Raw genomic sequence first — 72,089 nt, 5'->3', positions numbered from 1 at the left:
ACTTAATTAAGTTTAAGCGTAATATAGTTTATGGGCGTGAGCTGTCACTTTAGGGTGATATATTAGGTTATTAGGGTTCCGTACCCAAAGGGTAAAAACGAGACCCTATTGCTGAGATTTCGATGTCTGTCCGTCTGTCCCTCTGTCTTCAGGCTGTAACTCAAGAACCGCTGTAGCTACACTTCTGAATTTTTCACAGATTGTATATTTCTGTTGCCACTATACAACAATTTATACTAAAAACGCAATAAAATTAATATTAAAGGGCGGCTCCCATACAACAAACGTGATTTTTTTAGGTTTCTTCTCTCGTAATCAATAATGGTAATAGCTAAGCACTTGAAATTTTCAAAAAATCCCTAACTATATTTGTACTTTAATAATTAATAATAAATTTTTAACTAAGAAAATATTTAAGGGCGCTGCCATACAAGAAACACAATATTTTGCCTACTTTCGCTCTAAACCGGTACGGAACCCTTTGTGCGCGAGTCCGACTCGCACTTGGCCGATTTTATTTTTAGAGGTGATAAGTTATTATAATAAATAGTAGTATTAGACTTTATATTTAGATGCAACTGTTTATTTCGTATTTTTTTTATTATAATATCATGTTTACTACTAATAATCATGTAAATTACTATTAAATTCTCTCACGTCATTTTGAAATTCACGTTATTTATATTATTTATGATATGCTTAATATTTCAGTCTGAAAGATTTTAGAAAATCTGGTAAAATTACTTTTAGTTTAGAGAAGGGACATAGGGTAACTTTAACGCCTCTAGTCCACCGCCGCTGCGAACTGCGAAAACTCTGCGAAACATCAATAGAGCGAGATGCAATATAACACACTGTCGTGTGGCGGATGAGACAGTAAATCGGTTTGCCGCTGTTTCGCAGTCAGCAGCGTCGGTGGACTAAAGGCGTAATCCCACAAAAATATACGGTTCCTTTGCGACAAAAATCTCAGTTGCGGACAAAGAAACAGATAAAGAAACAGCAAATTAAAACAATAACAAATATACGACGAAACTAAGCTTGAAGCTTCTTTTATTTACATGCCTGAAAATAATTAAAGGAAATCCAAACATGCTCGACATCGGCGGGCTAATACCAAAGTTTAATTACTTCGCGGATAGCTTTCGGTGAATCTCATACGATTGATTTTACGAGTTTACGTTAGTACGAGTTGTGTAGAACCGACGAGGTTACGTCTCAGTGGTGGTAACTAACCTCGTTTACCAGAATTTCGTGGCAAAGGATGGGAGATTTTCAAAAAATATACATAATCATTGGATATTTTTTTTACATTATATGTCATACTTGGGAGAGCCATGCTTCGGCATGAATGGGCCGGCTCGACCAGAGAAATACCACGTTCTCACAAAAAACCGGCGTGAAACAGCGCTTACGCTGTGCTTCGCCGAGAGAGTGCGTTTACCGGAGGCTCAATCCCCTACCCTATTCCTTTCTCTACTTACTACTACTACCCTATTCCCTTCCCTTCCCATCCCTATCCACCCCTATTCCCTCTTACAAGGCCGGCAACGCACCTGCAGCTCTCCTGATGCTGCGAGTGTCCATGGGCGACGGAAGTTGCTTTCCATCAGGTGATCCTGATGGAAAGCAACTTCCGTTTGCTCGTTTGCCCCCTTATTTCATTAAAAAAATGCATGTATCGCACACAGAATCAGCCGCTTTAAGGAAAAAAAGTTCCAAACATTTTGCTCCAATTTCCCCAATATTGGTAGCGTCAATTTCTTTTTCCATTTTTTGACAGATTCAAGGCAGATTCTGATATACGAAGTAGTGGTATAATGGTAGTATGTAGTTAAAGTAAATAAGTATAATATCTAATTTATAAATATAAGTAGGGTTTTCCTTCCTGACGCTATAACTCCAGAACACACGAATCGATTTCCACGGTTTTGCATTCGTTGGAAAGGTCTCGTGCTCCGTGAGGTCTATAGAAAAAAAATCTGAAAAAACTTCAAGTGAAAAGCAGGAAAACAGGGAAAATCATTTTATGGCAAAACAACATTTGCCGAGACAGCTAGTAATTTTACTAAATGACCCGCAAGTCCGCTGCGCCAAGATTCGTTTGTCGCATAGAAACCGTAAATTTTTAGGATTAAAAGTATTCTATGCCCAGTCCCGAGACACAAAGCATCCCCATACTTTTCAGCACGATAAGTTTAGCGGTGTGGGAGTGAAAAAGCAGCAGACAGCAAGACAGACCTGCTCTCGCATCTGTAATATCAGTATGGATTTTAAAAAACCTGTATATTCCGTCAAATGTAAGAATTTTATATTTAATCATTAGAAAAATAAAAAAAGCCAAGTTACAATTAGTGTTTAAATTACTGTATGATTTGCTAAAGAAAATTTTGATAGAGATAGAAGAAATAGAAAAGATGGAAGAGAAAGATATTTCTACCTCTATATTTCAATTCAAATAAAAGATCCTAACTTCAGCACTCATTTCTCCAGATAAGCGTTGATTTAAACGCGGCCGGTAATGTATTCGCACATTTAAAGCCTCCGCGCCTTCGGTTTGAATAAGAATAAAATTAGTTTTCGTAGAGCATCTACGTGTTCACGTAGCTGAGCTACGGCGTAGCATTTCGTAGATATTCTACAGCGTACCAGAGCCCGTACCACAAAATGGTTTTAAGACTCAATCAATCAAGAGAATGCCGCATCCTACTCTAACAAACGTGAAATGACGTTGTTAGAGCAGGACGCGGTATTCTCGTCCGATTGTTTGAGTCTCAAAACGGTTTCGTAGTAGACCTGCAGTTTCGTTGCAGTTTCGTAGATCTTCTACGGTGTAGGCGTCATATTATTATTTTTTAGAAATGCATAAAATAAAATGCTACAATATTCCAGGCCCAGACTACAGATAAAATAACATCAGATAGGTTTAAAGTACCTCTAATTTTAAAAATAAAAATATCACGCAATATCAATACTAGTTTATTAAAAATGTGAAAGTGTGTCTGTATGTTTGCCTGTTACCTCTTGACGCCTAAACCACTGAACCGAATTGCTGAAATTTGCTATGGAGATACTTTAAGTCCTTGGAAAGGAAAGGATACTTTTATACCGAAAAATGTACGGTTCCCGCACGTTAAACGAATTTTGGCGCAACAAAGTTGCGGGCGTCATCTAGTAAAATAATAAATTTGGCGAAATCTAATTATTATTGTTATTAAGTTTATACAATACCTGTAAAGGTATAAAAGTTTTGCAACTTTTAATTAAATCAACGTGGAGACTGGGGGCTGACAGAAACTTAGGCTCGGATTCGTTTGTTAACCCTAAACTTTCGGGTGTTAGAAACTTAGAACTTAGCATATTGAATATTGAGATTTTCGAGCAACTAGATTCTATAACTATTTTCTATTGTAATTTAATTCATTTACTGTAGATTTAATATCAAATATTGATAAATTAACAAAGATTTTTATTGCAATATTTAAACGCTTCAAGAACAATTCATACCCATAGTTTTAAAAGCATCTCAACCTCAAATTGTTTTATTTAATACTAGATGATCCGGTGAACTTTTTATCACTTTCCTCCTAACCTAATATTAACCTTCCCTGAACTTCCACTAACATTTCAAAACTAAAATAAGCCAAATCGATTCAGCCGTTCTTGAGTTTTAGCGAGATTGACAAAATTAAAATCATATTTTTATTTATATACAGTGTTGTTTTTTTTTAATGAAATAAGGGGGCATACGAGCAAACGGGTCACCTGATGGAAAGCAACTTCCGTCGCCCATGGACACTCGCAGCATCAGAAGAGCTGCAGGTGCGTTGCCGGCCTTTTAAAAGGGAATAGGGTAATAGGGAAGAGTAGGGATGTGAAGAGAAGGGAATAGGATAGGGGATTTGGCCTCCGGTAAACTCACTCACTCGGCAAAACACAGCGCAAGCGCTGTTTCAAACCGGTTTTCTGTGAAAACGTGGTATTTCTCCGGTCGAGCCGGCCCATTCGTGCCGAAGCATGGCTCTCCCACGTCTAAACTGTTGTAGGCAGGAATGAACTTTTTGAACGTCGGGACTTTACCACCACCGCTCAGCTCATATTCTGTCATTGTCACCTTTCGTGCCATTCATTACAAAAGTTTCTTCATTAAACGAAATAGAAAACTTAAAATCACTGAGTGTGCCCATTAAAATTACTAGCTATTTGACCGAGCTTTGCTCGGTATTCGATAAAACACGAATAAAATGACATTTCCTAAAAATGATTCCTAGCTAGATCGATTTATCGCCCCCGAAACCCCCTATATACTAAATTTCACGGATATCGTTGGAGCCGATTCCGAGATTCCAATTATATATTTATATACAAGAATTGCTCGTTTAAAGATATAAGATAAGATACAATTAGTGTGAACGTTTCCTCGAGGAATTGTCCCTATGTTATAACTACTAACATGCCGCTCTAGAGGCACTTGCACGGGAAACGTTGGCAAAAGAGAAAAACATTTATCCCGGAAACCTGACTCTAAAAGCCACTCAGCGCGAGAGGACTTAAGAGACATGATACGCGCTCTTGTTATGTCACGACCATGGACATAGATACTAATATTATAAATGTGAATGTCTGTCTGTCTGTTACACCCTCATGCCCAAAATTCTGAACTGATTTTGCTGAAATTTGGTATGGAGATATTTTGAGTCCATAGGATGCTTTTTATCCGGAAAAATGTGCAGTTCCCGTGCGATAAACCTCATTTGGTGCAACGGAGTTGCGGACGTCATCTAGTCCTGATAAACTGACCTGAAAATTGATATGTCGACTAGGTATATTCATAAGACTATAGACAACATTCAAGTAACTACAGTGCGACAAAATAATTTTCGACGATCATCATTTTTATACATTGCCTTTATATTTAATTAAAAAAAAACAAAGAATCATAAAAAGAACATTTTACTATTTCCTTTTTTGCTAAATGTGTATGATGAATCACTGTAAACCACGATATCCTACTACGGTTTCTATTAGTTATTTTACGATCTCTATGGCTCAGTGGTTAGCTTCACAGTGCTAAGTCCGCGATTTCGTCTAGCGTAAACAAATTATTGTTTTGGAGATTCATAGATATATTAATTAAAGTAGAATGCGCGCGGCTTGCTGGAACTTGGCCGCGCACTCCGTGCGCTTTGATATAATAAAATCAAATAACAAAAATGTACAAAATATTTCATATAATTGGACACAGAAAGATAAAATACTATGGCAATCATTATTTTTTATAACTGGGCCAAATTGAGGTAGTATACGTATTAATTACGAAATAATTATAGATGGTTATAAGTACCGTAATTATTTAGCGTCCGCGTTATTAATCCTCAAAGGAACACTTAAATATTTTCTAAAATATGACTCAAAAGCTACCACAAAAAACTTTAACACAGTAAAAATCCACAAAAAACTACCACAAGACGTAACTAATAAAACCATAATTAAAATATCTTACCGAAAAATAGTTTTCAATAAAAAAAAAAACAAAAATCACGATGCAAAATCGAATAGCGTTAGAACAAAATCGTGTTCGTAGCACTTAGGGCGGCGCTAGGCGGGCGGCCGGCGCGGCGGTAGGGCGGGAACTGGCTGCGGCAGCCTGCGTCACACCTTCTGCGGGACCCTCATTAATTACAGGACCAGATTAATACGTCAATTGTCGGACCGTCCGGACCCGGATGTCTTGGTATCCTTTAAGTTTGATCTTTGTTGAGATGTGGTGCGACAAACTAGATACGTTAAAAAAAGTGACAAAATATGTTGCAATTTCAAGCTGTGGTAGGCTGATAATATTTATACTTACATTAAAAAGTTTAATTGGGTTAAACCAAGCCCTAATGAACTTTAAACGTTCTAAAGATTCATACTAATATTATAATCTGTATATCTATACTAATACTAGCTGTCCCGGTGAACTTTGTGTCACTTTAAAACCTTCCCTGGACTTCTACGAATATTTTAAGACTAAAATCAGCCCAATCCGTTCAGCCGTTTTCAAGTTTTAGCGTTACTAACACAATTGGAAATCCATTTTTATATATATAAATATATAAATGTCTGTCTGTCTATTTGTTACCTCTTATCGTCCAAACCGCTGAACGGAATTTGCTGAAATTTAGTATGGAGATACTTTGAATCCCGGGAAAGGATATAGGATAGTTTTTATCCCGGAAAATGTACGGTTCCCGCGCGATAAACGTATTTTGGCGCAACATAGTTGCGGGCGTCATTTAGTAATATTATAAATATTTATTTCATACCCAGTAAATGAAAATAACATTTCTTGGTCGGTACACCACGTAAATGCAAATATTGCTTGAATACATTATTATCGAATTGGAATTGCCATTCCCATGGGTCAAATTTTCATAATATCTCTATTCTCAGTTCGAATTTCTAGCAGATCTGCGAAATCGTATACCATTGAAACTGAAAACCTGAAACCTAATAAAAATCGAACGATTTGGGCCCCAGTTTTCAGTAATTCTTGGTCAAAAGAGTTTATCTTGTAACCATAGCCAAAGTATACAGAAATCACTCGATGGAATATCCAGTTTCCAACGTTGAAATAACCAGAGCCTCTAGCCTACAGGTTTTCTTGATCGCTTCTTTATAGAATCGCTGACCAAAATACACGAAATAAACAAAAGTGTTCGATAAAATAAAGTCGACATTCCCCTATGTTAAGTCAATTCCACACATTTTGATCGACGATTCTATGAAGAAGCGATAAAGAAGCGATTAAAAAAAATGTCTTGGCTAGGGGCTCAGTAACCATACTCCAAGTACACAAAAACAACTCAACGGAATATCCAGTTTCCAACGTGGAAATATCGAGCCGTAGTTCGGTGTATGTTTACTTGTTCTACAGGTTATAGTATTGCAACTTCGGTTTTGTACTTAACTGGTATTAAATAATTGATGTTATCGCCAACTTTCAGAAAACAAGCCAAGCATATTATTGGTTTGAAGTAGTTTTCAAGGCACCATATTGCTTATAAAAATTAGGCTTCAAGGCACCATATCGCTTATAAAAATGTATGCAGTAATCTAAAGTCGTGTGTCGTCTATACCATTTTGGAGTTTTCGCTACAAATTACATTTCAAGACTATAATTTTCATAACCATCCTAATATAAAATGTAATATAATTTAGACAAAGAATACTCGAGATATGCTATCAGTGCATATTTGATTCACTTTTTATAGTGAGTTTTACGAGTATATCCTTTTTAATGAAAATTACAAGTTAAAAGCATGAATATGCAAAGCAATCTTTGACGCTACAGACATAAGGGTTAGTCTATGGATGCCATTACACGGTAGGTTTTGCTGTCAGTTTTACCACAGTGATAGCTATAACTGATGGATATCGTGTAAGAGCGTGACAGACGGTTGCACGAAGTTGATTGATGAAAATCTGGATATCTTGATTTTTGCTTCATGCAACCATCAGTCACGAGTTTTGAGTGAGTGTTGTCATATCCGACAAAATAGGAAAAAAATTAGAAACGTATACCTTTGAAAATGTTGGCTTTGACTGACATAAAACTGAAGAGAATTGAGTGACCGTCTAATACCATTCGTCAGTCCATCAGTCACCATCAGTCAAAGATAATTCATGATTGACGGAATTGACTGTCGCTTGCATGAGCGTGTAATGGATGCCTAATAACGTCGCGACGTGGCGTTTCACGCACGTTTTCAATTGCGATATAAAATGTATGCGTTGCTTCAGGATACGCAGCGCTGCATAATATAATGCAAATTATTACATCTTCAAGCGTCGTTGTGCTAAGTCTCAGTAAAGATCCTTTTAACAAAGATCTTCTTAGCTAAAAATAATATATTCTGTAGTCTTGTTGTTAGCTTAGAAGGTAAATGATTTAAAGCTTGGCTCTTCAATGGTCATGCCTTCAATTGCCGCGTTGGAACCAATGTTAAATATTCCAATTACGGCTAGGACAATGCATGTCAGGATTGTCTTACAATAAATCCTTGTAGCAAATGGGCATATAAAACTGTTTTCCATCTAGATGAGATTAAAGGAAGAGAGAAAATAATTCCCACATACAAACCGGGCTTTATTATTAACAAGATGATGCCTGCAACTCCGTTAGATAGAAAGAAAGAAAGATACATTTATTTTGTATAACATCTTACAATAATAATACTTAAAAATTACTAATACTATCTTATGTTGATCTTATGTAATACCAAATTAATTCCTATTCAGCAATGTTGCAAACGGATCCGTAACGCTTCTTTTTAATGGGCACCTTACTTTTACATAAAAACATAAAAATTATAAAAATCCCCACTATATTAATAATTACGTTACGTTACGTTACGCCAAAATTCGTTCATTGCGTGGGAATCGTACATTGTTCTGAGATAAAAAGTATCCTATGTCTTTTCCCGGGACTCAAAGAATCTATAAAAGTAATTTGGTAAAGCTCTACCAAATTCAAAAGATACCAATTTCAGCAAAATCGGTTCAGCGGTTTGGGCGTGAAGAGGGCACTGACAGACACTTTTACGATTTATAATGTTAGTATGGATATTAACAACGATAATAATTTACTCATTGTGAATCTCACCACATGAACAAAGTGAAGCTGCGAGCATATTCCGATAAAATCACTGTTATCGCTGCAGCTTAACCGAGCCAGTTAAAACATCTAACTTTTAACGAGTTATCTCGAATTCGAACCTCGCTTAACCTTATCCGGCTAAATGGAACCACTAGAGTGGCCATATTCATTTCCAAAGTAAAAATGAGCCCTAAGGTTGGGTTGCACCAACTAACTTTAACTATAACTGTAACTTTAACTACAATGCAAAATGTCAAATCTTTAGTTAAAGTTACAAATGGACGCCATCAAGGCGCCATATTTAACCATAACCATAGAGCTCGACAAGGTTTTAAATGCACGTGGCGAAAAAAGGAACTAACGCTGTCATCATACAAAAACGCCATTTTTGGCAGTTCTCCTTTACTAGCAGCGCTCTCGCCCACGTTCATTTATAACCTTGTTGGACCAGCTGTCATCTGTCAATTTCTCCGGCCTTAGTTAAGGTTAAAGTTAAAGTTAAATTTAGCCTTAACTATAACCATAACTTTAACTTTAACCACGCCTCTGGTGCAACCCAACCTAAGTAACCATTTGCATAAATCTACTACATAAATTTTTCTAATCTGGTGTCAAAAATGTTGATTACACAATACAATTATTTTAAAGATAATTACTGTTGACTTGTAACTCGTAACCCGTTGTAATATTTATTTTTTTAATGAAATAAGAGGGCAAACGAGCAAACGGGTCACCTGATGGAAAGCAACTTCCGTCGCCCATGGACACTCGCAGCATCAGAAGAGCTGCATGTACGTTGCCGGCCTTTTAAGAGGGAATAGGGTAATAGGGGAGGGTAGGGATGGGAAGGGAAGGGAAGGGAACAGGGGAGGGTAGGAATAGGGTAGGGGATTGGGCATCCGGTAAACTCACTCACTCGGCGAAACACAGCGCAAGCGCTGTTTCACGCCGGTTTTCTGTGAGAACGTGGTATTTCTCCGGTCGAGCCGGCCCATTTGTGCCGAAGCATGGCTCTCCCATGTATAATATCAAGAGTGTTTATTGTTTGGTAATTTCTATACAAAGCCATGGCTTGTCTGCATATAAAACAAAATAAGCTCCAAAACTGCTAGAGCAATTTCAGTTTTTGGCGTTTCAGTTTAAAAGACCCGAGGCAAGGAGAGCACATAATTAATATGACAACAATTTTGTCACGATAAATTCAATGGTCTCTAGATCGTTTTATGCGCCTGAAAAAGGCAAACAAGTTGTGTTGGCCCCAAATAGGGCACACAAACTTTAGACCTTTTAAGACTCAGACATGACGTATCCTTACGTAAGTATTAACTTTTAATATAGTGAGTAGTACTCAAGTATTTAACAGTGTACTTATTGAAGTATACTTAACTGCCACTTTCACTATAAAAATAATTTGTAATTACATTACAACCTTCTGAATTCAAATCAGGTAATCGAAGCTCACGTAGCATAATTTATGGATTTCGATGTTATCGGCACGAAAATCTTTTTCCGGGAAATCCTTCTTATCTTGGTGTAAAACATATTACACGGTGGCTTTTAATATTATGTAATGACAGTGCTTTCGCTCTCCTGCTGGCAGTCATCATCATTCGAGGGATGTTGTTAAAAAATCATGAAACGAAATCAAGAAATACGGAGGAAAAAAACTCACGAATTAGTAATATAAAAGTGTTCCATGATAAAATTGGCCGTCACTCTGTATAGTCTCTTTATGTGGGCATATCCAAAATAACCCAATATATTTTCTGACCATTTTTAACAGTCACAAAAACTATTTCCACTTAATATCAGGTGAGGAAACCCTGGACCTTTCTCAAACACTCGAAATTACGAGTATTTTTATAAAACAAGGAAGTTATTGTGGAAACGGCATCAATAAGGCCGCCATTTTGAGTGGCGATAAACAAACACTCCGCAATAAAGTGTCATATCTTCAACGTAGTCCGAGAGCCCACTCACTTTTACCCCACTTATCTATCCTATCGATTAATTTGAGAAAATGTAATATTAGTCACGACTCACGATTAAAAGGTAGACTGAATTTTTGTAGAAATAAAATATAACTTACTATATCAATAGCAACGCGTACGTCATATAAAAAGTCAGTCGAGAATAATATGAAATACCAATCAGGCTTGATACTCGTATCGTACACGAAATCAGTCCTATAATTATGACCCTGATGGCTATTTAAAAAAAGCTAGACTGGACGAAAACTACTGTCTCAAAAACAAGTAACGTAAAGTAGTGATATAGTTTTTTACAGTATATCGTTCTAATGCAATAATATTATATTATAGAGTACATAATATTACAAATACTTGCGTAGTAGAAGATAAAATAAATAAATTACAAAATACGAAATTGAATTTTGCATCTCTTCTTTATAGTTGTCGTAGTATGAAAATTTGATCTTCATTATTATGACTCTCAAGACTATTTTAACTATGTCACTGCGGTAGAATGGTTTGGATTTTTATGATTCTGTTATATTCTTATACAAAGTAAAATATTTCAAAGTATGATAATACAATAGTATATTTCTGATTACGTTTATATAAAGACGTTCCACGCGGCTTCACCCGCGTAAATTAGATATTTAACAGACAAATTCGTCCACAAAAAATAGCCTATGATCCTTTACGTGGTCCACTTCTCATCTGTGCCAAATAACAGAAAAATTGCTCCAGTTTCTTCGCTCTTATTAGTCTTAGCGTAATAAAATATAGCCTATAGGCTTCCTCAATAAATGGGCTATCTAACACTAAAGGAATTTTTCAAATCGGACCAGTAGTTCCTGAGATTAGTACGTTCAAACAAACAAATAAACTTTTCCTGTTGATTATTTTAAGTATAATACTTTAAAGTATATATCGACTAAAAGTTATCTTTGAACAAGGTGACGCCCGCAACTTTGTTGCACCAAGATTCGTTTACTGCGCGAGAACCATACATTTTTCAGAGATAAAAAGGATCCTATGTCCTTTTACGGGACTCAAGTATCTCCATACCAAATTTCAGCAATACCGGTTAAGAGGTTCGGGCATGAAGAGGTAACAGACAGACAGACAGACAGAAACATTTTCGCAAGTATAATATTAAGTATGGAAATATGGCTTACTGTATACAAAATCGAATAATCGAATGGCATAAAATTTTATTGTGAAACTATCGTCGCCTCCTCGACTATTTATGATTGGTGTCAGGACACTTTAATATCTTAATAGATTCATAAAATGGCGTATTTTAAAGTGTAAACACACGAGTATTTCTCCCGTATAGTCCAGGAGTGCGCATGCGGATAGCACGAGCTTATCCCGTACATTTACGTAACTTTATTTATTTTACAACGTATCTACGGTGCATTTTACGGATATTTACAAATCCGCATTGCCGTTAATAATTAAATGTTTATTTTGCACCGTGAATTGAATTAATTAAACGTTTACTTTACGTTATAAATATAAAATGCACTTATTTTATTCACACCTTTGTAACTTGTTGATGTATATTTTATGCTGGATTACTTTGTTTGTAATCAAAGATTGTATAGCACTTACAAGTAGAATAAACATACTAATTTTTCAGATATTAATCAAAAACTGTCACTGTACAATGTACAGTGTACTAACTACAAGCTATGTCCACACTATGAATTTTCATCTTCAATTTTCGTCATCATCTTTTTATTCAACTTTCGTTTGGCATATTCAATAATTGAATGCGTCAAAATCCACCCGCGTTGAAAGAAAAGTGTCATAGGATCTGCGCTATAACGCATGCCCTTGATGAACAAAAAATGGCATAGTGTGAACAAAGCTATTTTTCCATCAGTAAGAGTCAATTTAGACCGCAATGTGACGCGTGGACGCATTTCTAAATTTGTACGGAATTGGCAGATTTCGATTGCGTGAGACATCTTGCATATCTGTTAAATCCATACAAATTTAGAAATGCATCTATGCGTCGCGTTGCAGCCAGAATTGACCTTAATAGTCATTGATTTTCAGATTTTAATAACCGGCAAGCAAATGATGATGATCAGAAGATAAGATACAATATTAGCTGTAACCCAAACGCGGCCCTCTAATATCGTACATTACTTAGGGTTGCCACAATCCAAAAATTACGGAGCAGCTGTTATAATCAATTATGTTTTTATTTAAGATTTATGCTAACGATAATGTATGTGTCTAGTGATAGCAAAATTTCATAACGTTGTGTAACTTTTTTATTATTAAAAGGGGTAATATTATGTTCTATTTCAATCTAATGTTCATTATTTTTACACTAAATATTGTAGTTGTAGTTATTGCTACATTATTATTACTAGTAGTAAATGGTATTTCAGACCAACTTCCAAAAAGGAGGAGGTAATACGTTCGCCTGTATGTACCTTTTTTTTTACCAAAACTAGTTGGATCGATTGCCGGCTACGGGAAATGCATTAGTTAAAAATCTAACGATACAATTTTGGCTTTTGACAGTATTGAACAAGTCCGTCTACAATTGTTTTCTCTCTTTTAGATTATTGAACTTTTCTTTTAAAAATATAATCCTGTGTTTATATTTGAAAGTGTCAACCCTAGCGAAGGATGTGTCAGCAAGTGATATAGTACATAACCGCATCACTCGCACTCCTTTCTGCTATTAAATATGTCGCTTCAACGACGAGCTCTCATCATCATCACTATTCCAGCTCCTGTGTGTGAGGAGTATTCAATATGACGTAGACCGCCTGCAATAAAAAAATAATCATCATACTATATGGGACGAGGAATCTTTTATTATATATAGAGTATACCTGATAGTAACAAATAATCACCATCCATGGATTTATACGTGGGAGAGCCATGCTTCGGCATGAATGGGCCGGCTCGACCGGAGAAATACTACGTTCTCACAGAAAACCGGCGTGAAACAGCGCTAGCGCTGTATTTCGCCGAGTGAGTGAGTTTACCGGAGGCCCAATCCCCTACCCTATTCCCTTCCCTACCCTCCCCTATTCCCTTCCCATCAGTTCCCTCCCCTATTACCCTATTCCCTCTTAAAAAGGCAGGCAACGCACCTGCAGCTCTTCTGATGCTGCGAGTGTCCATGGGCGACGGAAGTTGCTTTCCATCAGGTGACCCGTTTGCTCGTTTACCCCCTTATTTCATAAACAAAATGGATACTTGCAAGTCCAGAGAGAGTTACCCTACCCTTCCATTGGGCATTTCAAAACAATCTCTTTTAAAACGATCTTTATTTTATATCCGTTTTGTGAGACTGTGGTCCACCCGAACATGCTACCACGTAGCTTTATTCTACGACGCGACGTAGCTCTTTTCAATCTACTTTACTACGACATAGCGTTTTAATTTTTACTACAACGCCGCTCGTCTTTCTAACCACAAAACATTATTTCCTCAAATACTGTTGAACTGTACATACTGTACACAGTATGTATAAACTGTAGAACAATGCAGACGGTAATTATTCAGGAAGGCAAGATCAACAACTTGCTACACACTAGTACATTATTTATGCAAAACTTTAGCGAGTGCTTAAACGGGAATATTACGGGTAAATGGTTAGAAAATTAATATTATGCAACTTGGTGCTTAGATTGTTCTTATCGGGAGGAAATTGGTGGTAAAATAATACTAAAAGGATCATTTCGTTTATTTGGAGTACAATAATTAAGTTAATTTCTTCAATAATAATTTTAAAGCATTAATGTATAGAAACGAGCCGAAGATGGTATTGTTTGTGTTATTACTTTAAACTTGTGGACTGTATAAGAAGTTAGATGTAAAAGTAAAATATAAGATAAATAAAATTATTTACGTTGAAGAAAAGAAAATGTTGCGTCCTAGGCCTAGGACGATGAGAAGAGAGAAGGAAATCCGGTGTTGCTAGCGTTCCTGTGTTGCCAGATGACACGACCGGAAGACGTCTGGATTGCTTGTGTTTTTTGCCCGTTAAAAAGTAATAACCGTGTATGGTTATTCTAAATCGCGAAATTACGTACAGGTATTGAAAATAATATATTTTGCGAACAACTAGTCGATTAGGCAAACATTGTTGTGCCATCATAATAATATGTTGTGGAAATCTTATCTGCTTTATAGCCTCAATGAAACATCTTTCGAGCGAGCGAGAAGTTGTGATTTCAGACATTGTAATACACTCCTTTCAGAACCTCCAACTTTCAGACAAACTTTTGCACGATTCTGAATTACTAATATACTATATATATAGAATACGCTGTTTGGTCAACTACAACATTATCTAAAGAATTATATTTAGACTCTTTATCGTTTATATTATATATATTAAAACTCGTTTATCGCGCGGGAACCGTATATTTTTTCGAAATAAAAAGTATATTTTACCTTTCCCTGGACTCAAAGTATCCCCATACCAAAATTCTAGCAAAATCGGTTCAGTGGTTTGGAAATAAAGAGGTAAAAGACAGACAGACATACTTTCGCATTTATAATATTAGTATAGATGACGTTGTAGTGGACCAACCATGCTTCGGTTGGGTATGTAAAATGTCAGTCCTGCGAATGCTCTCACCAGTCGTGTCGATCATCCGTGAAACTGGGTTACTACAGCTGTTAAAAGTCGTAGCCAAAAAATGCTATTATGTTCAACGCACATTTTGGGCATTATAAAATCACTCTTAGTTCCGTAGCTGAGCCATGAAACCGGTGTAAAACTGGGTTTTTACTACAGTTTATATCTACGTCATAACGAAAAAAAATTGCTGTTCTGTAACTGCGCACACTCTTGGGCACTGTATAATCACTAGTGCGTAGCTGGACTGATGTGGGAGGCATTATGAGTATTGTGGTAATAAATTGTGAACTGAGGCGGCAATATTAATTGTTGCGGTGTATTGGTGTTGATTTAGCGAAATTATCTCATTTTACTGTATACATATTCTGTATTTAATATTTAAACAAACACAATTCATTTATTAAAAATTATCATTAACTCATTTAATTCATTTTTTCACATTTTTTATTCAATTAAAAAAAATCATCGGAAAATAAACAAATAAAAAACATGTTTACCTCCAAACCGAAACTTGATCAATTTCAGTTTATCTAACGAGGTACAGTACCATGAACGGTCGTACCTCAGAACAGGAAAATAAGGGTCGTACACACAAAACGTCAAGGCTATTTGGCTTTTCGTCGTTTAAGTTTTCTGGCAGGTAAAAATTGGACGCTGTTAAGCATTCGTGTACACCCACAAAAAATTACGTCTTGAGTTATGAATGTAGTTATTTTGTTTAGATGATTTAGAACAAGATTCAAAATTTAACAACAAAAAATTTTGTGGGTTCGGACACAAACTGTTTAATTTACGTGTGGCATACCAAAAATACAATACGCAGAAACTAAAATTTTATTAACCATTTTCACAATAATATTATCTATTATACTTCCCTAAGAATAAAATGGTGTCTAACATAAAAACAAGCAGACAAAACGTGACACAGCCAAACTACTCTTGTAAAACTCAACTTGCTAATTAAAATAATTTTGTAGCTCATATATCTTCACAAAATAACCTCTATTTGCCAGTATACTCTGCTTGTAAGTCTTTTAACAAACTCCCAAAATAAACTCTCGACTAGTAAACTGTCTCTCAATAAACTTTACGAGTAAAGTATCTCTTTCAGCACATTCTCACAGTGAATTCTCTCTGCCAGTAGACTTTCTCTTTTAGTAAACTCTAAAAGTATCTCTTTCACGACACTCTCACAATAAACTCTCTGCCGGTAAATTCTCTTTCTCTCTCTTTGAGGAGCTAGCGAAAATAATTGTGGCATTTAACTTTTGTGCCATGCCTATTGTTTAAGATTCAACATGGATGACCTAAAAACACGAAAAAGTCTAAAGACGCTTCCGAATATGATACTTCATAGTAACAATAGAAGTTATGTGGAACATTTAAAAACGTAAGGCTCCATTGGGTCTAACGCTTACAAAAACATTTACATGTGAAACAAAGTATGCGGTAGTAAGGGTGCGTCCACATTTGTATCATTTGCGCGATCAGATCTCCGATCAGATCTCCTTCGCGATCATCGCGCCTTATCAAGTATGCGTATTATAGTGTGGACGCCTGTTAGATCATTCTGCCGATCATGTGTGTGCTTCGATGATACGCGACGGAGATCTGATCGGAGATCTGATCGCGCAAATGATACAAATGTGGACGCACCGTAATACGCCTACGACAGCGGAAAAATGAGGTTATTTTTAAAATTGCCTGAATGGACCATGCTGAGAACTGTTGAAAATTACCAACGAGTAACGGGTGCATGGTATAGTAAGCTTCACAATCATGGTATACTTGGGAGAGCCATGCTTCGGCACGAATGGGTCGGCTCGACCGGAGAAATACCACGTTCTCACAGAAAACCGGCGTGAAACAGCGCTAGCGCTGTGTTTCGCCGAGTGAGTGAGTTTACCGGAGGCCCAATCCCCTACCCTATTCCCTCCCCAATTCCCTTCCCATCCCTACCCTCCCCTATTACCCTATTCCCTCTTAAAAGGCCGGCAACGCACCTGCAGCTCTTCTGATGCTGCGAGTGTCCATGGGCGACGGAAGTTGCTTTCCATCAGGTGACCCGTTTGCTCGTTTGCCCCCTTATTTCATTAAAAAAAAAATGGTGGCAATCATAGATAAGCCATGATCGATTTCTGGTCTTTAAAGCAATGGTCAGTTTTTTCTAAGGACTTTACTAGATATATATTACTTTTACTAGATAACGCTGCAGGCTTCGTTGAGCCAAAAATCGTCAATTGACGGGCTCGTTTGATGGTTTTAAGGATAACGGTGTTCACCCTAACAACCTGTATTGTATGTTAGATAACGCCCGCAGCGTTCGTGAAAATTGAAACCGTCCCTTTTCCATAATAAAAAGTATCCTATGTCCTTTCCCGGGACTCAAAGTATCTCCATACCAAACAGGAAAATCGGTTAAGTGGTTGGGGCGTAAGAGGTAACAGACAGAATATAGAGAGAGAGTGAGGCAGATACACTTTCCCATTTGTATAATAATAATTAGTATTATTATGGATTGTTACGTGTATACAGGGTGTAACAAATATAAGTGATATAAATTTAGGGTGTGTACATGTTCCTTGTAGAGAGTTCACTGTGAAAGTAGCAGCGCTGAAAGACCAAAAAAAATTTTTCACTTTTGTATCGGGAAACTCGTGACGCTCGGGCCCTTGCCCTTACAAAAGTGAAAAAAAAATTCGTCTTTCAGAGCTGCTACTTTCACAGTGAACTCTCTACAAGGAACACGTACACACCCTGAAGTATTATCACTTATTTTTGTTACACACCGTAGAATTGAATTTCATTGTATCTTCCAAGCTTCTCGAAAAGCAATTTCCACAATAAAACAATTCTATCGTCTCCGTCTGTAAAAAGAAAGTTACCGAATTCAGTATTGTTTCAGGTGAATCCAACTAACCCGACAAACAAACTTTTAATTGAAACTGCTGAGGGACCGAGTTACAACTTACATTCACCAAATACAGGTTATATTAATTGGTGTAATTATACCATGTTTATTATACAGAGGGCCTGTTTCACCTCTTCCTGATAAGGCTATTCACCAATTAACTCGACAGATCAAGTATGGAGAATCTGCAAAAAAGTTGTGAATAGCCTATTAGGCACTTTATCAGAAAGTGGTGAAATAGGCCCAGAGTGTAACAAAAGAAAGCGGTAATACTAATTAATACTTGAGGGTGTGTCCCTTGTAAAGAGTTCACTGTGAAAGAAGCAGTGATGAAAGAGTTTTTTTTTTATTTTGTGATTTATATGGGCACCCCCTAGGCCCCAAGCGTCATGAGTTCATGACTTTGCTCGTACAAAAGTAAAAAAAATACTCTTTCAGCTCTGCTGCTTTCATAGTGAAATCTATTTTAGTTTTATCACTTAGTTTTGTTACACCCTGTATACTCCTTTTAACACCTTTTAACGTGGGAGAGCCATGTTTCGGCACGAATAGGCCGGCTCGACCGGAAAAATACCACGTTCTCACAGAAAACCGGCGTGAAACAGCGCTTGCGCTGTGTTTCGCCGAGTGAGTGAGTTTACCGGAGGCCCAATCCCCTACCCTATTCCCTTCCCTACCCTCCCCTATTACCCTATTCCCTCTTTAAAGGCCGGCAACGCACCTGCAGCTCTTCTGATGCTGCGAGTGTCCATGGGCGACGGAAGTTGCTTTCTTGCTTTCCATCAGGTGACCCGTTTGCTAGTTTGCCCCCTTATTCACCCTTGTCAGTAAAAAAATACTCTTAATACAAAATTATGTTTCATTAAAATATAATTGCAGAATTTTAATACAATTTTTCATCAACATTTTTCTACCTTATGAGATAGAATATAAAAAGTTTCTGGTCACCAGGATATACTGTTTTACGGACGACAAAGTTAAAATTTTATGACTATCGGTTTTTAGCAAACTTAAGAACTCTGGGGGTAGTTTTTCAATCTACTGCCAAGAATTAACGTTATTCGTTTATTGTGTTTATTATTTGGAGTTACCTGGTCATAAAGTAATAATAACTTTGTGGCGGTACCCACAATTCGCCTAACATTCTTGCATCGCGCTATCGAAGTTTTCTGAGCGCGTCGGAAGATCTTTCTTTGTGGCCACATATTCCAACAAATTTACAATTAATAAAATCCTTTAATACATAATATTAAGAATGCGAAAATGTATTTCCGTCTGTAACAGACTGTTTTGTTCTATAATGGTACGGAACCCCTCGTGCACGACTCCGACTCACACTTGGCCGATTTTTATATAGATTAGTAAGATATTTTGTTTTTAGATATTTACAATAAATCCAATAGCTTCCATATTTTCCAATACATCTATAAATAACATAATATAAAGCTGAATTATGTACATTGTACGATAGAGAGAGAGACATACTATCTGGATTGCAAAGTTGTTGAATCCCTGTGGAGTTTGGAGTGCTGCATATTTAATCGGCCAAAACCAATGCAAAGTTCGCCTCGGGCTGGTCGCTGGTTGAACAGATTTTTCTGAAAAGGCATTTAGGAGGAATGTAGGTCGTTTGCCGATGTTAGTGGGATTTTAACTGTCGTCCTTTTCTTGTCAGCGAATGTACGTTTTGAAACCTTTTTTATCTTTTTATCTTAAGAGGAGACCTCTAAAGCAATTTACACTTATAAGATTTTTATTTATAAAGATGTAGGTATAATATTATATAATATATACAAAAAAATCGGCCAAGTACGAGTCGGACTCGTCCACAAAGGGTTCCGTACCGTTGTAGAGCGAAAAATTGTGTTTTTTGTACGGGAGGCGGGTCCTTAAATATTGATTTTATTTTTAGTATTTATCGTTATAGCGGCAACAGAAATACACAATCTGTGAAAATTTCAGAAGTCTAGCTATAGCGGTTCTTGAGATACAGCCAGACAAAGCCGGACAAACATCGAAGTCTCAGTAATAGGGTCCCGTTTTTACCCTTTAGGTACGGGACAGCTAAACCGATTTGGCTAAATTTAGACTTGAAATATTCTTGGAAGTTCTAGGAAGGTTTATAGAGAGAAGAGATACGAAGTTCGCCGAGTCGTCGAGTACTTAATAATTGTAATTACAATATTGTCTGTTCGTCAATCCGACTATCACTGCTTTGCGCTCAAACTGCTGACTTAGGGCCTGTTTCACCACTTTCTGATAAAGTGCCTTATAAGCTATTCACAACTTTTTTGACAGATTCTCCATACTTGATCTGTCAAGTTAATTGGTGGATAGCCTTATCAGGAAGTGGTGAAACAGGCCCTTAATGTCGTAAAGCTTCATTGTGCAAAAAGTATCCAAGTGATATAATATTGTCTACTGCAGAACATAAACGACACAGAACTTACGTAGGATCTGTTTGGTAATCTCTAGAACCCCCAGACCTCAGTAGATACAATATAACAAACTATTCTATATTATACCATTTCACTAGTGAAATGGTCAAAGTTCACAGAAAAGTGTGAAGTAGTCCTAATGGCTTAGAATTTCAGATGGGCTGGAAGTTTTCAACAGCCACTGGAGAGCCGAGATTTGCATAAACTTTTGTGTGTGTATGTCCGTGTGTGTACTGTGTCTGTGTGAGTTCAGATCATACCATTTGTGCTTTGTAATATAGGATCAGTTTACAAAGAGACGCGACGCAACAATGCTCACAATAAGGCTAGATTTATATGCGTCCGCCCGAATGCGTGGTTTGGCCGCTTCACCGCGAAATCACAAGCAAAATATGTAGGTAACGATTTTTAGATAGCGGCGCGGTCGCGCGAAATGCGGCCGCGATTTACGAATCACGGATGCTACGCGCCGTGAACACGATGCGTACAGTTACTGCGGGCTGTACACTCGCGGCGCGAAAGCCCTTGAAAGCCGCGAACCGCGAGTGTAGAGGGTTTCGGGCCTTCGATTCGCGCTTCGTGACTTCGTATTTGTTCGAATCGTGTTTACGACGCGAATCGCGGCCGCAATTCGCGCCGCAAGTGTAGAGCCCGCATACAAATACGAAGCCGTGAAACCCTTCACACTCGCGATTCGCGGCCTTCATGGGCTTTCGCGCCACGAGTGTAGAGCCCGTATTATACATATTACACAACTGTCATATTATCTCGCGGTGTAACCGCATATACATCGAGCCCTATAAAGCTGCTTATACTGCATGACTTAACAGCATGTAACGTCGCGTCTCATCTTTAAATATTGGGTCAGTGTACACCTACGGATTGTTCCGTAGGTGTAAATGCAATAACTAATAAGCATGGGCGTACCCAGGATTTCAGTTAGGGGGGAGGGGGCAGTTCGTACCTTCGAGAAGATAATCGGTCAGGTATATCGAAACAAAAAATTATGAAAATTGACTTTTATTAATTTGGCTGAAAAGATATTTTGTTTCCAAAACTTCTTTTTGCGCAGAGTAGGTAACACGTTTCATTCCCATTTGCCAGGAAAATTGACGTTTATTTCTGACTTGACTTGACGTCCAAGGGGGAGCAGCAGCTGCCCTAACCGGGTACGCCCATGGCAATAAGTGTTGTATGGCGCTATGTAGCCGTCAGGTCTATCGTGTCAAATGTCGTGTCAAACAGCTGTCATATTTTACGAAATAGCTTTCACATGTCACGATATAACTGTCTTATGTCTGTCCACGACATTTTGACACAATAGACCTGACGGCTACATAGAGCCATATAATTCCATTCCAAACCCTCATTCAAAGTAACAAATAGCGTGATTCCTTTGACATTTCAATTTTGTATCTATTATCATGTATTGGAAATCTGTGTGACCTGACCCTCAAAAGGATGTCGGTTTAATGTGCACATGTCACCTCAGTCCCAAAGTAGTTTATATTGACGACCATTTTATACTGGATTTTTGTTAGTAGGAATTTCTACGTTTATTCATCTAAAAGTAAAAACTTTGCTACTACCTCCAGTTGACTGACTATGGTGAGGTCAAAGGCTCATGTTTTTGGAAGTTTTAAAAAACATTTAAGTTTTTACAACATTACGTTTTAAACTGCAAAACCGCCAAACTGTATACTCGTATCGCGGGCTTCAAGCAAGAAGGGCGTACTATAAAAAGAAAGTATTTTTTTAAGAAGAAAATAGATGTGTGTGCAATATTGGAAGTTTTGATATAGTTGAATCACAAAAGATCAATTTCACGTAATTAAGGAAGTACTTTCATTGACTTTCATAGTTTTCAGTTGTAGAGTGAACTCTTACTAATTTAAAATAAAAGTATTATTTTAATGTGTTCCCATTTTTCTGTCGGTCTTTTACCTATTTACGCGTCAACCGATTTCAATGAAATTAAAACTTGGTAACAGCCAGACAAAAATGTATGTATGTCTGTCGGTCTGTTACCTCTTCACGCCCAAACCTCTGAACCGATGTTGCTGAAATTTGGTATGGAGGTACTTTGAGTCCTGGGGAAGGACATAGGATATTTTTATCCCGGAAAAATGTAAGGTTCCCGCGCGAAAGTTGCCGGCGTCATCTAGACTTGTGTATATATTTTTTCAAAATTCTCCCCGGAATCCACCGAAGTAAATAATTCAATAAAACTAAAAAGAAAGAAAGTAACGCTAAAGTAAACTTTAACAAAGATTTCCCAAAACAATTTGTACGCTAGATTTGTTATTCACAAGAAAAATATATTTTTGGATTGGTTTTTCCTCCGTTTTGGCGTCCCCATTCATATTTTATTACTCGCATGAAACTTGAGAACAGATTTCCCAAGTTTTCTATGAATAATATTGCTTCCTCGAGTTTTCGATACATTGGTTTTTCTATTTATCACAACAACACTTGAAATGGTCGCAAACTTTTCCCCCAAAATGCCAAAATGCTATAAAATAAGTAGGTGTTATAATAATAATAATATAATAATATCTATGGACGCTTCACACCACGTCAGTCTGGCCCCGTGTTAAGTACCTGAAGGACTTGTGTTACAGGACAACGGAAATATATTTAATACTTTTATACTATACATATATTTAAGATTTTTTATTATATTATACACATATTTAATACACATCCATGACCCAGGAACATTGAAAAACTTTTTGTTCCATCGGCGGGATTCAAACCCGCGACCCCCGGCTTGAGTTGCCACACACTCTAACCCTTGAGCCACGGAGGTGTTGGTCATAACTTTGTTTAGAAATTTCTTTTATCTCGCGGGAACGGGACATTTTGCCGCGATAAAATCCCGTGTCCTTTACAGGAAAAGGAGGCACGCTTGAAAAGTTAACAGATATCATTTCACATTTGCAATAGTAAAATGAATAACAGGTTTCGAAAACTGATAATGTTAGCTAGGACTTCTAACAGGGACCTTTATGAGGTATCATAATAAAGAGACTTAGGGCCTGTTTCACCACTTCCTAATATAGTGCCGGATAGGCTATCCACAATTTATTTGACAGATTCTCCATACTCTATCTGTCATGTTAAATAGTGGATACCTATCCGCCTATCCTATCCGGCACTTATCAGCAAGTGGTGAAACAGGCCCTTAAAATTTGTGTTTGCGTTGTCCAATTTTAGAATACCTCAAGTATCTATAGGACTGAAAGATTGGTATTGTAACGTACTCCAAGCGCATCCCTCAAAACTCACTCATGGCAGTGTTCTCCTTTAAAGTTAGCCCTGTATACTGAGTAGTATACAACGCTACACAGTGCTATACATATAGTACAACAATATATGCTGTATATAATGAGAGAAACAATGGCCTCGTTTAGGTGTGAAGACCTGAGAAGTGTCTCGGCGCTTCAGGCCGACCCCGTGACCTCTCCAAATAGGTCGTATTAATGTCACAATGTTTAAGGGTCAATTCAGACCGCAACGCGACGCGTAGATGCATTTCTTTTGTAATTTGTATTGAATTGACAGACTTCAATTGCGTGAGATGTCATGCAAGTCTGTCAATTTAATACAAATTTAGAAATTTTTCGTTTCTTACGCCGGTTCTTCTCGCCGGGTTAGTTCCCGAACCGGTGGTAGGCACCGTAGTATCGACGTTCGGTAAAGTTTTTGTAAAAAAATTACTCCGAATAAAAATATTTTTGATTTGATTTGATTTGAAATGCATCTACGCGTCGCGTTGCAGTCCGAATTGATTCTAAGGTGGTTTATAGTCAAATCAGTACCTCAATTTTGTTATTTTTATCCAACAACACAGTTTAGATATGTTTTCGATGCAGTCTAGGTATAATAACTCCCACACCGGTTTCGGTGACGGTGGCCGGCTTCATTGAAACCAGGCCAGCTACGCAGGAGTAATTTTTATAGTGACCAAGTGTGTGCGCAGTACACAAGAGCACTGTCTATTCCTTTTACTCTCATAACCCATTGGGACGGACGACCGACACGACTGGGGAGAGATCAGGCGCAGGACCGACTTTTTACATGCCCATCCGACGCATGGATCATCTTACTTGTCAGACAATCAGGTGAACAGCCTGCATTGTCCTAACCAAATTTGGAAATAACATGTTTCCAACGCAGGAATCGAAACCACGACCTCGGAGTCAAGAGCCATGCTCTAAACCACTGGACTACGGAGGCGTTTAGTCTAGGTTTATCTAACAAAAGGATAAAAGCGAGATTCTCGTGGAATTAAACCGAGTCAAACACGTTGCAATTAATTGCAACCTGAAACCTGACTAATTTTCGGAATTTGATTGATCAAATTCCGAAAATTAGTCAGGTTTCACGTCGTGTAAAATAAACTTTTTTGCTGTTTGTAAATAATATATTTAAAACACAAAGTATGCCTGTCTATCTGTGTGTTGTATGTATCCGTTGTATGTATTACGCTGTAATTGCTGAACAGATTTTAATGGGTATCATTTAAGGCAAGGGTTTTGACGCAGAAAACGGCTTTGCGCGAAGTCTTACAAAATTTTGTATACTTAACAATGTTTGCATAGTGCAATTCCAGATGTTGCACTTTCGCAATTTTGCCATTTTCTTAAAAGCAGCCCTTAAGTATTTGACATTGATGACGCCAAGGAAATACTATATCTCGAGGGGGGAATTCCATTACTCCTGTTTATCCATTAGGATAAACAGGATTAATGGCATTTCCCCCCTCCCTGTCCATAAATGGGTACATCCGTCACCACCAAACCCGGCCGTGACAGGTTTTTGTCCAATAATTGCCGCTATTATCCAGGAGATTATACCTAGAATAGGTTGAATAATTTTGGCGATTTGCTTCGAAAGGATCAATTTTAAATGGATTATACAGATCGTGTTTGACTTCCCTGGATTTCACAATCATCTTAATAAAAAGAATATCGAAGGAGGCTACAGATAATGTCAAGTGATAAAGGTTATATAAGTATACAGAGTGTAACAAACATTTTCTGATCTCAAGTACATAATACGGACGCTCTTACGGTGGAGGAAAACATTGTGAGGAAACCCGCGTATAGTTGGTCCCAGACGTTGACCTGCTCATTACTCTGGAGTCCAGAGGAATGAGCAGAGGTCCAGAGTCTGGACTGGGCCGACTATGTTGTGAGAATGCTGTATTCGCTTGGGCAACCATACGGATATTTAAAATCTTGTCCCAGGCACTACAGTATTTGAAGAGTGGTTACTTCGCTCTGAATATACTGTATCAATCATCTACGGTGGATGCAAAGGCCTTGTTTTTTTTTATTACACCTTGTTATAACTCTTTTGCTATAAACTAACAACATGGTGTGTTTTTAAAGCAGCGACCCATAGCGCAAATATAATAAAAATTAATTTTAAATTTAGTTAGTCTCGCTTAAACTCGAAAACCGCAGAACCAATTTGGCAATCTGTTTGTTTTTCACGCTTCAACGATAGGTTTTAAATTAACTTTAGTAGGAAGATTTTTTTTGAGAGACTGAAAAGAAAATGAAAATAAATAATACTTTTTAATTCCGGAAAAATGTACGGTTCTCGCGCAATCAACAATTTCAGGCAACGGAGTTGCGGGTGCCATTTAGTAGGTATAACAAAACAAAGTGATCCGCCTTTTTGGAAGTCGGTTATAAAGTAGCCTAAGTTACTCCAAGTATTCAGCTATTTGCCAATAAAAGCTCCGTCAAAATTGGTCCAGCCATTTCAGAGATTAGCCGGAACAAACAGACAGACTAAATGTTATTTTGAAAAAATGTTTTTTTGGTGTATTATACCGTATAATGTACATAATATGTCCATTGTATGCATGTAGTAAAAACGATTATTTCAATATTACAAACAGACATTCCAACTTACTTACTTAAAATAGATGTAATAGATGTTTCATAGATTTTTATATTATACAGGGTGCAAAAAAACTAAGTGAAAATACTTAAGGATGTGTATGTGTTCCTTCTATAGAGTTCACTGTGAAAGTAGGATCGCTGAAAGAGCAATTTTTGTATGGGCGACTTTCACAGCGAACTCTATACAGGGGACTCGCACACACCCTAAAGTATTTTCACTTAGTTTTGTTACACACTGTATAAAATACCTTGGTTTATATCACTAACCGAATATTAATGTCGTTTAATATTCAAGAGGAATTAATTTTGTAATGCACTCCCCCACACTCGTCTGTTGTCACTATAAAAATTGTGATGAAAGTCTCTGGAACCGAATTCTGATATTATCATATTCCAACATTAATGTAGTTGAGATCCAGTACGAGTCCTTATAAAAACAGTATTTTTTTTAACGCAGATCAAATAATTTTTTAGGTTTTGACGTAATCTCGTCATTAAACTCAGATTTAAATCTGTATTAGAGTTTAACCTGAGTTTATGACGATTTCATCAAAACGATATCGAAGCTGTGTTAATGTTGAAGTAAAATGGCATAATCAGGGCTCTGACCTATCTAGTGGAAGAGCGAATGATGTCAAACAAAGAGAATTTTATAAAATGATGACACTATTTGCTAGCTTAAAAATGATCTAAATATGCGCGAGTCGGATTTTCTACGGAGCTTATGACGCATTAACTTATACAGGCTGTAACTATACACAGTGATAATATTTTTCCAATCCCCTACCCTTCCCTTCCCTACCCTAACCTATTCCCTTCCTTACCCTTGCCTACCCTATTACCCTATTCCCTCTTAAAAGGCCGGCAACGCACCTGCAGCTCTTCTGATGTTGCAAGTGTCCATGGGCGACGGAAGTTGCTTTCCATCAGGTGATGCGTTTGCTCGTCGGCCTTATTTCATAAAAAATATAAATTTAAGGGTGTGTATGTGTCCCTTATAAGTTATATAGGGTTCACTGTGTAAGTATCAGCGCTGAAAGACTAAATTTTACTTTGTTATTTGTATTTGTTGTTATAGCGGCAACAGAAAAACATAATTTGTGAAAATGTCAAATGTCTAGCTAACGCGGTTCTTGAGATACAGCCTGGAGACGGAGAGATGGACAGACAGGAAATCTTTGTAATCTGGTCCAGTTTTTACCCTTTGAGTACGGATTCTAAGGAACCCTGAAAAGGGGAAAATTATATTTAAAGGGTTAAGAGGATACACCAGGGGCTAGAGAAATGAAAAAAAAAGCACGTGTAATATCTATAGCTGTCTCCCTTACCTCAAGCCTATACCGCAGAACGCGATAGAGACAACTGCAGAAAATCCAGAAAATCAACGATTCGTTGTCCCCTGATTCCTTCTCCAAAACTTAACCGATTTAAGTACTTTTTTCATTAAAGATTAAAAAAAGGCTTGAGCTGTGTTCCTATGTTTTGCTTTTTTTGTATAATCTAGCCAAATCTGTTTTCTGGACGTTTGAACACAGCGGAAAATCTGGCCATTTTTTTGGGTTTTTGAACGTTCATATCTTATTTAATAATTAAATTATGAAAAAAAAGAAAACATAGGGACATCGTATTAGTGGCCGTAGATATTCAGGAAAAAAATTATAACTCTACTAGCATTATCCAGGGAGGAAACAGGGGATAACGTTTGTATGGAAAAAAGGGCGGTGTGGACTCCTCTTAAGGGGTTTGGTGCTCACACTGATGTGCCGATCGGTGCAATGTTGTCAGACTTTGTATGTGTGAGTGCGACTAGACGAATGCGAACTTTAATTGCATAAGTTGATAAAAATGCAATGTTTTACCACGGCAGTCCCCGAGTGCCACACGTATTGTAACGATGGATCACCTGATTGTAAGCGATAGCCACTGCTTATAAACACTCGCATCACCGGAGGAGTTGCCCTTGTAAACTTTAGAAGTGCGAGTTGTGGTGATCCTAAAAATCCCATATAAGTCTACATGTTGGGTAACCGTCGGCCAAAAGAGGAAGACGTTATAAGCTTTTGTCACTTCAGTTTTTTGTGATGCCATAGTATTATTTCGAGCCGGTCCATTAATGTTAGATGCCATCACCACGCCCGCAACTCCGTTGCGCCAAAATTCGTTTATGGCGCAGGAACCGTACATTTTTCCGGGATAGGTATCCTATATCCCTTCCCGGGATCCAAAGTATCTCCATGCCAAACAGCAAAATCGATTCAGCGGTTTGGGCGTGAAGAGGTAACAGACAGACAGACATACTTCCGCATTTATAATATTAGTATCGATTTCAAAGTAAAGGCATATTTACAGTATCTAGGTTAAAATAACACAAACTGTGCGGGTAGTTGTATTTTAAAGGCTTTTATTTACACTCGCTCCTAGACTACAGCGGCCGCGTTAGTAAAGTTACATTTAAAATTTAATTTGATATAGAACAATGTTTCAGACTGAAATCTGAGAGTAGAACTAATACTCTCACTCTGCTATTTACTCGCATTATAATATTAGATATACTATTATAATAGAAGTAAGGACAGGTCGATTTTGATGTTAAAGTGTTTCTAAAGCGAGCGCCCCATTACGGCAAACGAGACTAGTTAGCGAAACCCATCAGAGTGTCTATCTTAGCTCTAGAAACAATAGCAATGCTACTTTTCTTAGAGTGTCCAGAATTCTATTTATTATCATTTATTCCGTTTTAAGTCCTTGCAAAATAATTGATTTATTTTATCTCTGCAATGGCAAACAAATAAACTGTTCTGTACTAAAGCGCAGCACCACCTTTTATATGTATTAAATAGCTGATTCTTTTTCAAGTTGGAAAATATTGATATCTCCTTTGTTTAATTTCTTTCAGATGATACATAATATTTACGGTAACTTGGGAATTTGCGCAGGTGGTTAAGCTTCTTCCCTGGTTATTCAAACCCATCTTTACTTTGAAATCATTTTCTCCACGCTGAGTTCAGATAAAATATTCTCAGCTCGCGCCACTCCTGATATTAGTCAAATAGGATATTCAAATAAGGACTACCTTATCCAGTATAAAATTTCTTACTCAGAATTTATGGATTTTAAAACTGAACATATAAGACGAGATTTTTCGATTTAAGAAATGAACAGAAAAAACTAAAAGGCTTGGTGTGTTTTCCCTTTAAAAATAGCCAATCTGTTGTTGGATATTCGATACCTTCTCTCCTAGACCGCGCCACGGCCAGCTACTTAATAGGAAAGGAGGTCTTAAGGTGCCCATACACGGGACAATTTGTCGTTTCGATCGATCGTCAAGAAAATCGCCCAATCGATCTTTTGAAGGTAAAATCGTTTGCGATATTGCTACACACGTACAATTTGTCGTTCGATTTTAACATCGAGGAGATAAATCGTTACGATAATTGTCCCGTGTATGGCCACCTTTACGAATTTTCAATATTACGTGTTTTACTTATTAAAAAAAATAAATGTGCACAAAGCCGCAGAAATTTTCTCCATTTCAAGAACAAATGATAATTGGCTCATCTGTTTTAAAGGAACGAACACACAGACACAATTTTCACTCTGTTTTCGCTAAAAAGCTTGAAACATCGTTCTAACGATTATATTCTTTCCACACCTTGTTAACTCAAACGCTCCTCTCCCGGTTGTGTTTTAACCACAGTAGACATAACGAACCAGTAGGCCAACTTCAAAAACAGACAAATCGACGCGTTTTACCACGTGGTGCAGCTGAGAGCATGCTATATAAACAGGGGGGTGAGCCAAAATTTTTTCGTTTTCGCTTCGTTATAGAATCGCCGATGAAAATGTATGGAATTGACAAAAGCGTTCGTTAATATTATGACGTTGACGTTCGACTCGTCTAATGTCAATTCCATACATTTTGATCGGCGATTCTATAACGAAGCGAAAACGAAAAAGTTTCGGCTAAATGGCCAGCTCAGCAACGCATTTTCAGAGCGCGCGCCGTGCCGGCCGATTCGACAATCGACATACTACCTTGAACGTATTTAAGGAACACTACTGTCGGTCTACTGGTTCATTCTGTCTATTGTGTTTTAACTAAAGAGGATTTTCTACGAACATTATTTTCTCTTAGTTTTAATGAAAAGAACAACCTTGTTCGCTCGCACCAACATCTCTGTCACACTATATTGCATTTCGGCGTAGCTATTGTATTTTTAATGGCCTACCTTGGGATATAGCTTAAAATACAATATACAGGGTGTAACAAAACTAAGTGATAATGCTTTAGGGTGTGTATGAGTCCCCTGTATAGAGTTCACTGTGAAACTAGCAGCGCTGAAAACTCTTTCATCCGAGTCCGAGCGTCATGAATTTTCCCATACAAAAGTTACTCAACTTTTGTATGGGAAAATTCATGACGCTCGGACCTCGGGCGCTTGCCCATACAAATTAATGTAAAAAAAAAATTGCTCTCTGAGCGCTGCTACTTATACACAATGAACTCAATATAAGGAACACATACAAACCCTAAAGTATAATTCCTTCAAGCCCCATAAGAGCACCGGTGATTGCGACAAAAATAGAATACAATAGCATTTCCAAGAATCCGCGATCGAAGTATTATCACTTAGTTTTGTTACACCCTGTATAGAGCTCGTTTCGTTAGGGGGAAAATGACGAACAAGCGTAACTCATAGGCACTACCACTAGTAGAGACTATATAGTAGAGATCGCTCTTTGAATGAAAAAATTACATAGTCCGTTCGTTTACCTTTATTAATATAGGTATACATATAGGTATTTTAATAGCATTTTGAGAGATATTATCATTATTAGATCGTTACATTGCCATTATATTTTTTAAATAAATTATAATAATATAATGCCTATTAAAATAAAATAGAGGCTGACGTATGTAGCCTAGGATTAGTCTTAACTCCTAGGCTACATACCAGCCTGCCTACCATAGACAGCGGCGCGGCGCAGCGCTGCGCGCCGTGTGGACTGGCTCTTAGCCTAGGACATAGCAGAAAATGCTGATAAAGTAAATGAGAAAATCATTTATGTTGTTAATTTTATTATCTAGAATACTGAATACTACACTTTCGTAGTCTAGAGCTAAGCTTAGTTTGGAGCTCGTTTTAAGTCTAGGTTATAACAAATACTTACTATAATTAATTTCAATCTATAAACTATTTTACTAATAAAAAATTTACTTTCGTAGTCTAGAGCTTAAAATAGCTCTCAAGTTCAGAGTATTTAAGTCTAGCCTACAACAAGTACTATAATTACTATCTATATACAAAATGTTAGTGTAAACACCGTTGTCCTTGAAACCTTCAAACGAGCCCGTCAAAATGAACAACTTTTTCTACGAGAACAATGCTGGGAACTCAAAAAATCCGTCTTCATACCCATACAATTTTAGTATGGCTATGAAGACTTCATACCCATACAAAATTAGTTTATACGTGGGAGAGCCATGCTTCGGCACGAATGGGCCGGCTCGACCGGAAAAATACCACGTTCTCACAGAAAACCGGCGTGAAACAGCGCTAGCGCTGTGTTTGAGTTTACCGGAGGCCCAATCCCCTACCTACCCTCCCCTATTCCCTTCCCTACCCTCCCCTATTCCCTTCCCATCCCTACCCTTCCCTATTACCCTATTCCCACTTAAAAGGCCGGCAACGCACCTGCAGCTCTTCTGATGCTGCGAGTGTCCATGGGCGACGGAAGTTGCTTTCCATCAGGTGACCCGTTTGCTCGTTTGCCCCCTTATTTCATAAAAAAAAATACAAATTGCCGATCCGGGCATCCGTTTGGGTATGAAGACGGCTTTTTTTTAGTTCCTAGCGCGGCGTTGTTCTCATAGAAAAAGTTGTTCATTTTGACGGGCTCGTTTGAAGGTTTCAAGGACAACGGTGTTTACACTAACACACTGTACTTTACCAGTAAGTAATAAAAAGTGACACAATGAATGAGCTATAGAATATTGTCTTTGGAGCGACTTTTAAAGTGTATTAGACAGGGGTTAATAGTGCATTGATTGTACTATCAGAGAAGTTGATTCTTAAGCAGATGGCGGACCCACAAAATTTGGTCGTGCTATGTCGAACTCAGACGACAGATCATAACTAACATTCAACGCCATCTATATACGGTATATTATTGTGTTTCATAGTTAGGGAGGTAAACGTACTAGAAATAACATAATTGTAAAAGTTAAATAGAGTTTTAGTTCATCTATTCGTTGTCAGTGGTATTGTTGATGAATTGTTAAAAGTCTTCGTTGTTGATGTCCTGATCGTTGTACCATCTGTAAAAAAAAATCAGCATTAGCATGGTTGCTTTAAGTTAAGCCTGTTATCAGCTTGTTAAAATGTCATATTGTTGTCTTCTCCTTTAATGTTCCTTAATATGAATATTGAGTAATCTGTCCACGGTGGTGGAACCACTGTGCCTGCCAAAACCTACATCTCACCTGCTTATAGTTTTACAAACTGATTGCAGATATAAAAAAAATATATTGTCTTCTCTTTCATTCATATGAAAAACCAAAGAGGTAACGTAATACAAATTCGAGCATTAACTTTAACAGTCGTTGGTGAAATTGGGCCTTAACCCATTAAACTTATTTCATATAACTTTTTTCTAATTTTTTATGTTCAAATCGCAGTTAGGCTTTTGAAAACGATCATATTTTGTTACGTTTTATTACTTACCGACTTTTCTAATTTCTATAAACTCCTCTACAACAGTACCGTTTGGATACGTCGTAGTTCTTGTTTCTCTCTCTACGTCCATTTCTGGCGGATTGAAGAATATGAAAAACACATTCGGATTGTCTTCACCGAATAGTATATTTTGTGCACTTTCTTTAGCGAGTTGTACCCAAGAAACGGAATCTGGTGCACCAAGTTCAACGTTGCCATCTGAAAAGGTATTTAAAGATAATAATATTATTATAGTATTTTCCTCTATGTTATATAACAAAATGTGTCGCTAAAGAAATGTTTAACTACAACCCTCCATTTGCCGACTATGCTACTATATTTTTTGATTTTGTTTTACCTTTTATTGAATCTTACATTATTGTGTGATTAAATCGTACCTTCATCGTTTTCTATTTGCTCTTCATAACATTGACAATCACTTGTTACGTTTCCTCCTAAACTATCATTATTGTGTTTTACATTTTCGATGTCTTCTGAATGAGTATAAATCGTTAAATCTTCTTGGGTGTTCGTGTTATTTATTACTAAACTTGAGTTGTGATTATTACTCCCGATATTTCCTATAGCATCGTTAGAATCATGTGTAATATTGTATTTTGGCGGGACCGTAGTTGCCGTTTTTCCATCATCGAGTCTGTTATTGGTTGCATTACTAGAATTAGTAACGTCTTTTGAGCTGTAACTATTCTCTGATGTGATATTGTTAAGGGGTTTCGTATCAGAATTAATGCTTATTTGATTTTCATTTGTAGTGTCTTTATCAGCTACCTCATCTATTTTGTTTATTGTTGTGTTCTGTAAGTTTTGTACATTATAAGCGTTAGAAATATTTTCGGAATCTTCTGCCAATGTGATAATCGTATTTATATCTTTGGTAATATTTAAAGTGTCTTTTCCTCCCACATTTTGATTTGAATCAGAAATGTTATGTATTGTAGTTGCAACATTGTTTGTGTTGTTCGCTAGATTTTCTGAGTTTTCCAATTGCGATATCTTTGAAGCCGAATCGTTTAAAGTATTTTGAGGAATAATCACAGAGTTATAATATTGTGTTTTATTGATCGTTGTATCGATGACTTCTGTATTTGTTTCTTCGATATTATTTTTCGATTCTGTACTATTGTTTACCACAATTGACTTGGAATTAGATTGGTTTGTATCAATGATGTCATTAATGTTGCTTTGTGTTGTAGAGCTGGATACAATATTTTTTACATTTTCTTGAGGCTGTTGATGATCGGACTCATTTTGAATTTCATCCTCGGCATTCGACAATGTTCGTAATTCACTCGATTTTAAAATAATGTGATTAGGATATTTATTTGAAACTGTACTAAGATCGTCTTCGTATCCAATTGTTCCGTTCGGGTATACTAATATAAATTGTTTTTTCTGTGGTTTCGGAGCTAAAATATTTCTTATCAAATTCAGATTTGATAAAAGCTTTTGTAACGTTGAAGATTCTGAAACAACAAAATACGTACAACGTTGAATTATATGTATTAGCGAATCTACGGGTTATATTATTCATCTCCAATTTAGTATTCTTGCCTTCTTGGTTACACTTCACACTAATAGTCGATACATAAATCCTAGCAATTATCAACTATTTTTAAGTATAAACTTAGTTGTAATTCGAACATTTTATTACTTTTGAAAATTTAAATCACCTTACCTTGATATAACTGCTGCAGCTTCTGAATTGGTGTCTGTATGTTTCTACCTCCATTCTGATATATCTCCGAGCTTAGCTTTTGCGAACTCAACACACTTGAATTTTGGTGTGGGTTTTTTAAATATTTCGTTTCCTTTTCGATTAAATTATCTATAGGATTCTGATTAACTGCCTGGTTCATAGGTTGATTTGATATTTGTGGTGGGTAAAAAGACGGAGTTTTGACGATCAGTTCTGGTATCGGTACATTGAATATAATGTGGTCTTTGTAGAATTGACTGGTAGGAACATCTTCACTTCTAACAAGACTTGGACTGGCCATACGGACATTTTCTACATTTGAGACAGGACTGGCAACTGCAAGAAGAGAAAATTATATGATATTATAGAGAATACAATTGAAGATATGAGTGGATAACTAACAACTTGAAATGAAGAATCACCCAAAAATTGGTGGGGCGCGTCTTCGTGGATTGCATGGACTATAGGTAAGTTAAAAGGTTTGTTCATATTCAGTGACGGATTAAGACTACTTGATGCCCTAAGCAATCTATGCCTGTGAGCCCCCCTATCCGTATCTCAACCAGAATCGGTCTTCGAAGTTCGAACCTTTACTCTTCTGGGGCCCCCTCAGACGTGATGCCCTAGGCAATTGCCTAATTTGATTAAGGGCTAATCCGTCACTGTTCAAATTATAGGGGGGATATATGTAATTATTGCTCTTATGTTGTAAAATGTTAGTTACGAGTATCCACTTCATCCACTCCTGTCTTCAATTGTGTTTCCATTATTATATCTGTTTATTTGCTATCAAAAGCTATCGAATCTATTCGACTGATTTCAATTAAATCGAACACAGATATAGAACAATGCGTCAAAAATCAAAATATTAGTGAGTATGGTAAAAAAACGGGGCCTAACTTTGGTGTTTGGAAACAAAAACTTTAAAATATTTGCCGCTTCCGTAATCTCCTAATAAGAATAGCTTTTACGGAAATTAAATGATTGCTGCAGAGTTGTTTGTTTCATACTGAGCTAGAGAGATGTAACTACTTGAAATAAATAATATGGTCTTAGCCCTTAGGTTAATTATCCCTTGAAACGTGGTCTTACATCTAGGTTAACATAATAATATAAAAAACCACCTCATTTTAACACCGAACATTGCACCATTATATAGCCGGGATAGTAAATAAAAAATTACCTGCTATATCCAAGATCACACATATTGACACAACGAAAAACATTTTGGTAGCGCGCTTGAACTACTTCTGAAAGGTTGTATGAAGAGGCAGTTAATTTAAATTGGTAAAATAAACAGCTGGAAAAGCTGTTCAAACATGTTCAAACAATTCGGCGCTTGCGCAGTTAAGTGTTGCGTCACATGGGGTACATGGAAAATTAGTAGAACAAAACACCACCTATCACTTACTAAATTAGGTATAACAATGCTTTGCCGGAACGATCGGTCATAAACTTCCATACTAATATCATAAATGCGAAAGTGTGTCTGTCTGTCTGTTATCTCTTCACGCCCAAACCGCTGAGCCGATATAATCACTATATTGTGTGAACATACCTCGAGTCCTAGAAAAGTACATAGGATACTTTTTATCCCGGAAAAATGTACGGTATCTGCGCGATGAACGAATTTTGGGGCAACTGAGTTGTGTGCGTCAGGAATATATACAGGGTGTAACAAAAATAAGTGATAATACTTTAGGGTGTGTACGTGTTCCTTGTAGAGAGTTCACTGTGAAAGTAGCAGCGCTGAAAGATCAATTTTTTTTTCACATTTGTATGGAGCAACTCGTGACGCTCGGGCGCTTTCCTACATACGTGGGTGGCCAAATTAATATACTCAGTGTGAGATTTTTACGTATATAGGTAGATTCGTATTAGTTGATTGTTTAGCCATTTTGTGTTGTTTTGATAATGTAATTTTAAGTTAAAATAATGAAAGATTTAGCTATGGGAAAGAATTCAGACATTTTAGCTAGAAATTAATCTAAAATTTAGACACCTTAGGGCTAAGAGTCATATCAATCATAATTCGTAGATACCCAGAGAGAAATTGCGAGAAGTGATGAACCTAAAAAAATCTTTGTCACCATCAGGGGCGGATATGGCTTTACTATATGGCTTTTTGGGCTGCAGCCCAGGGCCCGCGAATACAGAGGGACCCAACCGAACTGAAACCAATAGACGATATTGTCAATAATAAAAATTATATAGAATTAAAAAAAATCCGATTATAAGGCTGGCGCATTATCCAAATTCCGTAGACGAACATTTATTGAATGAGTGCATTCAGTTAAAATCTTACTTACTGCAGTCTAAGCCAGAGTCTTACACCTCTTGCAGTGAATTTTTTTGGCTAATTTATGAAACGAAACTTGTTGATGTTTCCCCAAACTGCTATACCATCTTAAAGATTTTTTACGATGCCGATCACTAGCTGTGAAGCAGAGCCATAGAGAAATATAATACACGGGGAGCAGAGCGTTCTTTCTCCAGGATGTCGTATATAGAAAACAAATACAGGACAACAATGTCATCATTAATTATCAGTTCTTACGATAAATTTCGATTTAACAAAGGAGCTAAAGTGCGATGACCAAATAATTTGCAGTTTGTTTGTTAGTTTGAACGCGCTAATCTTAGGAACTACTGGTCCGATTTGAAAAATTCTTTCAGTGTTAGATAGCCCATTTATTGAGGAAGGCTATAGGCTATATCTTATCACGCTAAGACTAATAGGAGCGAAGAAATAGAGGAAAATGTGGAAAAAACGGGGAGAAATTATTTGACAGGGCTTATTTGAACGCGCTAGTCTCAGGAACTACGCGGAACGTCTAGTATAACATAACCATTTATAACTCAAATAAATAAATTAAATATTTTGTTTTCCTATTTTCTTCCTGTACTTAACATAATATATTACACTAGACTTTTTGCGCGGCTTCGCCCGCGTAAATTAGATATTTCACAGACAAATTAGTCCACAAAAAATAGCCTATAATCCTTTACGTGATCTACTTCTTACCTGTGCCAAGTAACAGAAAAATTCCTCCAGTAGTTCGTGAGATTCCCTTTCAAATAATTTCCCCCGTTTTTTCAACATTTCCCTCTATTTCTTCGCTTCTATAAGTCGTAGCGTGATAGCTTATAGCCTTTTTCAATAAATAGACTGACAACAAATCTAACACTGAAAGAATTTTTCAAATCGGACTAGTAGTTCCTGAGATTAGCGCGTTCAAATAAGCCCTTTCAATTAATTTCCTCCCGTGTTTTCAACATTTTCCTCTTTTTCTTCGCTTCTATTAGTTGTACCGTGATAAAATATAGCCTGTAGTCTTTCTCGATAAATGGACTATCTAACACTGAAATAATTTTTGAAATCGGACCAGTAGTTCCTGAGATTAGCGCGTTCAAATAAGCCCTTTCAAATAATTTCCTCCCGCTTTTTCAACATTTTCCTCTTTTTCTTCGCTCCTATTAGTTGTAGCGTGATAAAAAATAGCCTATAACCTTTTTCAATAAATGGACTATCTAACACTGAAAGAATTTTTCAAATCGGACTAGTAGTTCCTGAGATTAGCGCGTTCAAACAAGCCCTTTCAATTAATTTCCTCCCGTGTTTTCAACATTTTCCTCTTTTTCTTCGCTCCTATTAGTCGTAGCGTGATAAAAAGTAACCTATAACCTTTTTCCATAAATGGACTATCTAACACTGAAAGAATTTTTCAAATCGGACCAATAGTTCCTGAGATTAGCGCGTTCAAAATTCAAATAAACTTTTTCAAATAATTTCCCCCCGTTTTTTCTACACTTTCCTCTATTTCTTCGCTCCTATTAGTATTAGCGTGATAAAAATAGCCTATAGCCTTCCTCGATAAATGGGCTTTCTAACACTGAAAGAATTTTTTAAATCGGACCAGTTGTTCCTGAGATTAGCGCGTTCAAAAAACAAACAAACTCTTCCCAATTATAATATTAGTATAATATATTAGTATAGATATACCTACATCACTACAGAAAACAGTTTCTTGTCAAGATGGCAATTAGTTGAGTAATTAGGTAGGGCCCCTAAGCAGTATTAGCCCAGGGCCCTACAAATTCAAGATCCGCCCCTGGTCACCATAGCGAGTTGATAAAATATGTGGTAGAAAACGTCTTTCCACTGCTTGAACAGAAGACAAGGCTCAACAATAAAACAAGGCGTTTTATTGTTGAGAATAGAAAAAACCCCTAAAGGGCGTGACAGACACGCGAGTAAGTACGCGGACTTATGGCTCGACGACCTTACTCGCCTGTGTGTCACCTAAAGTTCGCGTACTTAAAGATTGCCGCGTAAGTTCGCCGTCTTGGAATTTTACTCGTAGCTCGTACGTCTGGCAAGTGGCAGCACTGTAAAAGTCATAAAAGTTTTGTTAGATGATGCTGGCGTAGGTAGCTTTATCTAACAGAATGCTAAGGCGAAACTGAAGAAACTGAATTTCCGTTGTTTCCGTCCTACGAAAAACCTAAGTTTACCCCAGATGCATGCATGCTAAGCGATTGGCGTTTGCTAAAATGTAAAAACACTGGTCTGAGGAATAAGGGAAAACCAGTAATTTTAATTGCAATTTTTTTTTAATTATGATTTATGAAGATACAGCTGTGTGAGCCGTGTGACCCAATTTATTCAGATCATGAAGCTAATAGCTCTATATTAGCTTCATGATTCAGATCCTCCAGGACAATCCCTAGTTTGTTCACCGAAGGCGACATGAAATTTTTTATTAAAGCTGTGTTATTGAACAAGTGAAACCTCCTTCGTCGGCTACGACATGGGGCGAGATTAGCTCAAAGGCAGAGTAGACAGAATGATAGAGTATACCGACTTAGAACTGATGTTGAAATTTTTAAATTTGACGTATTATGACGAAAATCGTCGCTAGGGTTGTTAACTTGTTACCTACGAATTTAAAACTATGACATATTCGATGGACGTGTTCCTCTTTGGTCGTATTGTTGTTTGTGTTTTGGCACATTCGATTAAAATTGTCAGAATCCAATTTTGAAATCTTTATTTTAAATATTTAAAAATAAATTATATCAGCCAGCGCGAGGCACAATCCGTTCATAATCCTAGTGAAACCCGACGAATTTGACAGATATTGAAACCAGAGTAGACAGAATGATAGAGTATGCCGACTTAGAACTGATGTTGAAATTTTTAAATTTGACGTATTATGACGAAAATCGTCGCTAGGGTTGTTAACTTGTTACCTACGAATTTAAAACTATGACATATTCGATGGACGTGTTCCTCTTTGGTCGTATTGTTGTTTGTGTTTTGGCACATTCGATTAAAATTGTCAGAATCCAATTTTCAAATCTTTATTTTAAATATTTAAAAATAAATTATATCAGCCAGCGCGAGGCACAATCCGTTCATAATCCTAGTGAAACCCGACGAATTTGACAGATATTGAAACCTGTCCGTTTCTTTGCAGTCGACCTACTGGTCGTTATGTCTATTGTGTTGAAACCTGTCCGTCTCTTTGCCAATGATATTCTATGTTACTAACGTAACTAGATTTTGCTAGAACTAGAACCTCCCGGTTTACGGTAGCAACGCGTTGCCACTTCGAAGATGCCTGCAAGCATATCTCACATACATAATGACATAACGAATATATGACTTGACATTGTCTTTTGAACAAAAAAGTGGTTACGCATTTCTGAGAATCTTTTGTAAGACATTGCTACTCTAGCATTTTAGAAACTCATTGCTCTTTGCAGTCGAACTACTGGTCGTTATGTCTATTGTGTCAAAGGGGAATGATCGACTACACTTGGTTGAAGGAACCATGCGTTATGAACAATATCTGCTGTGGTGCTTATGATTATGATTATGCTAGTTTTACAAAGTCATCTCCATCCCCAGATGGCTGAATAGCAGCCACACGGGACCTGCATATGCATGCAGGACATGCTCCTTACCATAAGGCTTAAAAAAATATTAACTTTTTTAAAGATATTTTTTTTTCCAGAGACATGAAAACGTATTGTACTCGTATTTCAAGTAAGTATAATAATTTGTCCACTGACGGTATTTTATTACAGATATACATCGACGACTAGTGACTAGTGAGTAGACGTCTACTCACTAGTCGTCTCGGTGTGAGCTTACCTTAAGTTTCAAGTGGCAATTAGTTCAAGTACGCGTTTAACAAAAGATGTTATGAATGACAACGGGCACGTGTTTTGTGTTAATAAAATAAAATCAACGTCGTTAACTTCTAGAAACTATAGGACTGACACTAGCCTGGGGCCTAGGGACCCTATCTAAGATCTCTTGCATGTAGATTGTAGCCTAGCCTAAACGGAGTGTAGCCCATAGGTCATCACTCAGCAGCTTTATACAGAGCCATGCTTCGGCACGATTGGCCGGCTCAACCGGAGAAATACCACGTTCTCACAGAAAACCGGCGTGAAACAGCGCTTGCGCTGTGTTTCGCCGAGTGAGTGAGTTTACCGGAGGCCCAAATCCCTACCCTATTCCCTTCCCTACCCTCCCCTATTCCCTTTCCTTCCCTTCTCTACCCTCCCCTATTCCCTTCTCTTCTTTACCCTCCCCTATTACCCTGTTCCCTCTCAAAAGGCCGGCAACGCACTCACAGCTCTTCTGATGCTGGGCGAAGGAAGTTGCTTTCCATCAGGTGACCCGTTTGCGCGTATGCCCCCTTATTTCATAAAAAAAAGCTGTTATCATCCAAACTAATATCCATACTTAATATTATAAATGCGAAAGTGTGTCCGTCTGTCTGTCTGTCTGTTACCTTTTCACGCACAAACCACTGCACTGATTTTGCGGAAATTTGGTATGGAGCTACCTTGAGTCCCGGGAAAGGACATATTACTACATAGGATACTTTTTATCCCGGAAAAATGTACTTCCCGCGCGATTACCTAATTTTGGAAATCATCGAGTTTAATATAACCTTATTATGATATTTATTTTAAAATTTATTAGGCGAAAAGCCCGGCCAAAATCACATAATATTATAAATATTATATTATTTTCAGTAACCTTTTGAACTATTTACTAATAGTGACATCTCTTAGTTATTCGTAGCACTATTTCCGCGTGTTGTTTCAAATCTTGCAAAATAGATGGCGCTTTCACTTTCAAATTTTTCAAAGTAATTTATAGTATTAGATATATTTTAAGTCGTGCGATCATAAAACACTTTGACTAGCACACAGTATATATATTAAGTCTATGACTAACACGTACACAGTATTGTGCTAATCAATTCACACACGACCGGTTGGCACATTCGACATGGAAGGTACAAGAAACTGTATTTTATTTTTTTTATCAACTGCGTTGTCTTTTTCCAGTGGACTCACTACTAGTACGCGTAAGTCCAGTTTTTGTTTTTTATACTTAATATTTTAGAAATAATTAATTGTAAGTAGTGTCCGTGTTCTGTTTCCGTTGAGTTTTCCTTTAGTTAGAGTCTGATAAATAAATAGTGTTGATATAATAACAAAGACAATATTATCTAATCCTTGGCATTTGGATAAATTAATACCTGCTCGCAAGGACGTAAAAAAAATGCTCGAATGTTATTAGTAGTCGATTTGCGTAAATTGTGAAGAGGCGCAGCGAGGTGGCTGCATTTACCATAGTCCATAACTAATATTATCTATACTAATATTATAAAGAGATAAACTTTGTTTGTTTGTTTGTTTGTTTAATTGTAACGAATAGGCTCAAAAACTACTGGACCGATTTTAAAAATTCTTTCACTATTCGAAAGCTACATTATTTACGAGTAACATAGGCTACTTTTTATTTTGGAAAATATAGGGTTCCGTAAGATATTTCAGTTTTTCGGAAACAAGCAGAAAATTTACTTATTTTGCGTACGCTGCCTAAACTATAAAAGATAGAACCATACAATGTTCTAAGTAAATGTAGATCTTATAAATATCTACAAAAATGTCCGCGACACACTATAGGTACCTATCTATGTTAAGTGAGGCACAACAACCATTTTTTTATTTAAAAATCTTGATATTTTTTTGGACTACATTTAAATGCATTTATTTTACTCATGCTAATAATCCTTATCAAAATAAATCATTTCATCTCTAAGAACAGTTTATGTAGACAATATTTGGTGTTTGAATGATTAAAATTGGACGTTTGGTTTAGAACTTATGGCGAAATTAAAATATTGCGATTTACATTTTACGTCCGTTTCGAAGTGGGCGCTACCAAGGCGGGGGTGCGCTCGCGGGAGGGGAGTTTAGATCTATGAGTATTGACTATTGAGTAGTAATGTATCTGTCGCAGCCGACTGGTTTAAATAGCCGTTCAATCAAACAGCTAGCCCTTTGACTGAACAACGCCATTCAATCACACGTCTAGCTTTTATATTGAATATTTTAGTCGCTCAAAACTTTCAACACTACAGCTGATTCAAAAGCCGCCGTCTAATTGAAGTAGTTCAGCGCGCACCGCTGCGGCGCTAGGTGCGTTTTATTTATAATATAGCGTCAACTAGCAGGTGTTTGTTGGTGTTTGTGGTTGTTTTTCGGAAAGAAAGTAGTTAATAAAAGTTACAAGTGTTATTAAAGAGACAACCATTGTGGAGGCACATACGAGTGAATTAAAATTTAACAAATATTCGAGGAGAAATTACGGGATTATGAAATGGATGGACGCAGCCTCCCCCGAAAGGGGGGTTCGGGGGGCACAGCCCCCTGTCAAAACGAAAACAAACACAATCCAGAAAGTCCAAAAGTTGGTTAGGTTAGGTTAGAACTTAGACCACAACACAGAGGGAGCCGAGCGAGCGCAGCGAGCGTGCCGCGGCAGCAGCCGGCGACCGCCGTGAAATAAAAGGGGGGCTCGGGGAGCGCAGCCCCTCGCCAAAACAAAAACAAACCAGTTGGCTAAGCGTCGTCTAGCTGTAGTGTTGAACGTTGTAGTCAACAAGTCGGCTGAACGACGTATAGCCGTGTGATTGAATGGCATTGTTCAGTCAAAGGGCTAGCTGTTTGATTGAACGGCTATTTAAACCAGTCGGCTGCGACATATCTATCAGTAGTATCGACGCGCGACGGAGAGCTGACGACCAAATCAGTCATGTTACATGTAGCTTCAGCTGTTTTAAAACTCCGTTAGCTACTTCCCTGAACAACCCTTTCTGATAATCTGCGTGCTGGCAGGCCGTGGGCAGAGGGTGTGGGAGTAGGTAGTGGGGTGGGGAAAAAAAGAAAAAAATGCAGGTTCAGCTGTATTCAATCTCCGTTAGCTACTTCCCTGAACAACCTTTTCTGATAATCTGCGTGCTGGCAGGCCGTGGGCGGTGGGTGTGGGAGTAGTGGGGTGGAGAAAAAAAGAAAAAATGTAGGTTCAGGTGTATTAAAACTCCGTTAGCTACTTCCCTTCCCGTTGTTCAGGGAAGTAGCTAACGGGGTTTTAACACAGCTGAAGCTACATGACTGATTTGGTCGTCAGCTCTTAGTCGAGTAGTAGTAGTAGATCTATGAGTAAACAAACAAAGTTTACCTCTTTATAATATTAGTATAGATTAAAAACTCATTTATTCAGTGAGGGACATTGGCTATATATTTTTTAACCCGTGCGAAGCCGTGGCGGGTCGTTAGTTACAATATAAATGTGACCTAGAACTTAGAAGACCTAGTGCACAATAGCTTATTATTTAAAGTGTATGAAAAATGCGGCCCTCTCCGCTGCGCGCCGTCGGCAATCACATTGTTCGCGTACTTTAACTCTACTATTCACCTATTTCTCCAGAAAGCATAACCTGCGGTCCCAACGAGGTGGTGGACGAATGTCCAACGAACTGTTCAGCAGAATACTGTCCAACCAGCGAAGATCGCTCACCCTGCCCCCAACCTGACAAGAACAGTTGTCCACCAGCGAAATGCGTCTGCGGCTTCAACTACAGACGGGCTGAGAACGGCACTTGTATTCCTACTACCAGCTGTCGTAAGTATAGTTGTTTAAGTTTAAGAATTGCTACTAGGAGGCAGTGGCGGCCTTACCCATTGCGAGGCCCCTGGCGGCAGGTCTTTGCGAGGCCCCGGGCAGCAGGTTTATGCGAGGCCCTTCGTGTTACGAAAAAATATCTGTGATGCGAAAGTAGGTGTTTTTTTTATTCGCTTGACGCAAGGCCCCTGAAAAAGCCAGGCCCCGGGCGATTGCCCTGTTCGCCACCCACAAAGGCCGCCTCTTGGTACTAGGAGGTAACCTATTACCAGTATTACCTATAACCACAGAATATATATTAGTAGTAAGTTATTACTATATTATATTGGAATGACAATTATGATCATGGCTCCCACACCGGTTACTTTTCATTGACATCAGCTACGCACGATTTTTTGTAGTACCTAGTGTATCCGCAGTACACAAAAGCACTCTATTTACTCCCTATAGCCTTTAACAGGGCTATAAAATCACATCGAGCTTATTCATTTCACTTGGCTTTGATATGCATAATGCATATACTGCATGTTGATGAAGATGGAGTATCCGACACAACCGTTACTATTTTTAATAAGCTCTGATCCATATTTGTCTCACATTCGTCCAAAGTTGTCTAAAAATAAACACCAAGAATTTCATCCAGACACAGTCGACCTGTTGCTTGAAAGACCTCTTTTATCAGCTGAAGATTACGAAGAAAGTGAAGTAGTGTCATTACAAGGCGATGATAGCATTGGAGATCCACTATGTTTGTAAAGCGCGTTGCTTTAATTGATTATTATTTATTTATAGGTTTCATTTGAAATTGTTTGAGTTATTAGTGTGTGTAACAATTTTTATTTTATTATAATTACAATAGTTTAGTCAGTAGTTAATTATAGTTTAATTTTCTTTTTGCTATCCATGTTTGCATTTATACATATAAGTATTGTTGCTTTTTAAGGACTCGTTTTATATATACAGGGTGCAATTAAACCTTCCTGCCAAATTTATTCCAGGGCTTAGGTATCATTAGGAGTGTCCATTTAACAATAAAAAAAAATTGCGCGTTATTTTTTTTATGACATATTTTATCCCATTTAAAATCGTTGTAGAATGGTCACTCGCGGCGCGGGGGAATGAGCGGGGGTGACGCGGGGGGAGGCGCGCGCGGGCGATACGTCGTATCCATTAATTGTAGTGTTTATTAGGATAACTTTCAGAAGCTATTTCTCAACATTTTAGTACTGAGTGACTATAAAAAAAATGTGTATTTTTATTTTTAACAAGGATCAATATATCAAAATTTGGCAGGAAGGTTTAATTGCACCCTGTATTATACCCATACAATTTTCGTAATTATTTTTTTTCGCCTTAAAACATCATTTTTGTACAAAACTTATAAAGGATTTATTGTTACTCTTTAGGAAATCTTTCGAATAGTATTTTTTCCACACCTAAAAAATTAGTAAAATTATTTCAAAATTTTGAACCCCTCTACTGCAAAAGGGTGCAGCCTTTTGCAGTATTAATAAAATAAAAACTATTTATAGATTCCGTCCCATACAACATTTTAGTAATTTTTTTTTTTTTTCGCCTTAAAACATCATTTTTGTACAAAACTTATAAAGGATTTATTGTTACTCTTTAGGAAATCTTTCGAATAGTATTTTTTCCACACCTAAAAAATTAGTAAAATTATTTCAAAATTTTGAACCCCTCTACTGCAAAAGGCTGCACGTAAATTTTCGTAGTTTTTTTTCTAAACCTTATATACCACTAGAACTTTACTTGTTTCAAAAATGAACCAGAATGAGTTTTTCCAAAATCTATTTATAGATTCTTTCCCATACAACATTTTTTGTAATTATTTTTTTTCACCTTAAATATACATTTTTATAAAAAACTTAATAAGGATTTATTGTTACTCTTCTTAAAATCTATCGGATGGTATTTTTTTCCACACCAAAATCGAACTTTTTTGCGAATGTCCACTATTTAGCGATTTCCGACCACTGTGCGCCGACCCATTGTGTGCGGACCAAGCATGTTTGAAGATGCTCTTCTTTCATCTTACCTGACTTCAACATCTCCAGGATTTAATGTCAATATCTATAGCTTACACCAATATTTCACTCCAAACTTCAGAGAGCTACAAAAAATGGCTACTTTTCTCATTGATATGAGATATATATTCTAAAAAATACCTTTGTAATTTCCGTAATTTTATATAAAAAAAAATTGAACCTAGGTAGGTTCAATTTTTTTTTATATAAAATGCGTGGACCGCGAAGGTCATTTCATGTCTTAAAACGGACCCCGAGCGAAACTAATTGGTGACCCCTGGTCTATTATAATTTATAATATAGGCCACTTTTAGTACGGTAAAATGAACGGCTCATGTGATGATGCCCACGGAGTCGCCGTAAATGGATATGGCATGAAAAACATATATGTATTTACTAGCCTTAGTAAATTGGCTCTCAGGACGACCCATTTCATTAAGGGCCTACTGTTGCACCACTTCCTGATAAGAGCGCCTTCACATTACCTACGTCGCAAGCAGTGCGGCAGCCGCGCTGCTGCCGCACTGCCTCTGTGCCGAATAGGCTATCCACCACTTAACTTGACAGATCAAGTATGGACAATGGAGAATCTGTCAAACACGTGGTGAATAGCCTACTCGCCACTACAGAAAGTGGTGAAACAGGCCTCGGCGGCATATAATATTTAACCAATAATAATTACTTATTCTTTATTAACAGCGCCCTTCGAATGTAGCAGGGAGAACGAAGAATATAACCCCTGCCCCTTCCTATGTCCTACCGATAGCTGCGCCGACGCACCCTTACACGGAGTATGTCCTTACCCCGTCCTCATCAGGCTACCTTGCAACCCTACCTGCCAGTGTAAAGAGGGATTCTGCAGACAAGACGGTACCTGTATACCTACCGTATAAGGAAAATGGTAAGAATCTATAATCTGGGTATTTACCAAACAGGATTTATATAGGTATCATTATTAGGGATTTACCTTATAATAAGTTATAGTAAAATGTAAAAGGGGTAAAACGTGAGGAAAACCACACTACTAAAATATAGTTACTGCGAAAACCCTAGTTCACTAGGGTAAATCCTAAGATGGGAATCGAATCATAATATAGACGCCTTTCTGTAAGAGAGCTCCATTATCAAAGTCTAAAGGCCTTTTCGGCTGGGCTGGGTGGTACATGCACGGTTCAAATCCAAAAATAACTGAAATTTTTAGAGGTAAAACTAATTTACTGCTAAAACTTCCTTTAAACCCTTTTTATACTTACTATAAACTTTCTAGCCATATGCCATTTAACAATTCTAGGAAACCTAGAAGTATTACACCTAATAACTTACGTCTAGACCTGTTTAAAATTTTAATTAAAAAATATTTCATTTCAGATTCAGCCGGAAGAAGATTTGGTTTTAATTAATATATTCTAAATATAAATTAATAATTCTAAATAGAATTTAAATTAATATATTCTTTTAATACATGTAATATTATGTCCTATCACACAATATTGTTTTCACATGCGTTATAATTAATTCGCTATTGTAAAATTTGGCTAGCAGTGCTCAAAACTGAAAAAGGTAATATTTGAAACATTAACACAAACAAATAACAAAAATAGAAAATATATTTTAATCTTTAAGTAGGCATAGCAAATATTACTTTCATAACATCCCAAATACTCTGGCTTATTAAAACAAATGACAGCAGATAAATTATTAGTAATCACTATTGACAAAATTTATTTTTCCTTGAATTTATCTCATTAATAAAACCTGTTTTGTTTTGTTGAAAGAATCTTAATTTAGTTATAAGTTATTTGAGAACATAGCCAATTACATTACATAGTAATAAATATTATATACAGTATTACTATTTAATTTCTTTTACTTAAGACCATAATACTTTTTATCTTCATCGCTGATTTTATTTGGTGCACCTGACATTGGGTCCTTGCCTTCGTGTGACTTGGGAAACGCTATCACGTCTCTGATGGACTCTGCATCACATGCTATGGCCATCAGCCGGTCTATGCCCAGAGCGATGCCCGCATGAGGTGGACATCCACTTTTCAGAGCATTCATGAAATGCAATAAATTATCTGAACTTATGTTCAATATACCAAATATTTTCTCCTGTAAACTAGCATTATGTATTCGTACTGAGCCTCCACCTACTTCATTTCCGTTTAACACTAAGTCGTAAGCCAATGATCTCACTTTTAGCGGATCCGTGTCTAGTAAATGCACATCTTCCGGATGAGGCGCTGTGAAAGGATGATGACAAGTCTCCATATCATTCTCTCCTCTTACAAAAAGCGGAAAGTCTATCACCCACAGTGGCTTTATTCTGTCATCAAATGAAATCAACTCTTTACTTTTTAGCAAATCTGCAATAATTTCCCGGAGTTCTCCTAAACTCAAGCATACCCTCTCCTTATCTCCTACAGCTACAATACAAGAATTATCACAGCCTACAGTACTGTTGATTCTATCATACACTTCGCTGCCAAAATATTTAGATATACTTTCAAATTGTACTATCCTTACATTATACTTTTTACATAACTCTTTAATTTTCTCCTTATTTTTTGTGGAAAGTTTACCTAATTTATTACTGTAGGGTAGAGCAAAAGCACCCGATCCCTTTCCAATGTCCGTGAAAATATAAGTAATATTAATCAATTCCAAGCTATGGCACAAGTTTGGTTTGTCTGAGCCATATTTTTCTATAGCCTGCTTGTAGGATATGCGTGGAAAAGGAGGTTTCGGTAAGTCTTTAATGAATGTTTTGTACAACAACAGTTCAATAAGAGTTAGTATCTGATTTAAATTGGAAAATGATAGTTCTATATCCAGTTGGGTAAACTCTGGTTGCCTGTCGGGTCTGGTGGTTTCATCCCTGTAGCATCTAGCAATCTGAAAGTATCTATCAATAGCACCGGCCATCAACATTTGTTTGAATTGCTGGGGACTTTGCACGAGTGAATAGAAGAGTCCCGGATGTCGAGTGGGCACAACAAACTCCCGAGCACCACCGGGCGTCCGACAAAACAAAGTTGGAGTTTCAACTTCAACAAAATTGTGTTCCTCCACTAGGAATCTTCTCATTTCATGTAGCATTTGAGATCTTTGACGTAGATTGTACTGCATCTCCGGAAATCTTAAGTCAATATACCTGTGCTGTAACCTGAGCTGCTCCTTTGGTTTTTGGTAGCTTCTTAAATTAAATGGTAGCAGTTCAACCTCATTTAACACATCCAATTTATCAATAACTACTTCAATCTCCCCTGTGGCCATATCTTTATTTACCATTTCTTTGGGCCGAGCAGCTACTGTTCCTTGAATTTTGATCACAGTTTCTAAGGGTACTGCAGCAGGATCTACATCTAATCTCTTGACCATACACTGTGTAAGGCCGTAGGCATCTCTAATGAGAAGGAATTTAGACAGTCTTACATACTGAACCCAGCCACACAAAGTTACCTTTTCTCCGACGTTCTTGATGTTCAATTCACCACAGGAGTGCGTTCGGTAAGTAAATGTGTTGACGCCCTTAGAAACCTTGGCATTATCGTTTATAGCGATATGCGGAAACTCCTTTGCTTTAGTAGATAGTGCACGGTAATAATTACATAAAAACTTTTTCGGTGTATTGCACAGTGGAACTTTTGAGTTTCGTTTCAAGCGAAAAGGGGCAATGAAAAAATTGTATCTTGAGCAACATGTAAAATAGGGTCTCCACATTTTATCATCGACGATTAATGTTTTCTTTTGTTGGTGAAGAATTTAACAAAGAATATATCAGTAATTGTAAACTATTAATTTTTTAAATGTTCTTCTTCTTCTTCTTCTTTTGGCGTAAGCCTCCCCATTTAGGAGTTGCCAGCGTCAGAGTTGAGGCGAAAAATGTGAACAGTTATAACTTATAACGTAAACTGATTGCCATGCAGCGGGCACGGGTGATGACTTCATGCGACCATGCAAATACAAGATAAAATAATGAAACAGAAAAAACCAGAACAAGCAAATAAGTACAGCAAAATATTGTTTCTTAGCCTTTAAAGATACACAGAGTACATAAACATAAATACAATCTACTTATATTAAATATAAAAGGAAGAGAATTCATATTACAACTAGAGCCTAATGTGATTATGAGCAATGAACGAGCATAAGATGTCTATAAATGGAGAATATACTAACGATAAAATAGATTTAAGATTAGTGGGACGAGGAATATTAGGAGGAAGGTAATCGTACAATGAAAGGTTGTTTTCGCAAGCAAAAAATATATGGTCAGAGCCTTCATCCAAGCCACATTCACACAATGAGCTATCCCTCACCCTTATTTTAGCTAGAAATACCGGGTTACACGAGTGACCCAGACGTAGCCGACAGATAGTAGAGCAAACAGGCTTATTAGCTTTCAAATATTTAAAAAACCACGGTCGACTAGGTACTGAATCCTGAATTTCAGCGTAAAAACGTCCTTTATCCCTACTCGACTCAGTCCAAATGGAATTCCACTCCAGAGTCAAATGCGACTTGGCCAGAGGAAGAAGATCCTGACAAAAAATTTTGAAATTACTTAAACCACCAGACTTTGCAGCTTCTTTGGCATAAAGATCCACACATTCATTTCCTATAATCCCGCTATGACCAGGAATCCAAGCAAGTACAACCTGTATGTTGCTACAATAGCATTTAAATAGTAACTGCCTAATTTTAAAAATTAAAGGGAATTTAAATTTACTTCTAAAGGGGTTTGACAAAATCGCTTCCAGGGAACTTTTACAATCGGACAAAATAATTGCCTTATTTAGATTGTGCGACTCCACAAAGGAAATCGCTTCAAAAATTGCTAGAGATTCTGCATTAAAAACCGAAGAAAATGAAGGCAATTTATTATTAAGGACAACATTAAATTTTGGAATCCAAACGGCACTACCTACACAAGAAGTATCGGATAATTTGGAGGCGTCCGTAAAAATCAACGTCCAATCTTTAAATTTATCACTTATTACAGCATTAAATTGATTATTAGAAACAGGGGAACCTTTCACTATGGGTAAATTTAAAATAATATTGGGAGAAAATACAAGGGAGGAAAAAGCAGCTTCAAATAGCGGATTAATTGAAAATTGGGCCACAGGACATGGAAGAGAAACTATCTTTTGATAGCTCTTCACAACACAAGGTAAATTCTTATGTGTCCAATAACTGCTGGTTGAAAATTGTGAAAGAGAAAACAGCTTATTAATAAGAGGATGACGAGACCACTGGTAGACCTTAAATATAAACCTGTCCGACAAATATTGTCGGCGTAGGGACAAAGGAGGCTCCGCACATTCCACTTGAAGCGCATTAATAGGGGAAGACTTCATTGCACCTATGACTACAACTCGGGCGAGTTAACTTGACACCTGGCTTAAATTTTACCCCTCCCTCGCTTCCCCGCGCAGCACCCCGCTCTCGTCGTACGCGTCCAGTAGCGTTAGCATATTATATCTGTTACCGTTACACGTGTGTTATTGAGTTTGCGTTTCGGAGTTATTTGTTAGTAGTTAATGGTTATTGTTTTTGGATTTTTGTTGAGTTTTGTTGTGTTATTTGTTAGTTGTTACATTTGAACGTTAAATTTGTTAAGTTTTTGTTATTCGTATTAAAGTTTGAACATTGCCGTGCGTCTGTGGTATGAATTAGCTACTCACGGAATATATTAATATGAAGCTAGATACAAATTATCGGACGCATCCATAAACCTCGTATTCCTGCTGGGGAACCCTTGGGCGAGTCCAACTCGTACTTGGTTAATACTGTGGTTAGTGTAGCCCTATAAAAATAACTAGTTCCGGTAACGTAATTTTTTTTTTGAAATAACTTAAAATATAAAAACTTTTTTTGCACTCAGTACTTAAGAGAAACGTCAATTGAACCAGGTGTCATGTTAATTCGCCCGAGTTGTATGTATGTTGTGAATGTTCACAGATGACTGATGAGCTGTGCAGATGAGTGATGACTTCTTTTTCTTCTTCTTCTTTTTTAATAATGGCTCCTTAGTGAATCGCCAATGTCAGAGTGTGCTGACGAAAACTCTGCCTTTTAAGTAGGTTTTATGGAAAAACAAGGGTACGGTGAATTACGGACGTGTACGGTGTCTGTTGACAATTCCTTAACCTAGAACAAAACATAAAGAGTTTTATACCACACCAATCTAATTTGGTTAGTACCTATGTATAAATGTACATAAATCTTTTACAAAGGAAGTATTTACAAAGGATAGGACAGATTTGAAATCGGTAGGGCGAGGGATTGTAGGAGGAAGGACATCATATAATGAGGATTGGTTCTTTGGACAGGAAAAGAAAATATGATCTAAAGTGCCCTCGTCTATGCCACACTCACATAGTGAACTGTCTCTAACCCTAATTTTGGCTAAGAAAACAGGTGAACAACAGTGACCCAGTCTGATTCGGCAAACTGTTGAGAAAACTGTTTTACTTGCATCTTTAAATTTAAAAAACCACGGTTTATCTACACTGGTTCTTGACCACTCATTATGCCAATTAGTATACAAGTCTTTTTTAGCTAGAGAATGATGACCAAGTGATGACTGGTGTTGACAGCATGATGACAGTCATAGATGACAGACTATGACAGACAACTGACAAGATTCAAGAATGAATCTGTCAAGTGTCAAGTCTTCTTCTTCTTCTTTTTTATTAATGGCTCCTTTGTGAGTCGCCAGTGTCAGAGTGTTTTGGCGAAGACTCTGCTTTATGAAGGAACAAGGTTACGGTATGCTGAGACGCGTACGGTGTCTGTTGAAAAATCTAAAACAAACACAAACATTTAGGGTTAGTCCTATACACCTTACAATTTAATACTGCAAAAAAACTTCATATTATTATTTCATTACAAATAATATTTCAATTGAAATATATTAAATAACATTTAAGTAATAAAATATTTTGATTGGAAAATTGAACAAAAAATATAGCATATAGCCTTCCTCGATAAATGGGCTATCTAACACTGAAAGATTTTTTTTAAACCGGACCAGTAGTTCCTGAGATTAACGCGTTCAAACAAACAAACTAACAAACTCTTCCGCTTTATAATATTAGTATAGACTAGCTGTTGCCCGCGACTTCGTCCGCGTGGACTTTATTTATAGTTGTTCCCGTATATCGTTTACGCGCGAATCAGAAAAGTAAATTGTGTGGGAACCGCACATTTTCCGGGACAAAAAAAAATCCTTGTCCCAGATTCAAATTAGTATCTCCTATCTCCATGCCGAATTTCATCAAAATAGATTAAATAGTTTAGGCGAGAATCATAAAAGTTTATTGTGCGGGAACCGTATATTTTCCGGGATAAAAAGTATCCCTTGTAAAGGACAAGGGATACTTTTTACCCGAGACTGAAAGTATTGCCATACCAAATTTCGTCAAAATAGATTGAATAGTTTAGGCGATAACCATTAAAGTTTATTGTGCGGGAACCGTACATTTTCCGGGACAAAATTAGTATTCCTTGTCCGTTTCCGAGACTCAAAGTATCTCCATACCAAATTCCATCAAAATAGATTGAATAGTTTACGCGCAAATCATAAAAGTATATTGTGCAGTAACCGTACATTTTTCCGGGACAAAATGTATCCTATGTTCTTTTTCGAGACTCAAAGTATCTTTATACCAAATTTCAGCAAAATGGGTCCAGCCGTTTACGCGTGATATCGTGACCACGCGAATATTTCGCGTTCGTTCCGTACGTTCCGCACAGCTTCGCCCGCGTAAATTAGATATTTCACAGACAAATAATTAGTCTACAAAAAATAGCCTATGATCCTTCACGTGGTCTACTTCTTATCTGTGCCAAATAACAGAAAAATTGCTCCAGTAGTTCGTGAGATAAGCCCTTTCAAATAATTTCCCCCGTTTTTTTCCATATTTTGCTCTATTTCTTCCCTCCTATCAGTCTAAGCGTGATAAAATATAGCCTATATCCTTTCTCGATAAATGGGCTATCTAACACTTTTAAAACCTAAAATTTTTCAAATCGGACCAGTAATTCCTGAGATTAGCGCTTTCAAATAAGCCCTTTCAAATAATTTCCTTTATTTTTTTCACATTTCCTGTATTTCTTCGCTCCCATTAGTCTTATACTGTATATACTTACACTGTATTAAATATAGCCTATAGCCTTTCTCGATAAATGGGCTATCTAACACTGAAAGAATTTTTCAAATCGGACCAGTTATAGTTCCTGAGATTAGCGCGTTCAAATAAGCCATTTCAAATTATTTCTTCCGTTTTTTCCATACTTTCCTCTATTTCTTCGCTCCTATTAGTCTTAACGCAATAAAATATAGGCTATAGCCTTCCTCGATAAATAGACTATCTAACACTGAAAGAATTTTTCAAATCGGACCAGTAGTTCCTGAGATTAGCGCGTTCAAATAAGCCCTTTCAAATAATTTCCCCCCGTTTTTTCCATACTTTCCTCTATTTATTCGCTCCCATTAGTATTAGCGTGATAAAATATGGCCTATAGCCTTCCTCGATAAATGGGCTATCTAATACTGAAAGAATTTTTCAAATCGGACCAGTAGTTCCTGAGATTAGTGCGTTCAAACAAACAAACTAACTAACTAAGTAACTAACTCTTCTGCTTTATAATATTAAATTAAGTAATATGAAGAGCTCACCTGACTCTAAAAATCAAACATCGTCCTTCTCTCTTCACACTCACGCCCGTCTTTCATATGCCAGGTGAAAAAGGACGGCGCGGAATCATCGCCGAGTTAGTTTTACTTGAATAAAAGACGAACTATAATGATTATGAAAAAAGTGTTTTGAGCAAATGTAGGTTTTATCAATACCTTTTAGATATTAAAAAATATTAAAGAAAAGACAGCAAACTTCGAAGATCTAAGCAAAAATGTGTCTAAAACAAGGTTTTTTGTAAAAAAAGAAACTATCGAGCATTTTTTGAGTAATCGTGTTTTCGTCTTGAGCATTTAATCTTTATGAACTGAAGTTACTTGTGTCAATCAGTTTTCTAGACCTTACAGATTTTGAGATCTAGGTTAAAGTATTTAGTCAAGTTAGGGTCATATGGGCTCTTAAGTAATTAGTATAGATACCGGTACGGAACCCCTCGTGCGCGAGTCTAACTTGGCCGATTATTTATTATTCTTATCCAGGGCAGTTTGCTGGGGTCTGGGTTATCAAGGTCAGTGATATATTATTTTGTGATATTATAATATTACTAGATGTCCCGCGCGGCTTCGCCCGCGTAAATTAGAAATTTTACAGAATCCGTAGGTACATTTTCCCATAAAAAATATTTCCCCCGTTTTTCCCACATTTTCCTGAGTTTCTTCTGTCGTATTAGTCTTAGAGTAATAATATAATATAACCTTCTCGATAAATGATGAGTCTTACTCGATAAATGATCTATCTAACACTGAGATAAGTTTTTAAATCGGACCTGTAGTTTCTGAGATTGACGCGTTCAAGCAAACATACTCTTCAGGTTTATAATATTAGGTAGATATAGATTTTTTTTAATTATCGCTTGACAAACTCGAGTCTCGATCTAAAAGACTATGAAATGGTATAATATGGTAGTGATGATGATGATGATGATGATGAAGAATGTAATTTACATAGTAGCATATGCTTTCTGTTCTTAAAACAACGCCGAAACTCCCAAACTTGTATCTATAAAGAATCAGGAATTCTCTCAGCACCTTCCGAACCACGGTATACCAGGTATATCTCGGTGCAAAATCTTACTTGTTGGTAGCATATGCTTAGAATACTTCTCACGAAACCGAAGTCACCATATGTTTCCCTATAAGTTTTGAGGAGTTCCCTCGATTACTTATGGATCCTTCATCAGATCACCACTTTTCTGAATATAATACCAAATTGGGATGATACCCTATATACCAAAAGAAAAATTTTGAAAATCGGTTAACAAACGGCGGAGTAATCGTTGAATATAAGAAAACGAACATAACACCTCCCCCATTTTGAAAGTCGGTTAAAATTGTAGCCTATGTGTTATTTATTTAATATTTTAATCAGCACATGAATTGAATAACAAAATTTTTTTCAAATTAATCGTAGCACCATCTGTCAGGACAAACTAAAATTGAAATAGAATAATATTGAATGCGATGATAGCGCCGTCCGCCGGATCTAATGTAAAACATTCCAAAATCAACAACTCCTTATAAATAAGAAATTAATTGAAAAAACATTTTCCAGTAGACCAAACTGTAAATCTAAACCATTCTCGAATCTCCACGAACACACACAAAAAATTTCATCAAAATTGGTCCAGTCGTTTAGGAGGAGTTCAGTCACATACACACGCACACAAGAAATATATATATTAAGATTATGACCCCGTCAGCTTTCTAAATAAAGACTAAATGCACCCGCGCCGTAACCGGGTAATTATTCGTAGTCCGGTTAACGAATGACTCAAAAGAGGATATAGAGTGCGTGAGCGGGAACCTAAGCGATTTCTGCTGGAACTTATTTAAAGTGATTAGGGACAAAACATACTAAAAGTCCTGGCATCTAGGAGGTGAGCCGGAGGGAGGGGAGGGCGACAGAGGTCTAAATTTTTGGTTTTTCGTCAATAACTAAAAAACTATGCGTTGTAGCAAAAAATATTCTATGACGACATTAAAGCGTATTAAATTTTCTATAAATTAGATTCTATACAGTTTTACCAAATTCTCATCCGTTTTCGAACTACACGCTCAGGAAAATAAAAATTAAAAAAATCTTTAAAAGTTTTGTCCTTAACCACCCTGAATAAATTCCTGCGGAAATTGCTTAGGTTCCCGCTCACGCATTCTACAACTACTTTGTTGACTGAGCTATCGCGAGGAGTTTTTTTTTTGTATTTCACATAATGTGCGACCCCCTCCGCTCTTAGTCCTTCCCGTTTCATACCATACATACATACATATGTAGTTTTAAGTATTTGTAAGTTTTTTTTTTTTTTTTTTTGATAACTTAAAATTTTACGACTGTGATTTTATAAGTACAATTATAAAGAGTTAGTTAATTTTAAAGTTATATTTGTAATTTAAATCAAGCTGTGATTGTATTGTTAGAAATCTGATAGTATATTATTATATATTTTTTGATTTTGAAATAAGTGACATTTCTTTATACAAAATATTTTTTATTTATTTATTTAAGGTCGCTTTAACATCAAGGTCATTAGCGACCACAACAAAGAATACATTACAGAAGACTTAAATACATTTGTATAAATTTATCATTTTCAAAAATTTTTGAGTTTTAATACATCCATTTTCGTCATTTAAACATTCTTTTAGATCGGTAGGTAATTTACAATAGCTTTATTTCTTCTCGTTACCACTTTTCTATACGCCTAGTTAATAAAATTCGTGGTACGTATCCACCCATACCAAAAAAGAATAATTCGTCGTTTCATACCACTCCAAGCACCGCGGTACGAAACAGGCAATTCAAAAACAGTACTTCGCTGTTTCATACCGCGGTATGAAAAATATGTGGTATGAAACGGGAAGGACTCTTCAGAGTTCAGTTACAATATAGGTACATACAGTGTGTAACACAAATAAGTGATAATACCTTAGGGTATGTACGAGTACGTGTTCCTTGTAGAGAGTTCACTGTGAAAGTCGCAGCGCTGAAAGACCAAATTTTTTTTCACTTTTCTATGGGGAAACTCGTGACATACAAAAGTGAAAAAATCGTCTTTCAGCGCTGCTACTTTCACATTGAACTCTCTACAAGGAGATTACAACAATCCATTGTGAAGATACATAATATTCTTAAATAGATGACAATATACACTTATCCACTTAGTAAAATTTATCGTTTCTTCTAGGTGTAATGTACGTTACATTACACCTAGACACAGAATATAATATTATATTAGTAGTACCAAGTACCAACCTACCTGACCTAACTAAACTAACCTAACCTAACTAATCTAGATAACCAACAAACCCCGAGTGTAGAGGTGTACCGTTTTTGGCCCACCAAAATCTTTAGAGCAGGCTCTGTTGATAGTCCCAAAATAATAATTTTACTTTTATCGTGAGTCATAAGTAAGTACTTATTTGGGTGATAACCACGGAGCTAGATAACTGATAGTCAGAAGATGCCACTAATAGGCCTCTTGGATATCTCTAGTGGCGCGGCGAGTGGCAGATTCAGGCAACACGTGGGTGTCAGAGTGCGATCAGCTGTGAAATACGGTTAACTAGTTAAGGATGAAAACACGTTGAAAACGTTAAAAATAAGGAAAATATGGGCGGTGCGAGGTACTGTTGTGTTGTAGGGTGCAAATATTCCCAATCTCGGAATCGTGAACTAACCTTTTATTCGTTTCTGAGACGGAATTGGGAAACGTATCGAAATCAACATGCCGATTATTAATCATGCTTAAATCTAAATCTCGCATGAATATTTCTAAACGTGCAAGTTATTTTTAATATCATTGTTTTATGTATAGGTAATAATATATTGTAATTGAAAAAAACGATATAAATAAAATTATTGTCGGCTCAATATTTAAGTATTACTAATTCCTTCAGTATTCACTTTCGCATTTATAATATTATCATACTAATATACTAATTACTGATATTACTAATTTACTAATAATATTATAAGTGCGAAAGTGTGGGTGTCTGTTACCTCTTAACGCCTAAACTGCTGAACAGATTTTGCTGAAATTTGGCATTGATAACTCCATAATATTATATTGTTAAGAATCCCGAAAAAGGACATAGACAGTGCCGTAACTATAAGATCCGGGGCCCGTGGCAAATTGATAGAGCTCTATCAGTAAAAATCGTCACGTTTATAATAAACAATATTATGTACTTAAAAATATTTGCCCTTTTGGGTCGGGGGCCCGTGGCATATTGCCAGCCCTATATTTACGCCACTGGACTTTGTCTTGGGAAAATGTACGGTTCCCTAATCCCGCGCGGTTACTCCGTTGTGCAAGAGTTGTGGCACAACGGAGTTGCGGGCGTCATCTAGTAAATTTATTATATTACATATTGATCATAAAAATCAAAGAAAATTTTCTTTGATCATGAAATACATCTGCATTTTCCATTTTTATTTTGCATGTATGGTTGAAAAGTTGCTGAAAATATATTTGTTTAGATTATTCAATACATAGCTCCACTTTCACGTCGTACAGTCGATTATCTACTCTGGTCTGTGGTATTACTTTTACACGGATGATTCGTTCTCCATTATCATAGATTTCAAAGACTTCATGAACATGATTGCATTGGAATTAGTTTGTGCTCTATTTAGGTAAACAACCTGTTTTTAGTAATAAGTAATAACTAAGAAGATGATCTTACAAATAAATAAATACAAAGTAAAAAATCATATTCAATGAATTTGAAAGAATATTTCATGATCGTGTATATTTAAGTAAAAAATCAGTACCTACTTACTTAGCTTTCGATAAGTACTGATTTTCCGCGGAAAAAGTCTGCGGAAATATTATGAAGTCCACAATCAATAATAATTTGGCTCATTACTTTTTATTGTGCTAAAAATATAAACAATTACCAAAAAAGTGCAGTGACTTGTATGAGAATCATATGAGAAAAACGCCCGAGAGTTTCCGCCGTCAACCGACCCGCGGCGTTGCCGTAGCTTAGCAACGATATCCAAGAGGCCTATAGACGCGTAAAAACCCAGTTTGCGTAGGGGTTCCTATTAATTTCTGCGAAAGCGTTATTTTTACTTTCGTAAACAAAGTATGTAAGTTCATAGGTCGGTATAAAGACACAGGCAAAACAAAATCACGTCAGACTTATATCGATATCAGCAACTTAACCATGCATCTTCAAGTTATTTTAATTTGCTTTGTGTTTTCCTTGTGCGTCGCAAATTGCAAAAATGGTAAGGATCGTTATATTTTATAATAAAAAAAAAATACTATTAAGTTTTAAATGTTAAAAAATTTTAAATTACCAAAATTTGTATCCATTAGATATAAGAATATTATTGAATGGCCGACGGCCGTCCATGAATTACGTAAGTACCTTGCCTAAGGCATGTAGGGGGAGGGCTACAGCCGAATGTATTTTTTGTGCAAAATCATTACTGACTTTAGATGATTCTTATATTATCATAATTAGTTACTCAAGAATTTTACTAATTAAGTAAGTATAGAATTAGAATTAGAGACTTCGTGAGACACCCTCAACTGCCCTCAAGGATGTCGCACGAGGCTGTAGCTGCTAATTGCTATTGCTAGTATTTAAATGCTTAAGTCTTGTAGTAACTAGTAACTAGTACTCTTGCGTTTTGTTCGACTGGTCTATTTTTAGGGTTCCGTACCCAAAGGGTAAAAACGGGACCCTATTACTGAGACTTCGATATCTGTCCGTCTGTCCGTCAATATGTCTCCAGGCTGTAACTCAAGAACGGTAATAGCTAGAGTTGAAATTTTTACAGATTATGTATTTCTGTAGCCGCTATAACAACAAATACTAAAAACAAAATAAATTAAATATTTAAGGGGGGCTCCCATACAACAAACGTGATTTTCCAAACATTTTTTGCTCGGTATCAATGATGACAACAGGTAGGCACTTGAAATGTACACAAAATACTCAGCTGTATTTATACTTTAATAAATAATAATAAAATTTAAATAAAATAAATAATTAAGGGGGCTCCCATACAAAAAACACAATATTTTACTATTTTTGCTCTATAATGGCACGGAACCCTGCGTGCGCGAGTCCAACTCGCACTTGGCCGATTTTTATTATTTAGGTTACTATTTTACTGTATAGCATGTTTTCCTTTTCCATTCCAATTATATTTTCAGAAAAATGCGGTTTGAATGAGGAATACCAGGAATGCGCAAAGAAATGTCCACCAGACACTTGTGTGTCACTTTTGGCAAGATACAAATGTCTCAGCAATCAACCTTGTAAGCCAGGCTGCGTCTGCAAAGACGGCTTCCTCAGAGAGAACTCGACCATGCCTTGTATACCGTTGTACGAATGTTCTGTGATTGTTAATTTGCCCGGATATAAATGAAGTTTGTCTAGATTTCGTTGGTTTTATTTCTAAACTTTTTATTTTCGTAGTTGGGTAAATAATAATTAACACAGCAAACCAAACCCTTCGTGTTGTTTAGACTTTAGACTTTAGACAATAATACTATGCATAATTATAGTGTTCGTAAAAATAGCATTATAGCAATAATAATTGTTAAATGCCCATTAGCAATAAGTAATTAAATTAAACGTACTTACTTGCTAAAAAATACGATTGCTAATATTATCGTGCGCACAGGCAATTATAGTCTGCGATCATGAAAAATAATTCACATCCACGCTGTTTCGCACCGCGGCTCTAACAAAATATGAATTGCTATTTTTCACTCGATGCAAAAATTACCTTGAATTCACGAATCACGATGTTTCGTTTTTAGCAAATAGCAAAGTTAGCATGTTAATGAAATTAATAGAAAATAGTATTAATTAATAGAAAATTAATAAAAAATAGGGGTCCGGACCCTCCCCCCCATTACTATCCAGCTTACTTGTCCAATTTCGACAATAATATAATATGTAGTATGTACCGCACCGATTAAAATCGGTGCGGTACATGTAAAAAATATTTTTGATTTCATTAACACGTTGTCTATTTGCGGAACCCTTCATGAGTTCCAACTCGCACTTGGCCGCTTTTTTACGTTGGGCCCCCCCCCCCTTATCAAAGCTATATATATACGCCCGTGGTTTGTCCATCATACTATAATCTTTATCAATGCCTATGAATTATTATTGTCACAAATCACAATGCAAAGTGCAGACGACAAAACGGAGTTATAAGCTCAATATTATAAAATAGGTTTTACGAACAGCTAAGCGCAGTGTTGCTCAGCATCTCGCATAGTAAGCCGTATTGTAAAATTAAAATAACAACATTATGGCCCGTTTGTTTATTTTTTGTGTGGGGATTTCCCTGTGCGCGACATATACATTAGCTGTGGGAAGCGGTAAGTTGTTCCAAGTACTATTACCAACTATTATCTATTCTGTGCTATTACTTACATATTATTATTATTTCCTTAATCAACACAGGTCATGATCATGACTCATGAGGTCGCGACATCTATCAGAATAGTATTTTGCTAGTTTTATCAAAAATTGAATTTTGTACACTGATAATTAATAATCGTTTATCATATTTTAAATATTTAAGCAATTATTGAGCCCCTTACTAATAAAAATTGTTTGCTTGAGCAGACGTTTTGTAGCTATCCGATACGTTAGGAAGGCTTTTAACAGATAAGAGACAAAAACATTTTTACTAAACTATAACGCTGTATACTGTTTTAGCTGAAATCAAGTGTTTTAGTAGACGTCATGAAGTTGAAAAATGTGTGAATGAATGTCCTCCCGAGAGAACGTGCAAGAACAAAGATGTAAAGTTTAGTTGCCATAATATTGACAAAGAGTGCGAACCAAAGTGCGTATGTGAAGATGGCTACTTCAGGAATCCACTGGGTGATTGTATTTCGACAGAAAACTGTGGTAAGTACAGTAGTAGAAGTAACTGCGGTGACGAGTAGGCCGTAGGGCAAGGGATACTATCTAAAATTATTATCAAGACATCTGATTTTTGATTATTCCACCGGGAATCGCGCTTGTATAGGTATGAATAGGGAAAGTGCAGAAACTGTAGGTGGCAACAGTCAAAACTCGACATAATAAATTCAAGTATGTAGTTCTTAAATATAAGTATCTGTTTTTGTTCGTCGTTTACTTTACTGTTACACTTTTTGGGTTCCAAAGTCTCAAAATTATTGTCGCAGTTATGAAGTTATTACAAAAGCTGTAAATGCTACACCACAGGCTCCACAGCGGGGCACGCAAGACGCAGGGCGCGTCGAGCGCGCGGGGCACAGGGCGAGCAATACGTAGAGCGGGCGCGAGAAGACGCAGGACGCGCGCAAGGCGCAGGGCGCGCGCAAGGCGCAAGGCGTAGGGTGCGCACGGGGCGTACATACGCAGGATGCTAGACGCGCATGCAATTTTCCAATGGGCATTGTCCAAAAAAATCACATGTACTTTTTATATTTTTTTTCGTTAAAATAGGATATTTTAAGAATATAAATTAAATAATTTTGAAATTCATTGGCTAGTTTTTACTCAATACATTTTTAAAGTTTCGCTCTGACATCATCATCGGCGGCTAATCGACCTCTGCAGTAGGTATGTTTTAAATTTCTCTTCAATCTTATTTATAATAGCTGGTTCGTCAAATGCAAGTTCTCATTATGTGAAAGCTGATACGAGAAGCTTATCAAAAGTTCGAAACGTAATGTTGGTCGAATTTATTGCTAATTTAACGACATTGAAGGTCAAACTAAGGTTAAACATATTTGTTCAAAAATATAAGTAACTAATGGGTATTTTTTTCGTTTATATACAGAAAAAGGATCACTGACCTTATTCCTCGAAATGTTTTTGTAATGAGCAAAATTTAAAAAAAATGGACAATCCCCATTCCCGATTCGGGCATCCGTATGGGTATGAAGACGGCAATTTCTTTTTTTGAGTTCCCATCATTTTTATCATAGAAAAAGTTCTTCATTTTGACGGACTCATTTGATGGTTTCAAGGATAACGGTGTCTACACGGCTGGTATAAATAGTCAGTACGCAAGATGTATCTCGGTCTCAAGACACGGTTCAGGCTCTGGGATTGGTTGGCTGTCAAAATTTGAACAATCACAAAGCCGAACCGCGTCTCGAGACCTGGTCGCATCTTAACTACTGACTATTTATACCAGCCTTCATCTTGTATAGCCGCAGCTCGCGACTCAACATCCATTATGAATCCCTCCGCACATTGGCGCATAATAATACAAGTCCGTAATAGGGCCCCGTTTTTACCCTATGGGTACGGAACCCTATAAACCTTATGAGGAAAATAGCATGTCCAAGAACCTTATTTTTTAGCACTTTTGGTTTGGATTGATTTTTGGTTCCACAGGCAGTTTTGACATGGTTTTGCTTTTGACTCTCATAAAACTCGATTTTGAATATTTTCTCGATACTCATATTGTTCGCCATGTCGTAAAAATTACCAAATGAGTATTTTCAGAGCGCTGCTCAGGTGAGCACGAGTACTACTCCTGCGGCGGTTTCTGCGACAACGTGTGCTCGAACCTGCGCGAGCAGAACAAAACCCACTGCCCCGTAGTCAACATAGTTTGCAACCAGAAGTGCTACTGCGAAGACGGCTACGCCAGAGACGAGCGGAACAGGTGCATACCTATCGCAGAATGCAGCCAGAACTCAGAAGAGAGAAACTAGATCAAGTCAAGTATGTACAGGTATTACAAAACTAAGTGTTAATACTAAAGTGTTAGGTACTTTAGGGTGTGTATGTGTTCCTTAAAGAGAGTTCACTGTGAAAGTGGCAGCACTGAAAAACATTTTTTTTAAACTCTTGTATGGGAAAACTCGTGACACTTGCACTGGCGAGTGGCGCGCTTGCAAAAGTGAAAAAAAATTTTTTTGGTCTTTCAGCGCTGCTACTTTCACAGTGAACTCTCTACAAGGAACACATACAACAGTATTATCAGTTATCGCTTAGTTTTGTTACACCTTGTATATTTACGCGTTGATATTAGCAAATTGAAAGGGTAAGTTCAGTAAGAAAATAGAAAGAGCGGGCAAACAGTAACAATCATTAACCCCCGACAAAAAAGAGGGGTGTTATTTGATTTTTTGTTTGCCCCTATGGACACGCTAAACCAGGGGTCGGCAAGTAGTTTTAGGTGGGGTCCGGATACTGTGGGATATTTTTAACGAGGTCCAGAAAAAGCAAATTTGTCCTATATTATGTACTTACTTACTCTTAAAAATATTATTTTAATTAATAAAGGTAGTATACCTTATCTAGGTATTAATTGTTACTTGGTATACAAATTACAATACATAACAATATTTCAGGTAATCAGTGGAATGAAAATGAGGAATATCGAGTGCCATAAAACCTGCCCACCTGAGACATGTCACTCGATCAACTCTGTATTCGACTGCAGAAAAGCTCCACCCAGAAATGTAACTAATACCACAGAATATATATTATTAGTACCAATAGAAGTCTCACTAGCGAGACCCGTTTAAAGAAATAACGACTCATGTTGCGATACTATTAAGTTCAAATTCCGACCGCGCAGTGCTAGGTGCCTACAATTATATTCACCTACATGTCCGCTCTCAGTCTATCGCATAACTCGTACCTTTTCTGACGAAATCAAGTTTTTCGCCTTTTAGAATACAAAATATTCTTTTTTAATTACTATTGGTATGAATAGCAAACCTTTTTATAGTAATATAAAATTTTAGTAACCCAACCTATATTTTATAGCAGTTTTATATACTTATTCGATTATAGTGCAGGAAACTTTTACAATTTAAACATAGTAGGTAACGTGTGTTTATTTCTGTGTAGTTTGTGCGTTTCTTTGTATGAAATTGGTTTATTTGCTATGTTTGTATAGTTTTTATCTACTTTTTATATTTAAATACCTTATTCAAATACATATTTCATTGGCCTTTCTTAATTGTTCATTTTTATAAGATTTATAACGATTTTGTCACAGCGGTTAAATCAGTATCATGAATAAAATTCCTCTATGATCAGTAAACAGTAGATACGCGACGAAAAATCTTACGCGTGCGTCACCGCTCGCTTGTGAGTCCCTACTGATTGGCCACCCGCGGGTGGTACTTACAGTTCGATACCTATTCTCGCAAGTGGGACAGGCCTGCTAATACTTACCAGTTTTATAAAATACTAGCTGTTGCCCGCGACTTCGTCCGCGTGGACTTCAGTTTATAGCGCGCGATGTCAACAAAATTGGTGTCAAAAGCTTTTATAAAAAACCCTGGTACCCCTTAAATCAATACAGCTGTGCAGTGTGCACACAATAAGTATTTTTTTTTATATTAAACTTTATATTTTATGCCAAATTTTAAAGCTTATTTAGCCCCCCAATTACACAACTTTACCCATAAACTATTTATCATTGATAGGTTTAAGGTTACGTCACTGTACAGATAAAGTACTGAGTTATAATAAATATAACAATCGAAAAAAATCGAAACTTAAAAATGTAAAATGATACCACGTCTTATAGAAAGACTTTTGAGCAAGCGTCAGCGCGATGTAGAAGACGCACGGCGCCATCTATTATGAATTCTTGGAACTAACTTAATTTGAACATATTTACGCATTTTCACCCCTTTACAACCCTTTTTTCCAGTAAAAAAGTAGCCTATGTCCTTTCTCAGGCTTTAGACTATCTGTATACAAAATTTCATTACAATCGGTTCGGTAGTTTTGGCGTTTGGCGTGAAAGCGAGACTGACAGACAGACAGAGATACTTTCGCATTTATAATATTAGTATAGATTATGTGGACACTGCACATCTTTTTTTTTAGGTATTTTGATTAATTAAGGGCCGCGCTACACCGGAATGGCAGCGGCGAGGCGAGCACTTTCAGCGCTGCCATTTCGGTGTAGCGCGGCCCTAAGAAATTTGACACAAATTTTGTTGACACCGCGCGCTATAAACTAAAGTCCACGCGGACGAAGTCGCGGGCAACAGCTAGTTATGAATAAAAACAATATATAATAAAGTAGGTATGATTAGTTCTGTTACAATAATGCAGTAAAAAATAAAACGCCATCTGTTTTCATATATTAGAATTAAAATGTTGATTGCATTGATATATTTTCTGGATGGAATATAGGCCAACACGGTACACTCGAACTCCTTTATTTTAGAGCGCCTTCTGTTGTCAACTTGTCACATATATTAAAAATGCAGTAGGAGTTCTATAAGATAAGATAGATTGCATCGATATATTTCTGGATTTTTTTATAATAATATTATACTTACATAAAATATATTTTAAGATTTTTGAAATATTATTTTAATACACATCCAAGACCTAGGAACATTGAAAACTAACATTGAAATAATGCGAATTAATTTTGATCGATATTTTCATGGAAATAAGATATTTTCCCACATCAAAATGTAGCCTATGTCCTTTCTCAGACTCTAGAATAACTGTGTACAAAATTTCATTGCAATCGGTTCAGTAGTTTTGGCGTCAAAGCGAGACAGACAGACAAACAGACAGACAGAGATACTTTCGCATTTATAATATTAGTATGGATAACACTTTCAAAATATTGAAAAAACCTGCCACTCTGCCCTATGTGAGATAGGAAACTCAGCTGTACTCAAGTCTCACAATTTCTTACGTGGTCTATGAAAGCCCCACAGAGGGATGAAAATTAAAATGACAGGCTATTAATTACTTACCTCAAAAGGTTTATTGAAACTCAAAAATAAAAGTACGAAATTTACTGTAAAATTTAAACATTTATTAAAGATTCAGTCTCAAATATAAGTAGAAAATATAAACTGAAAGTAACATTCAACTTAAATCTCTTAAAAAAGTCGCAATAACAAAAACCTAGGTCAATTTGAAAATACAAAAATTATACTTAACTTCTAACAGCTAATGTTAATGGTTCTTGTTCAATGTCTTTATGTTCAATGTTCAATGCTCAATATGTTCTATAGAAGAATCATTAAAACCTATACATTCTCTCTGAATATACAAATATACTCACAAGGAAGCATAGTATAACACAGCTTTACAGGTGTAAAAACTGCTAGTCTAATTTAGTACTCTGTTTAAATCCATTTTGATCCAAATGTAAACAGTTGAGACTACTACTATATTGCTACCATAATGTCAATTAAATGATTGTTATTCTGTGGTTCTCTTTTTACATTTAGATTAAAATCAATCGAAACAGTTATAATAATGGTTAGTTCCAATTAACTGAAAACCATTTAAGTCAAACACAAGTACACAAGTTTATAACAAGTCAACAAATATGTAGATTTCTATTTAAAACAATTTCAAATTAATTTTCCTTACAAAAATTTATACAAAAATTGCTAATATAGATTTGTAGCGGAAACTTACAACTATAAAACGATTTATAAAAATGGATTTCTCAGAATCCACTTAGATAAATAATATTGAAGTACTTAACAAATCTTATAACTAAGTAATTTATAGAATAGGATTTCTAAAATCATCCTATAAGTTACTGAAACACCTTAAAACTAAATTAAGCTGGTGGTTGCCATATTGTGGGGATGGTCTGAATTGGCACTTGCATTGTTGATGTTTGATACACGTTGCATGGCACGCTCAGGCAATTTGGAGACACCAATGGAGTGTACACGGGCTGTATTGCAGCCTGTTGCAGAATATCCATATTGAGGCACTAAAACAAAAAAAAAAAAACAATATAATCATCTTCATGCTTAATTCCTTGATCGTGGATTCGAGGAAATCTAATGTAATCATGGTCAAATGCGACTGCTTGGGAGTAATAGCATTAAACCTAAGAACAATACAGAGAATGTGTGTTTATTATGACTTTGTTTGTAGGGAGTATAGCACTATGTACAAAAAAATAATGTGTGACAGGATAAAAACAGCACTTACTTTCAACACATGTAGTATTGTTTCCGCGGCTTCTACATGAGCCTGCTGGTATGAGAAACAATGTCTTGTTGTGAAAGGCCCAATATTTTTGGGTGCACTGAAGAGTGGGTATCCAACGAGAGGCAGTTCTACACTGCAGACCCACCACTCTGCCCCATTGATGTCCAAAAACTTTTTAAAGTAATATTTAGGTGGTAGCCATGAGTATCTGAAAGAGGAAAGTTAATCTCACATTAAACCGGTATAGGCAGACTAATGCCATGTTATACTACACTAAACTCCACTCGGGTTAACTTGTCGCTAGTGGTCGTTGACTCCCTGTCAAAAACTTGTCATTTTCCATATAAAACCACAATTGACAATATCTGACACTTCATTGTCAATCGCGGTTTATATGGAAAATGACAAGTTTTTGACAGGGAGTCAATGACCGCTAGCGACAAGTTAGCCCGAGTGAAGTAGATAACTTTTAGGCCAACCATTAAGTTGTGGAAAAGAACCATTTAATTCACCAAGCCCCATAATTCTATTGTGTCTTGTTTTTCCACGATCGACAGGTTAAATTGTAACAACTAATAACAGAAAAGAGATTACCTGTTGCACATTGCCTCTAGTTTTCGAGGAGCCAACGGGTAGTCATAATTAATGAATTGGCGAGGTTTTGTGTCCAATGGTGAGCCGCAGGTCGACTCGCTGGCATATGCCGACCCAATTCCTTCATCTTTAGATCCTTTGTCAAACTCCATCTTCGCCAGATGCTGTTTATAGAGCAAGAGGGTTTGATTTAAATCGAAGCTTTTATTGAACTTCGCATTGCCTCTACTTAATTTCTGTATTTTATACAATTCACGGTCAACAGGTTTCGCCCAGCATATTTCAATCACACTTCCATCAATCTCTATGTTCTGTAACTTTGCCATCGCTAGCTCCGCATGTTTTCTATCATAGAAATGTATAAATGCATAGTCATAGATTTTCTTAACGCGTTCAATTTTATTGTTAATTGCAGATTCAAATATCTTTTTTATTGCCTCCGGCGTAGTTCTTATTTCAAAGTTGCGAGCGTAGAGCACTTTGACCTGAAAAATCCAAACGCCTACGCTTAGCAACTAAACAGCTGTTTATAACAGCTACAGAGACCAGCGTAGTTGTAACACGAAACTTGTAAACACGAGAAAGATGCATTCGCCTTTGGTTACTATGTAAACAAAGTTTACAGGTAGGAGTTTAAACTTAATACATTTTACATCACAGTCGCAACAGCTAAAGAATTTAATTATCAAATTCGCAAGCACAATGGTCAATGTACCTCTAGTTTACTCACGTTTCTCATCAGGTCTTCGTCAACATGCGGCTCGGGTTCCGCCCAGTCCACGGTCACCTCTTGGCCCCATAGCTTAACGTTGCCCGGCACCAGAGCCCGTCTCGCCATAGCCGCGGCTCGATGAGACGAGAACTCCGCAAAAGCGAAGCGGCGATTCGTGTTGCGGTCGAAACGATTCTTGTAAAGTATCACGTTGACCACTCCCGGAACGCGGCTCTTCAGCTCCTCATAGATCTCCTCCTTGCTCCTCGTCGGAGGGATGTTGCCGATGAACAGGCGGCAGTTGTCAACAGACATCACCACTCCAATGTTAATGCCCGGCCTTATTTCGTAGCCGTTGAGTTGTCTTATCGCGGCGGCGGCTTCGGCTTGCGTGGTATATGTAACGAAGGCATAACCGCGGTTGGACCCGGAGAAGTCCATCATCAGCCGCATCTCGTAGATCTTACCGACCTTAGAGAACAGAGGCACGAGCTCATCCTCGTACACTTCCCTGGGCAGTCTTCCGATGAAGATTTCGCAGCCTTTCGGCGGCGGAGGCCCGGTCCAATCGCGCGGTGGTCCGAATCTCCTCTGGCCGTTGTGTTGAACGATATCGTAACCGGTTTTCTCGGTTAATTTCAATAATTTCAGAGCTAAACCCTCCTTATCCATGGTCAAACAAGAGATAAACAATTTGGAATCGAAATCAAACTGATTCAAATTAGAAAATTAACACAAGCTCACAGTTCAAAATCAAACGCGCCAATCGGCACGCGACAAAGCGGCGCCGCCTTTATACTTGCCGACAAACAAAGCGGCGGTTGTGACGTAGTTGGCCTGGGTACTTATCGGAAATATTATTATTAAATTAATGATTTTCTTAAAAAAAAGCGTTTGTAAAAAATACTTTAAATTTTACAGAATTAAAATTTTATGCTCGGGCTTTTCGTTCTGATTTTTAGGCCCGCAAAACGAAAAAAAATTCTTGAAAACTGATAATTCGAATATATGGAGCGTACCTTACTTCCTGTTATTAATTTATTTTTTTCTGTTATGCAATTTTGTTTGCTAGAATATTATATTATAAACATACATTTACATTTTCCTTTTATATTATTTTAAAATATCAGATAAAATAAGTGTATTCAAACTATTGAAATTTATATTTGACTAGCTGCAAAT

At 36.9% G+C, this 72,089-nt stretch overlaps 5 protein-coding genes and 1 long non-coding RNA gene across 9 annotated transcripts in view; 3 read left to right on the top strand and 3 right to left on the bottom strand.

Annotated features, from left to right (window-relative positions):
• Positions 1-16,787, top strand: part of LOC121731043 — an 18,728-nt gene extending 1,941 nt beyond the window's left edge. The window contains exons 3-4 of the long non-coding RNA XR_006036182.1: positions 15,939-15,945; positions 16,687-16,787. This is a non-coding gene — a long non-coding RNA (uncharacterized LOC121731043). The remainder of the gene's footprint in view (positions 1-15,938; positions 15,946-16,686) is intronic.
• A 15,921-nt stretch (positions 16,788-32,708) lies between these two features.
• Positions 32,709-36,159, bottom strand: LOC121731230 (GATA zinc finger domain-containing protein 14-like). The gene is made up of 5 exons (XM_042120586.1): positions 36,113-36,159; positions 34,909-35,265; positions 33,611-34,696; positions 33,222-33,431; positions 32,709-32,815 (listed from the first exon to the last, which is right to left on the bottom strand). Exons 1-5 carry the CDS (start codon positions 36,153-36,155, stop codon positions 32,739-32,741), a joined length of 1,773 nt encoding a protein of 590 aa, XP_041976520.1. The 5' UTR covers positions 36,156-36,159; the 3' UTR covers positions 32,709-32,738.
• Positions 36,160-42,166: 6,007 nt separating this feature from the next.
• On the top strand, positions 42,167-48,410 carry LOC121730887 (late cornified envelope-like proline-rich protein 1). Of its 2 annotated transcripts, none has more exons than XM_042120094.1 (4): positions 42,167-42,323; positions 44,735-44,929; positions 47,674-47,875; positions 48,343-48,410. In XM_042120094.1, the coding sequence occupies exons 1-3, from the start codon at positions 42,245-42,247 to the stop codon at positions 47,865-47,867; spliced, it is 468 nt and encodes a 155-aa protein (XP_041976028.1). In that variant the 5' UTR covers positions 42,167-42,244; the 3' UTR covers positions 47,868-47,875; positions 48,343-48,410. The 2 variants fall into 2 exon arrangements, with proteins under 2 accessions (XP_041976028.1, XP_041976029.1); XM_042120095.1 differs by having other exon boundaries at positions 42,174-42,251.
• A 153-nt stretch (positions 48,411-48,563) lies between these two features.
• Positions 48,564-50,785, bottom strand: LOC121730884 (aspartate--tRNA ligase, mitochondrial). Its single transcript, XM_042120089.1, has one exon. The coding sequence runs from the start codon at positions 50,698-50,700 to the stop codon at positions 48,841-48,843; it is 1,860 nt and encodes a 619-aa protein (XP_041976023.1). The 5' UTR covers positions 50,701-50,785; the 3' UTR covers positions 48,564-48,840.
• A 12,039-nt stretch (positions 50,786-62,824) lies between these two features.
• Positions 62,825-66,151, top strand: LOC121730886 (inducible metalloproteinase inhibitor protein-like). 2 transcript variants are annotated; one of them, XM_042120092.1, is made up of 4 exons: positions 62,825-63,036; positions 63,380-63,574; positions 65,150-65,371; positions 66,004-66,151. In XM_042120092.1, the coding sequence occupies exons 1-3, from the start codon at positions 62,967-62,969 to the stop codon at positions 65,359-65,361; spliced, it is 477 nt and encodes a 158-aa protein (XP_041976026.1). In that variant the 5' UTR covers positions 62,825-62,966; the 3' UTR covers positions 65,362-65,371; positions 66,004-66,151. The 2 variants fall into 2 exon arrangements, with proteins under 2 accessions (XP_041976026.1, XP_041976027.1); XM_042120093.1 differs by having other exon boundaries at positions 65,150-65,381; positions 66,004-66,064.
• A 2,974-nt stretch (positions 66,152-69,125) lies between these two features.
• Positions 69,126-71,720, bottom strand: LOC121730885 (probable RNA-binding protein 46). 2 transcript variants are annotated; one of them, XM_042120091.1, is made up of 4 exons: positions 70,926-71,720; positions 70,196-70,359; positions 69,602-69,809; positions 69,126-69,377 (listed from the first exon to the last, which is right to left on the bottom strand). In XM_042120091.1, the coding sequence occupies exons 1-4, from the start codon at positions 71,577-71,579 to the stop codon at positions 69,219-69,221; spliced, it is 1,185 nt and encodes a 394-aa protein (XP_041976025.1). In that variant the 5' UTR covers positions 71,580-71,720; the 3' UTR covers positions 69,126-69,218. The 2 variants fall into 2 exon arrangements, with proteins under 2 accessions (XP_041976025.1, XP_041976024.1); XM_042120090.1 differs by having other exon boundaries at positions 69,127-69,377; positions 70,196-70,680; positions 70,926-71,715.
• Positions 71,721-72,089: the final 369 nt, after the last annotated feature.

This window comes from Aricia agestis, chromosome 10, assembly GCF_905147365.1.
Source record: "Aricia agestis chromosome 10, ilAriAges1.1, whole genome shotgun sequence".
Lineage (NCBI taxonomy): Eukaryota > Metazoa > Arthropoda > Insecta > Lepidoptera > Lycaenidae > Aricia > Aricia agestis.
The sequence above is the reverse complement of the archived record's forward strand: the minus strand, read 5'-3'. Positions and strand labels throughout refer to the sequence as shown.

Excerpts from the sequence above, each read along its gene's own strand:
- LOC121731230 (XM_042120586.1), bottom strand. The coding sequence starts at position 36,155 with ATGTTTTTCGTTGTGTCAATATGTGTGATCTTGGATATAGCAG. Across the intron at positions 35,266-36,112 it reads TGTGATCTTGGATATAGCAG|TTGCCAGTCCTGTCTCAAAT; the intron begins GTAATTTTTTAT and ends CTCTTCTTGCAG. Across the intron at positions 33,432-33,610 it reads GCAAATAGAAAACGATGAAG|ATGGCAACGTTGAACTTGGT; the intron begins GTACGATTTAAT and ends ATACCTTTTCAG.
- LOC121730887 (XM_042120094.1), top strand. The coding sequence starts at position 42,245 with ATGGAAGGTACAAGAAACTGTATTTTATTTTTTTTATCAACTGCGTTG. Across the intron at positions 42,324-44,734 it reads TGGACTCACTACTAGTACGC|AAAGCATAACCTGCGGTCCC; the intron begins GTAAGTCCAGTT and ends CTATTTCTCCAG. Across the intron at positions 44,930-47,673 it reads TATTCCTACTACCAGCTGTC|CGCCCTTCGAATGTAGCAGG; the intron begins GTAAGTATAGTT and ends CTTTATTAACAG.
- LOC121730884 (XM_042120089.1), bottom strand. The coding sequence starts at position 50,700 with ATGTGGAGACCCTATTTTACATGTTGCTCAAGATACAATTTTTTCATT.
- LOC121730886 (XM_042120092.1), top strand. The coding sequence starts at position 62,967 with ATGGCCCGTTTGTTTATTTTTTGTGTGGGGATTTCCCTGTGCGCGACA. Across the intron at positions 63,037-63,379 it reads TACATTAGCTGTGGGAAGCG|CTGAAATCAAGTGTTTTAGT; the intron begins GTAAGTTGTTCC and ends ATACTGTTTTAG. Across the intron at positions 63,575-65,149 it reads TATTTCGACAGAAAACTGTG|AGCGCTGCTCAGGTGAGCAC; the intron begins GTAAGTACAGTA and ends GAGTATTTTCAG.
- LOC121730885 (XM_042120090.1), bottom strand. The coding sequence starts at position 71,579 with ATGGATAAGGAGGGTTTAGCTCTGAAATTATTGAAATTAACCGAGAAA. Across the intron at positions 69,810-70,195 it reads CTAGAGGCAATGTGCAACAG|ATACTCATGGCTACCACCTA; the intron begins GTAATCTCTTTT and ends TTCCTCTTTCAG. Across the intron at positions 69,378-69,601 it reads CAATACTACATGTGTTGAAA|TGCCTCAATATGGATATTCT; the intron begins GTAAGTGCTGTT and ends TTTTTGTTTTAG.